The sequence below is a fragment of the Sceloporus occidentalis genome, unplaced genomic scaffold (genome assembly GCF_023333645.1).
Source record: "Sceloporus occidentalis isolate IW3139 unplaced genomic scaffold, rSceOcc1.0.p SCAF_103, whole genome shotgun sequence".
NCBI lineage: Eukaryota > Metazoa > Chordata > Lepidosauria > Squamata > Phrynosomatidae > Sceloporus > Sceloporus occidentalis.
The window spans coordinates 175,373-227,437 of record NW_028317083.1 but is presented as its reverse complement, the minus strand read 5'-3'; the positions used below and the strand labels follow the sequence as shown (position 1 = coordinate 227,437).

At 39.9% G+C, this 52,065-nt stretch overlaps 2 protein-coding genes and 1 non-coding gene across 3 annotated transcripts; 2 read left to right on the top strand and 1 right to left on the bottom strand.

The window, feature by feature from the left end:
• Positions 1 to 3,610: 3,610 nt before the first annotated feature.
• LOC149283467 (von Willebrand factor A domain-containing protein 3A-like) lies at positions 3,611 to 30,315 on the top strand. The gene is made up of 33 exons (XM_089497429.1): positions 3,611 to 3,625; positions 4,800 to 4,888; positions 5,062 to 5,136; positions 6,595 to 6,727; positions 8,914 to 9,029; positions 9,558 to 9,632; positions 10,320 to 10,374; positions 10,932 to 11,030; positions 11,229 to 11,335; positions 11,859 to 11,984; positions 13,199 to 13,298; positions 13,889 to 13,954; positions 14,409 to 14,534; positions 15,602 to 15,740; positions 17,415 to 17,518; positions 18,437 to 18,517; positions 18,980 to 19,074; positions 19,461 to 19,580; positions 20,588 to 20,662; positions 22,240 to 22,384; positions 22,874 to 23,048; positions 23,217 to 23,287; positions 23,973 to 24,128; positions 24,336 to 24,423; positions 24,894 to 25,004; positions 25,532 to 25,629; positions 26,726 to 26,878; positions 27,373 to 27,481; positions 28,000 to 28,144; positions 28,645 to 28,789; positions 29,494 to 29,639; positions 29,756 to 29,882; positions 30,214 to 30,315. Exons 1-33 carry the CDS (start codon positions 3,611 to 3,613, stop codon positions 30,313 to 30,315), a joined length of 3,567 nt encoding a protein of 1,188 aa, XP_089353555.1.
• A 6,396-nt stretch (positions 30,316 to 36,711) lies between these two features.
• Positions 36,712 to 44,782, top strand: LOC149283466 (putative short-chain dehydrogenase/reductase family 42E member 2). Its single transcript, XM_089497427.1, has 11 exons — positions 36,712 to 36,999; positions 37,300 to 37,395; positions 38,458 to 38,515; positions 38,753 to 38,871; positions 39,511 to 39,586; positions 41,241 to 41,323; positions 41,910 to 42,047; positions 42,540 to 42,605; positions 43,163 to 43,226; positions 44,206 to 44,279; positions 44,573 to 44,782. Exons 1-11 carry the CDS (start codon positions 36,712 to 36,714, stop codon positions 44,780 to 44,782), a joined length of 1,272 nt encoding a protein of 423 aa, XP_089353553.1.
• A 1,319-nt stretch (positions 44,783 to 46,101) lies between these two features.
• On the bottom strand, positions 46,102 to 46,183 carry TRNAL-UAG (transfer RNA leucine (anticodon UAG)). Its single transcript has one exon. It is a non-coding gene; the product is annotated as a tRNA-Leu (tRNA).
• Between the last annotated feature and the right edge of the window lie 5,882 nt (positions 46,184 to 52,065).

Here is a 52,065-nt window from a genome sequence, read left to right as displayed (position 1 = left end):
ACTGACAAGCAAATTGACCTTTATTACTGTACCCGGCTCCTGTTTTTAATCCTTCACAACAGGAGTCGATGACACAAAACGTTGAGTATTTATGAACTTTGCCTATGACCCAGCAGCATTTCAAGGCAGAGTGAGGCTGGCCTCGCTGACTAGAGAAATGAAGATGCCAACGACACACGGGAGAGGGATTCTTGGCACCGCAACCATTCAAATGCACAAAGGAGCCAAGAGATCAAAGCCTGTCTAGTTTGGTATTGCCAGACGGCACAGTATTCCGGTTTTGTACCGTTTAGGGCTGCTCCTGAAGAAGTCATCTTAACGCCCCTTGGCTTGATCCATTGAGAGACGGAGAGAAGGAACCCAAAGTGTTCTACCGGTCATGGGGTTCCTATCGGTACCAAAGGGGAACGCTTACTCTGCAATGTTACAAAGGTGCTTTTTTAAATTGAAAGGGAATCTTCCAATCCTTAAAGCAAATGAACAAAAAAATGCCGTAAAATATCTATTCCTTCAATGAGGTTTCTGTAGATGGAATTTAAAAAAAAAAAAAAAACACAACGCTAACATGCTGGGGTGGGGGTGATCTGTTCATTTATATTTATATAAATACATATATATATATTTTTTTTGCTGACGCAGTATACAGTGTATATACAAGCCGTTTCCGGAAGAGAATGCAAATGCTTTGCTAGCGAAATCACTGTGGCGTGCAAACTGGAACTCGGTAGAAGAGAAAAAAAGCCATTTCCCTGAAGGCTGTTTAGTGAAAAGTCTTCATTTTACCTCATTGTTAGTAGCAGCCCTCAAATTAACCTTTTTTTCTTTCAACCAGACATTTCAATGTGCAATTTAATTTAAAATTTTTTTTCAATGACAACATAATTCACTTTTTTTTTTTATTTTTTTTTTTTTCCTTTTTTTTTTTTTTTGTGCCGACCGTTCGACTTCTTAATGAACAAGTGATGCAGCTTTTTTTAACTATTCAAATTTGATTCATTTGTATTCTGTTTCACTGTCACTGAGTATATTTTACAAGTGATAACTCCAAGCACAGCTGTAGACTTTTAAATAAATGGTATGCTACAGGGGATGTCACTACTAGGTCAATATGATGTAAATACCTTTGTTCTGTAATGCGTGATACTTGTTATGACTAATTTATTATCAGTCAGAGATGAACATTCTTAAATTATTCTGTCTCTGCTTCTTTTTTTTTGTTTCTCCATATGATCACAATCCTTGGAATTCAGTGGAATATATGTGGGATAACGAGTTGTTTCAATTATCTTTGCGGGAGACCCATAGAAATCTATTTTATGTTTTTAAGGGGGGGCTGTCCCATTGGGTATCATCATTAAGTCTATAATATGGCAATATACAATGTATAAATGTTAGTTTTCTGTTCATCACACTAGCTTAGAGGCTTATGTAAAAAAGACAAAGGATAGTTTAGCGTATGGCTCGATTATGGTTTTGTCAGATATCACAGTCCCCCTTTAAATTTTAAAAATTTACATAAATGGGAAAATTAAATGAATATAGATAAATCTTGATATCTGTATTTCCTAGATGGTTATTGTGGCAAGTTGCATGTATTTTTCATAAGCGCTGCAAAGAGCAGTGAACAATAGGGTTATAAATGGCACTTTTTAAGGGGAGGCATTAACCCCCGCAAGCAGTGGTCTACTTTGGGTACTGAACTTTAAAATGTAATATGTGGACTTGTCACAGATCTGACGCTGTTTCCCTAAATCCTACATTTAAACCTTTTGCCATTGAACTTCAGGGTGGGCAATTGGTTGAGTTGCTATTTTTGCCAAAGCCCTCATCCTCCTTGAGGTTGTAGTAGTCTTACTTTTTATCTAAATATCTATAATATTTAAGATGATGGGGAAAACAAAGTACTTTATACAGTTTTAATAAATAAATTCAGCTATGCTAAAAGCCACAATGGTATAATTCACCTTTCAGTAAGGTATTATGACAAGTCAACTAGGGAGGTCGACCAGCAGAAGGCATTGAGGGTATCTATAACCCTCTTGCACCCTTTCTTATTCCCACCAATAAACGAATGGCTGTTGTAAGGCGCAGGGGGTTAATATCTGATGTTTCAACCTTTTCACAAAATGTCATCTCTCAAAAAATGTAAAAGATGGTGCTTTGCTGTTTATTTTTGACAATTATGTAAAATATCCCTATACAGACTATTTTATCGATAAAATTATTAAATCTACTAGGGCTTTTATAGCCAATTCAATGCACAAATGTGACCCACAACATTGTGTTCTTTTGTATTACATCATAACTATGACCAGCTCCCTAACTTGGCAGATAAACCTACTGGTATGCAATTAGGACGATCTGAAAAGATGTGGTTGCTGTGGTCTGAAAAGTTGGAGGTCTGACTGATGTGGAAAAATACCATAGAGTTCTGTACCATGTAAACAAGCTCATGGAGCTTTCCAGGGTAGACAAGGGATGAGGTCCCCCTTTTTGGGGGGCTTGTCTTCATCAGGTGTGTTCGTCATCATGTTGGCCATGTGAGGTTTGGGGCTATAGCCAGAGAGCATTAGATGGGTGGGGAGTTGATGGAGCGAAGTGCCATTCGTGGCCACAGAGGACGCTGACCTGAAGAAGCAGATCTTCACCTGGAGACTACGGGTCAAACCTGCAGAGTATGCTGTCATGCTGATAAAAATGAGGATCTCATGAAACTTTAAAAATGAAATTTAGTGTTTGGTGGGTTTTTTTGTCCTCTGTTATCCATAGGCCAATTATTACATACCCTACTAAGTCATTGTAATATACACAAAATTAAATTAACCTTAATTTAAATCTGCCAATTAAAATATGTTAACATTGTCAAACTAAGGTGGGATGACCAATTTTACTTTTCAATTGCATGTAGCCAAGTCAACAAACCTCACTTTCTTCTTTTCACCATTTAAAAAAAACAACCTATAATGGTTTAGAAGTCCACTAAATGGTAAAATGTTCATGTGGTCATCTGTGTTTAGAGGGCAGGCCATTTCTCCCATCTTAATTCCTCCTTCACGTCATTGTTTTGCCACTTTCTATGGCTTTGTAAATCATTTCAGACCGTTTTTTTTCTCATATCCCTCCTTGAGCATCAAACGCCTGCGGGGACATTGTCTTGTGAGCCAAGATCAAGAACGACGAAGCAAATGCCCCATTGTGCCCCATCCTGCACAATACGATGGTTAATAGTTACCTGCATCGTGGTATGTGAAGAAGTGCGGTAGATAAAAAGCCACACGTATATAATTATGTTTCAGATCCTGTCTAATGGACGACCTTTCTGTTACTGATCACACAAATCGTTCATAAATGACTATAATGAAACAGCTCAATGAGCTCATTAGACAAGAGCAGGGTACTTCTGTAAGACACGACATCTAAATTACAAACACCGGCTCATGTCTGGAATATGACGTGCATCCTTTTCAACGTTGCTCGGACATTATTAATAGGTTCGGGAGGAGTTCAAAGAAAAGAACATGGTTTTTATGGCTGCAATAACATCTTCACAACCGTCTGCCTCGTACACACATAACATTAGCCACCAGCTAGCACCTAAACGTGCGCTGACATGACCTTGAATGACGTAAGTTGTTAAGTTCTTGCTAAGAATCACAGCCCCAATTATGTGACAGAAATATGCATTATTACAATAATGTACCCCTTGAGCAAAGACGGAAGCGTGTCTTTTTTAACATGCTGCTTGCGCTGGTGATGCTCCTCAGCAGACACTGGATCACCGAATGCTTCATACTGAGGTTGTGCTTTCTTCTGTCTAGGAACGTACTGGACACCGGGATGTAGAAGATTTATTGGCAAGCACATTTAAACCACGGACAGAACAGAATAAGTCTTAGGAAATCATGGGTTGTTTGGGCGGGCTTTCTTGTTTTTCCTTCTTTTCTCTGTTCTCTCCTCCTCGTCTCCATTATCTATCCTCCTATTCCCCTCCTTTCTTTATCCTATCCTTTCTATATTCTATTTTTATTATTTCCTCTTCTCTCCTCTCTCTCTCTTTCTTTCTCGTCACTCATTTCTCTCCTATCCTTTCTTCTCTCGCTCATGTCTCTCCTCTGCTCACATCTGTAAAACCATGCCCATGGCCCCCACACCCTTGATCTTATCCCAGTTGCAGCCACTCAAAGATTGTCCAGGCAATTACATGGCAAAATGTGGCAGCCATAAGTGTATGTGTTCGTGATCCGCAACTATAACGGGCTTACCATGATTTAAAAAAACTGGTACCAAATCATTGCTTCCTTGGCAGTCCCACCAAGGGCCAACCTGGAGCCCACCAGCACCAACACATTGCAGCACTCCATTTGTAGCCAGAGGCCTGAGCCTGCAAAGCAGGCCTTGTTAACTCAAAGGCTACCAAATACATGCAATACATTCACACAATACTATTTAATGTAATTTACGTTTAATTTATTTATAATTAAATTATTATATAAATCAGATTATGAAATTGAGAGAAATGCATTGGTTGGTCTCATCCAAACTAGATGGCTGCCTCTTCTGTAATAACGCAACAGACTACAGTACTTCATTCATAAAGAGCACCGTCTGCCTAGAAACGGACTGTACCAATACGCAAATATGCCACTACGCCAAAAAAAAGATATAATATCTTTATTTCTCCCCAGTGCATCTAAACTTATTAATATAAATGATTTTAACCATATGGACTAAGAAATTATTTATTTTCTGTCTCTCAGTTACCTTTTTCTCCCGGGTTGTCCCCTCCTTTTTGTTGATAGGCAGCTCTGTTACTATGGAGACGCAGTAACATCAGGAAGTTGGAAGCACATCGGAATTATCGTAGTGAATTAGGGTGGGTGATCCTACGGTAACGGTGTGATCCGGTGAGCGCAGGCATTAACGGGCCAGCTACGGAGGAAAAACGGGTATTTATTTTAGTCAGTTTTATTTTATTACATTTACTTTACCTTAGTGGCATCAATAATTGCAATACACACAGACACACAGATTTCATTGGGATGTTTTGTTTGCGTATTATAGGGATGATCCAATGGATTCACGTATGAAACACATGGCGCAGATCCTGGACAATGAGCTGTTTTTCAAAACATCCTTGTAAGTTCTTCATTGTGCGTTTTTTATTTGGAAACGTAGAAAAATGATTTGAGTAGAAAATAGTAAATATACGGAATACACAAAAAAGTTTTTAAGATTAACCCACCAAGGATGGACAATGGAAAATCTTATATCTCTTCTTCCGTTATATATATATACATCTGGCTACAGTGGCAGAACAGAAAAGCAAAGCAGAACCAAGAACCCCAGATTAATGTTTCAGGCTTCATGGGCCTTGTCACCTGGAGCTGGCACAACAGAGCAAGGAGGTCCACGTCTGGACTTATCTGCTCACTTGGACTGGGCTCCAAGAGATGCTCAAAGAGCAAAGTACCTTACAAAAACTCACAGAGGAGACAGTCGCTTAATTGCCCAGAATGTGAGGCAAATTTTGCCCCTATGGAATCTCTTGAGACTCACCACAAATAGAAAGTCTGGTCGTCGACCTCCTCGCTCTCTTGAAGGCTGCGTTTTATGTTTGGGGATGTTGGTTCTCTAGTGCAGAGGAAATTAGCCTAGCATTTTAGTCCTGGCTGCTGTTGTGGCAGGATCAGACTGGTATGTCAATGGAGATTTTTTTCTGTAATGGCACAAAACTTGAAATCTAAAACCTTTCTTGTATGATTAATATACATATTTTTGTCTCTAAACATATCTATGTGTATTTGTCCTTTGATGCTATAACCAGGGCCGGCCCAAGGCAAAATGCCGCCCCCCCCTTCCTCTCCCTCCGTCCCTGCCGCCCCCCCCCCCTTATCTACCCTTCCTCTCCCTCCGTCCCTGCCGCCCCCCCCATTATCTACCCTTCCTCTCCCTCCGTCCCCCTTGTACTTACCTTTCAGCAGTCCTGCGGCGAGTCTCCCTGTTTGAGGAAATCTTCCGGCACTCAGCATTACAAGCCGGCACCGAGACCGAACAGGGAGACTCGCCGCAGAGGAGAGAGAGAGGGGCGCCGAGCGGGTACTGACAGCTTGGTAAGCGAAAACCACTCGCACCCCTTTCTCTCTTTCGTTTTTTTTTTTTTTTAAAAAAAGGGCTTGGGGCGGCAAAGTGCCGCCCCTTCAAAAGTGCCGCCTGGAGCGGTTGCCCCACTTGGCTCCATTGTCGGGCCGGCCCTGGCTATAACGTAAAATGCAAAACCACATCACGTTATTTTACGTGTATCATGCGCAACCACTCAGTGTCCTACAATAAAGAAATACATATCAGGTTTTGCATTACATTGGTAAACTCAGCTGCGTGGAATCATTTGGATTTCTTCTTTATTTCGCTCCTGAGCTGGAACTCAGTTAGTTAGTAGGGACACTCATGTGATATATGATTTAGTTTATTGGCTCATATTCCAAGATGTACTCAGCACTCTTTGCAACTTTGAATTAGCCGTCTTAGTGACTATGCCGGCAGGGGATAAAATCTTCTCCATATAGTTATGCTTTATATTGTTGTGTTGTTTCAAAGCCATGAAGAAGAAGGATATGTGAAATCGGATCCCTCCGGAGCGCGGCCTTCCTGGAATGATGTTGTAGCGGACAGTGGAGAACATGACGATGCCTTAATGGTGACGCATGTCAATCAGACACAGGATTTACTGGTAATGCTGCTTCCTGACCATTCACATGTGATTTCATCTATTTATACGCTGTGTTCAAGCCTTGACCGTAAAGTCGATAACATATAGTATCATAGAATCATAGAATGTGATTGATGAAAAGAGCCATTTTTGCTGTGTAGTCTGCCCATTTCGCTTTGGCACCAGCTGTAAAATCCTAAAGTGTGCTTGGTCCTTGCTCAGAGTAATTATGCTCATCTAAGGTCCCTCACTGTATTAACCTTTACCACTTTTGCTGGGAAGCTGTTTTTCTAATGCAGGTAAGAACATTGTGTAAGGATCACTCACTCTAACACTCAGTGTCCCGTTCCATATGCAAACTAATCAAACCTTACTTAAAGAGTTTACTTGATTGTATTAGATGCTCTTAGCATATCTTTAGGCTATCTTTCTTACATTATTAATATAATCCCTATTTATACATTATGTATAACGCTGGAATTATCTCCACACCTTTATTTTAATGAGTCGCAATACACATGAATTACATTTTTTCCAATAACAGTTTGGTTACCAGCACAGCTGAAATGGAGAAATTAGATTTTTTTTAAAAGCAACATTGGATCGTACAGTAATTACAATATTCTTAATTAAATAATTTATGGTCTTTTAGCATCAGAAGCATTTAACTTTCTCCAAACCATGCACTGTTGCATTATGGGTAGATGTTTCAGCAGATATTTTGTTATTTCCCCTCCCAGGCCAGTCTACCCCTAGTTAGAGGAGCACTTCTGTCTATGTCACCATAGTGACTGCTGATGTCACTAGTCTGATGTCATATATATATATACAGCCAGGCCAAGGCAAATCCAGTAGGCCTCTGATGCCTCCAGGAGTTAGCTGGCAGATCGTCTACAAGATAGCACGTCCATTTGGGGCACCAGAGACACCAATATACAATATATCCTTGGATTTCCTTTTTCATTTTGTTTGCAGTTAGGCTTGCATGGATATTTAGAAAGAATAACAGACCTGCTTTAAGATCACATACGCCTCATACATGTGTAATTCTCATATTTCTGATACAGTTACTGCTTTGCGACCATCTTTAATCGCATATGTTTAAAAGAGATTTATGTTGTCATACACAGTAACAAGGATGTCCTTAAAACCGGTAAATATTATGACAGCATTATGACAATATTGTGCCATATATTTGGCGCCATCTGGTGGAAAGTCTGTCCAATACGCTCTCATTTGTGTGTATTACGGCAATACAGTCTATACGCTGCCAAACCTCTTAACAGTGCTAGTGGCTACACATGGGGGGGGGGGAGTAATTGTAAATTATCGTTAGTATATTGATGCTTTGTATATAAAGAAAATGCTTTTTGGGATAGTGTTCATTTTTTATACCTGAAAAAACAATAAATATTAAAGTAATTTGTAAGTACTTTGATATGCATTCTCTATGTGTACAAGAGCTGCAGCAGAAAGCCTCCTCCATAGTCCCACGTTTTATGGATTGAAGTATGTATGTATGTATGTATGTACATACAAATGTATGTATGTATGTACATCTGTACATGATCCTTTCTCACTGCAGAGGAAACTTGCTTTGGGTTTTGGTTATGGGCTTCCCATCGTGATGATCCTGTATGAAAGCTCCAGGTGCATGTTTTGGTAAAAAACAAAAGTCATATGTACAGAATAATGCAAAAAGCGAATGTGTGTAAAATGCTTTGAGTGCCGCTCAGTGGATGAGATCTGTATGAACAGCATCCACATTTGCTGGACTTGCTTAATGGCCGTTGTAATTCAACATCATCGAGGATCATTGTAGGCCGTCTCTATTATGAGCAACTGAACGCACGTGGTTATCGTACATGATGATTTTATTGACGCATAAAACATTGCAAAGATGGCACGCAAAATTACTAAAAATATGAGATAAGAAAGGAAGCATTATATACCTGAAAATACTTCAAGTGGATGATGCAACAATTTTGGTTTGTATGAGAAGTGATTCCAGTGCAGAGTTTGAAACATTTGGCCACCAACGCATCCAATGTATTGGGGCAGTTGGCAGGACTTCTTGTTTTGGCACGGTGAAAAGTCTAGTTTTCCAACAATCAATTATTATACATATGTTTCCTTAACAATTTAAGATAATAGAGAGGATTTTGTGGAAAACTAAATTATTTTTGATGTTTTCACATGGTCTGCAGAGACTAAAAAGCCCTGCAGTGGATTTGCAATCTTCTGACGAATGGATTATTAATAATGGTGTGGATGTCTTGCATCTAACAATTCAAGATCTACTGAAAATGGGACACATTGTCATGTAAGTAATCATCATCATTATCATTAGTCAAGACTAAGAGACTTCCTCTTAATGACAACTTCACACAGGTTCCAAATGAAGGAGGTCATTGTCTTTCCCTGTAACCCAAATATCGGCACCCACCCTTATATATTCAGCTAGAGGCCACCCTTATATATTCAGCTAGAGGCCACACTTATATGATGTGGCAACAACTGGCCATAAAGTGCCAGGGCTACCTAGTCAACCCCAGCCTGGCCCTGAGCGGTAGGATTTGCGTTGTCTTTAATGTACCTAATTTTATTTACAATGTACCAAAAAAAGACAAAGGAGACGTCGGTGTCTATACTGAATAAATATTAATTATGATATCATTTCACATGTAAAATTGCCCATATTAGAATTTGTGGTCATATGCTCATGAATATACTTTATTATTTTGCTTCACCTTTTGAATGCCAGCAGCAAGTCATTTTGTGTTTCCTGACTCCCAGATGGTCTACCAGAAACATCTGCCAATATTTAGAAAGCGTCTTTATTTTCCAGGAGAAATACAAGAAATGCCTCGAAACATATTGAAATCTCTGCCCACATAATTAACGAGTTTGAATCAAGAATACACAAGTGAGTAAATGAAAGAGGATATGATTCTAAGAGACTAAAGGAGCTGTAAGGTACAGACTATCCTTCTTTCAGTACAGTTACACCGGGGGGGCCAAGGTCTTATATCTCCTCGGATGAGCTATATGACCAGAGCCCCTCCTGCATGCGTTCACATACAAGGTGTAAGAGAACATTGGTGCGCCATCAGCATGGCATTCCTGACTCCATTTGGTTTTAAGCCCAAATGGTATACTTAATTGGTATTTAAACGTATATCCTCTTGCATTTCATAAGTTCTTCACCAAAAGCTACTCAGGGGTCAAGGTTTATCTGGATAATATGAGACAAAGACAGACTGGTATGACATGGAAAGGAGCAGCCATGCCATTTTTTTTGGGCATGACTACTACATTTACAGAAACTTATAAGCCCTTCTAGAAACACTGTAGAGAGCCCATGTTCTTCCACTTTCAACATGATGTCTGCGATGCTGTTTAGTAGGCAATAGAGGCACCATGTGTGCTAATGGCAAGATTGCTAACGGAGAACGTATTGGAAGCGTGGGCTGGGCACGTGGAAAGGACCAGACCAAGGACATTGAGTGCCTTGCTAGTTCAGTATTTAAAAGCATTCAGATATGGGATAGGTGTCAATACCATGTGTTGGGTGTTTCAAAAAACACTTTTAATACTTTTTTTGTGATTCCAGTGCTATTGAGCTCTATCAGCAAAGAATCCGCTGGATGATGGAAGGCAGCAAAAAGGTAATTCCAAATCTCAAAGGCCAAGGCTTTCAGGGTTTTATTTAATCTATAAGAAATATATTTTCACAGTAAATACACAGATTACCAGGTATACAAAACATTCCTCTTTTCTTATTAAATCATTAAAAAATATGAACCCGTTAACTGCCAGTATTAGAATTTATGACAGTAAGGAATAATATCAGTGTGAAAGTGGAAAGTGGCGCCATCATATTATGCAGCGCTGTACAATGGGTAAACAAGTAATGCATCGCATAACAAAAGGCGAGGAGGGCCCTCATATGAGTTTACAATCTAGAAATCTCTACATAGGTTTGAAACACATACTGAACTTTAAACTATTGGACTTGGGATACTTACTTTGCTTTCAAATTTTAGGGAAAACATTGTTAGTTTTTCTCATTATACATAAGAGTTATCACAATTTTTAGTTTTACAGCATGCGCTACATTATGTTTTTCTACCCAAGGATCCTTCCGTCACGCTTTTATACTCATGACCAGACTGTTAGAAACCACTAACTACGTTACTCCTAAAAGCAACATTTTATTTTGCAGATGTTTGGCCTTATAAAAGGGAACAATGTTGGATTGTTGATTGATTCATCAGATCTAAACAGCGGACCAAGGAGAATGGACTATCTAAGAGGCCTTTTGGTACTAAGTTAACATGCATTTAAAAGAATGGTGTTTAAAATAAAGTAGGGTCCCACATGTTTAGAACCTGGTGGGTCTCACTGACCTTCTACAGGTAGCTCAGTTCCCACGAGCCAAGAAAGATTGAATTTAAGAACATTTCTGCTTTTAGCAGATTCAGTTCTTGATAATTTTGCTCACACATTGCCTCTCTTTTAGTGTCTTGTGGATGAGCAGTTGTGTTACAAGAAGAAGCTTTTCTTAATGTCTTTTGGAACCAATGTCACATGTCTCTGGGGAACTTCACAAGATGTTAACATAAGCATGTAAGTGTTTTGGATCCTCTAGGGTGGGACTACACCTGAAGATCTCTTAGGTCTTGAATGTGGCTACATCATGTTATATGTATATATAGACCACCAGCTGATTTCACTAAGTGCTAAAGATTCTAGAGTAAAAGCTGTAAATCTATTTCTAAAGTTATTTCACCCTTAAATAAATATTTCCCAGCATTTAGTGTGTGTCACGTTAATATGAATCCTGTAAATACTCTTATTAGAGTTATGATACTAATATTCAGGACTCGACAAATTCCAGGAAGCTATTCTTCCTCCTTTTATATTGAACTTTAAATATTTATCCATTCCTGACTCCTATAAATATAAATCTGGCTTCTGAAATTTCCCGGCTTTGAATTATGTCAAAGATTTGTCTCCCCTGCAGGTTGTGATCTAAATTTGCAGTGGAAAATCCATAAAACATCTTTTAGGAAATGTTTGGACGGGGGGATAATGTCGGCTTGTTGTTTCGTTTGCTAGCATTTGTAACGCATTTGATTTAATCCTCTAGTCTACACGAAGCCAGGCAGTGGATACAAGAGCAGCAGCCTCGCGGCGGATGCAATTTACTCCTAGCGCTAAGGAACGCCCTGAACGTACAAGAACTGGATTCTCTAGTCATTGTTGTTGGTGGCTGGTATGATAACGGGTCATTTTCTAACTGATATTACGAGCGGTGAAAAGTACTGCCAACCCAGGCCTTGTGGGCCAGAACCAGGCTAGTTAAATCACTTACTTGCGTTCAAAGAAAGAACTTACGTCGAAGTCTGGAGTTCCACAGACATGTATAAACCTATTGCATAGGATAATTTGTTACACCGTGAATCATGATTACCCACCCAACATTAAAAGCTGAGACCGTGTTATGTTCTAATGAATCATACAATTAAATCATAATAACTTGGTGTGTGGAATTCTGCGTCGTTAGGAAAGTGGCTTTGAGGGGCTGGATTTTGAGTTCCAGAGAGCTTCAGAGAAGGGGCAAACCCTTAGGGTTCTTGGGAATGCCATCCATACAGTTTCCCCAATGTTCTCACAATCGAAGGATGATCTATAATCAGTAGTTTGTGTTAGAATGTTTTGTAGATATAAAGACATGACATAATGGCATACATGTTGTCAAAAAGTCACGATCACAGATGAAGAAGCTTGATTGAGTTTATTCAAGAACTGAATTTATGTTACATACAAGGCGCAACTGTGACAAAGCGCAGACAGCGATGCGTGATACAAACAGTAATCACACCTGGTGATAGATGGGGGAAAGGTGCTGGGTAGAAGGATTAGGAGAGTGAAGTTAGTGAACCACTGGTGAGTAGAGTCCATTTAACTTCCCACACTCCACATGTGAGATTCTCACCCCAGTTAGTACCTTAATATCAAGATGGATTTGCTACTGTTCCAAAGCCAACATTGCAAAGTTCAATACGCCAATTCAAAACCGTTTAACCGTCTTTACAGATTAATGTAACATTATATATATATAAAATATGCACCATATGTGAGCAGTCATTTTAACTTCCTGTGCTCAGGATCCGCACATCAAATAATTCCCCCTTCTGTTTCGTTCTTTAATGGAAGCTTATTGTTTCTCACGGCCTTTCCTAAGGGTAGGATGAGAGAGCAGAAAAACAATTTTTATGTAGCTTTTGTCACCAAGATCAGCTTTCATTAGAAAAAAACTGCCCCTTAAGTATCTCTAAAATGATCACACCAGTTCAAAAACAGAAAGCACAAAGTATTAAGTGTTTAAATTATGTTTTATGTTACGTTAAAATCTTTGAGATTCACAGAAACGCTAGAACCAATAGCTTTTTCACTACGTAAATTGTTGCATTTTTCCTCTACCAGCCCAGACCAGACATCAGAGGTTCTATCTGACTACCTCCATCAATGCAGTCTGGGAAGACAACTCCAGATTCACGTTGTGGCTTTTGACAGCATTGACCAGGTAACTAGTGACCTGTAACCAAGTATATCTTTATTCATCTATTCATTTAAAGGTACCGGGGAACAGACTACACTGCACGTCACTGTTCTCCTGTTGTTGTTGAATGGTGTTTTGAATAGATCATTTATTAAGTTTGCATCTATGGATTTTAAATCCTGTTGGAGTACTTGTAGGCAGCTACAGTTCCTGAGATGTTAATCCGCCTCAACCGGCAACGGTTAAACAATCCACACATGACAAAAAATAATCTAATTTCTTATAAAACTTCATGCTACAAATACAGCGCCATTATGGACATCAAATTAAGTTTTAGAGACAAAAGCCGGAAAAAGCTTGAAATTTGTTTTTCTGGACAAAATGTTCTTACTTGCAGACATGATTAACGTACAAATATATTCTTGAAAACCTATATGTAAACATGATTAGCAGATCTTACATGGAGAGATGGTTAAAGGTTTTTTTCTGTAAACAAATTCTCTTTTTGATCTTAGAAGTGGAGATGTCTCTCATTCTCAGAGGTCTTCTCCGCTCACCTCGGCATGACTAGTAATTACTATGAGAATAATGACCCATCTGTCTGTTCACAATAGGGTCATTTACAATGTCTGGCAGAAGAAGCAGGGGGCCGTTTTCATTGCTACTCATCCTGGAAAGAGGTAAAAAGAAGGTTTCTAACTTACCCATAGGTGTATGTGTGTAGACACCAATGCCCCTGTCCAGAGTTGCCACCTCGGCTCGACAGCTACACACGCCAGATGCTGTCAGATGCTGCCCAACAGTATGTGACCCTCATACACTTCTCATCCCTTGAGTGCACTGTATGATTTCCACATGAGAATGCTTATTTGACTCGTTTTGTATAAATCTTTTCATAAATGAGCACTAATTGCTCAATATTACTTGACTCCAGTCTACTACACAAACATACCAAGTCTTTACTCTCTCGGTAAAGTCAGATCACCTGCGCTAAAAATGAGGAAAGGACTTAGTAAGGACTTCCTAAGTTCTGCTATAACGCAGTCAGCACAGATATCTCTATTAGGGGCTTTGTGTATTTGCTTTATCTGTCAGCTTCTTATTACTGTGTATTCACCATTAACCTAGGATGAGATCTATGCTAGCACGGACGTTCAACTGTTGGTCAACGAGATCCGAAAAGCTACTGACGTCCTCAACCAGATCCAAGAAATGCGGCAAGGAATGCTGGGAGACACACTCATCAGTATAATGCAGGAGGTGAGCGATGGTCAATGAAGACTGCCAAAGTATTTGTCAAAATAAAAATATGTAAATTCACTGTAAAACATAACAAGAACTCGGTCTTCTATGGGAAAGCATTGTGTAGGGCTTCACAAATATATATATGTAAGTCTTTCTAAGAGAGAGAAATTTTAATTTTAATCCAAATATAGCAAGATTTTTACGCAACACATAGTTTTCAGAAGTTAATTGGGTGTGAAAATGGTAATCAGGCACACCACGGATATCCCTGTGAAAAAGCAAGTGAAGAAACAATTAACAATCCTACAACTTTAAATATGATAATGCCAAGAACAAAATCAAATAAATGGGACTCTTAAGTACTGCCCAAACATGGTGCAATGGGTGGACATGAAATGTCGTAGACTCATCTTCTGGCTGCTTGCAATCCAATCTCCCAACGTTTGTCTTGTGTGCCACTATGTCAGACGATAAGTAGCATCTATAGACAAAATTATCAGTTACAACAGAAAAGTGGCAAATGTTCAACACCATTAAAAGAAAAAGTATACTACAAAAACCAATAACTTAATAATTGAAACTTTACCGAGGGGACCAACCACATTATAAACAAAATTTATTGTCAGGTTATTTTATGTTATTTTTAAAGAATATTCATGCCTTCTCCTCCCTGTAACTACCTAGGAATGTGAACACCAAACCTCTCTGTATACAATCCAATTTACAGGCAACGGGCTTGATTGTGTAGGTTTTATATAAAATTGTAACTTTTCTTTCACCTTATTAGGTAGATTCAACAGTAAAATCAAGCCAGGAATCTTACTCATTTTATTGTCACATAATCCATTCTTCCCTAAACCCTTTCAGCCTAGAGGCACTCCGATCCCATCAGACTTGTGACCTTGTGTTTCTGCTCCAAAACTGTAATCTAGGTTTGCCTCATTCTTTCACACTTCCCCTTATATCTAGTGAGAACCAATTAATCCCATATAAAAAATTGAATCTAAAGTGGTTACGGTGTCTTCATAGATTGTCCAATAGATTCAAAGATTGTTTAATTGAAATAATTCATTGTTTTCTAGATTTCTACTGAAGTTGATAAAATGCCACCATCTGTGTTCCTCCCTAAACCTCCTAATCATGATGGCCCTTTGAACATTGAGATTCCTAACTTTTTGCCTAAAACCTCGGCTGAATGGCTCAGGACAAATGGGTTGAAAGGTACTGTATCTTAGTTGTTTTTAGGAATAATATCCATTCTAGATATAAATATATGCATTTTAAACCCAAGCCTGGACTGACCATCGGACTAACATGATGAGCCGGTGCCTGTTCCTGTCCGGGATACAAGCAGCGGCCACATATATTGAGCCAGCGGCTGCTTGCCTTAAAGTGCCAGGAACAATTCTAATTCTTAGACCTGCTTTGTGTAAAGTATTGGGCTCGGGATACCCAGGAACCTGTGGATCAATTCCAGAAGTCTGCGAGGTCGCCTCTTAATATTCACTAGTAATTTCTAACTAAATGAGCCTATGTAACTAAAATAAGCAATGCAATATTACCCCCTGTGTATAAGGAAATGTTATTCCTCATTCTTATGTTATATCTCCCCTGTTATTGAAGGAGAATGGTTTTGAGTCTAAACTAAAAGAAATACATTTTACCAGGGCGGGCGGCTGTTACCGTATTTGCTCGATTATAAGACGAGGTTTTTTTCAGAGAAAAAGCTCTGAAAAATACCCCTCGTCTTATAATCGGGGTCGTCTTATAATCAGACCTCAAATAGATCCTCCTGTCTCCCCCCCACACACACACTTACCGGTACTTCTGAGTCCCCGGTGTGTAGCTGGGGCAGCGTGTAGATGTCTACGCGATTCGCGTAGACAACTTCCGCTGCAGCAGGAAGGAGGTGTGGCTAGCAGCGGGGGTTGTCTGCGTCCATCGCGCAGACCTTCCCCGGCTGTCAGAGATCAGAGTTCCCTGATGGACGCAGACAACCCCCGCTGCTAGCCACGCCTCCTTCCGGCTGCAGCGTAAGTGCGTGGGATCTACACGCTGCCCCGGCTACATGACGGGGAAGTCAGAAGCACCGGTAAGTGGGGGGGGAGTGTTAAATGGGGGGCATAAGGCATTTCTGGAGGCAGAGTGCTCTGTGAAATGCCTTTTAACCCCCTTAATGCCACTCTGCCTCCAGAAATGCCTTTTTAACCCTCTATATGCCACTCTGCCTCCTGAATGCCTTAAACCTCCCTATATGCCACTCTGCCCCATAATATGCCTTTTAACCCTCTAAATGCCAGAGTGGCATATAGGGCTATAAGGCATTTCTGGAGGCAGAGTGGCACATAGGTGGTCAAAAGGCATATCATGGGGCACAGTGGCATATAGGGTTAAAAGGCATATCATGGGGCACAGTGGTATATAGGGGGTATAAGGCATTTCTGGGGCAGATGTGCATAACTGGGGGGCAGGTTGGAAAATAGAAGGAAATAAAACCAAAATATTTTTCTCAATCATAGCTTTTATTAAAAAAAAGTAGTTTAGAAGAATTAACATTTACTGGTAAAACTTTTTTCCTATAGGGTCGTCTTATATTCAGGCTTTTTCTTTTTTTCCTAAATTAATATTCAGATTTGGGGGGTCGTCTTATAATCAGGGTCGTCTTATAATCGAGCAAATACGGTATTTTGTATAACGAGTATAAAGTGAAATGAGCCTGGTAAAAAGTCAGTACAGTATTAACAAATGTTTTTTTTGTTTGTTTGCTTTTCCAACACATTATTGATATAAATAATAATGGAACAAATAAAACAAGCAGAGAGTGAATATTCTATATGTGTCTTTCCTGTGATTCGTCTGCCTAACTGTAATAAAGAGCGATCAATGTGTTTTCAGCCAAAAAACTGAGCCTCTATCAAGTATTAGCTCCAAACGCGTATTCTGCAGTGGAGGACTTTGTACCTATCCTTCAGAAAAACGTCTCATCTACCCTTCATGAGGTAAAGAAGCTTTTTATACATTTTCCCAATGAGTCTTTATCCTGTTCTGGAATCTGTCTGTCTAGCCCAGGGGCTTCCAACCTGCGGCCCTCCAGCTGCTTCAGGACTACATCTCCCATAATGCCCTTTCAGCTAAGTGGCTGGCTGAGGAGGATGGGAGATGTAGTCCTGCAGCAGCTGGAGGGCCGCAGGTTGGACGCCCCTGGTCTAGCCATTCGTTACATGGCCTTGCATGTTACTGAGAGGCTACAAAGAGGAATATCCTCTGACCGTATTAACGGGGAACGTCGTCGGTGAGACAATGTCAACCTCTTATAATTCCCCGCCATGATGGGGTCATACTCAACTCAAACTACACCAGCTGACGAGTACTTGGTTGGGACTTATCATATGGAGACTTCACAAAGCCTAGAGTAAGGATCTGAAGTAGGATCCACCAGGAATCATACAGTCTTTATACACCTTACATAGGCATGTTGCAATATCATGGTGTTTTTCTGCTGCCATGACCTTACATTCTGTCCCATTTGTCCCACTCCTTGTCATCATCATATGAAAAAGGAGGGCTGGGAGCCCAAAGGCTAGGGGGGAATTAATTTAAGAAGGAAAATACTGAAATTTGAATATTGACTTTTAATTAAACCCAGTCTTAGTGGTGGTTTCATTTAATTTGACAGCCTGTGATATAAGTCATATGTAAATGTAACCAAGGGTACAAAGTTCTGAACCCAACTGAGAATATACTCACACTGTCTGAGTATAATTGGGAATAGTAAGAAACAAGGATACAGTAAGAATGGCCAGAATCTATTTATACCCCCTAGTAATCCATCTGACTTTCCTTCTGCCCTCGGAAGGGCAGGAGCCGTACATGTGTAAAGTTAACATAAAAAATGAATAACGTGTTTGTGTTTGCAGCGTGCAATGATGCAGTTTGAATGGCATGATGGTACCGTGAAGAACGTCCATGTAGATGCCCCGGTGCTGTACGATTATCAGGTAAACACCTCTGTTCACTATATTACACGATGAAATCAAGAGGCAAAATAGTATAATACAATAAAAAAACATAGTTAATAAGAATGTTACACAATAACATAATAATCTGCGTATATTGATATCTATGGTCATCGTTGGAGAACCTCATATTTTTACTATACCCATAAACAAAACATTAAAGCTAAAAGGTGCTGGTCCAGTTTTCACATTGAGGGCCGGGGCAGTTTTACACTACAGGACCATTGTGATTTTTGTGCTTTTGCTTTGTTTTGTTAGGTTTTTCTCATTTACTATACCCACAAAAAATATAGTAGTAGTACTTTTTTCCTACACCGTATATATATATGTAAGACGGTGGGATTTTTTTTTAAGGAACACGTGTTCACAGTTTTACATGTATGGCACTGGGTACTGTGTACTTATTGTATACTTATGCAGCTAATTGTCATGTCTCTATTACAGATACAACTCGCAAAAGTGGTAAAAACCTACGAGAGGAGAATAGAGTGGCTTACAAACAGTAGCCGAAGACCCTGGGGGACTGTCTGTGAAAAGAGGTAGCGCCTGATCGATATAGTAAATGGCTTATAAGGAGTATAAGTATATACTGGTAATAAGGTCATACGTAATCTTGTAATGTTCTAAGAATTTGCTGGGCTGCATGGCATAATCATCCCCCCTCCACACCATTGATATATGATTTAATTTTCTTTAACCATTATCAGTGATGTATCTATCAAACATAATATTGTGAGTGAATTTGTGTGGTTTTTGGGATATTTATCTTTTCTGTGGCATCTTCTGTGGGAACCATAGGGCTATAACTAGGTACAACCAAGCTGTTATTAGTCAGTAACCTAGCCATATTTGTTGGTTACATGCTAGTTTGGCCTTGGTACATCAACCTGTGTCGGCCCCTAAAACTGATCTCTTTTTTTGTCAGGGTGGTTTTGCTTGTAGATGTGTCTGAGCCAAACTCCATGCATATCATCCACATCCAGCATTGTCTGCGGCTGGTACTGGAAGAACAGATGGCAAACAAGGATTTGTTTAACATCATTGCGTGAGTTGTAACTACTTTCAGTAATGGAGGCCATGTGCATAAATCGGCGATTGCAACCTTGTTATAAAACACTGTAACGTTTTTAAGAGTTGGGTGAGTTTTACATTTTTTGTATCCATGGTAATTGATATAGGTACTTAAATTAAAAAAAGGAAAAGAAAGGTTTCAACGCACCAATACTGCTACTGGTGCGTTAATAATACATATTGTATTATCAGCAATTCTTAGTTCAAATCATGTCGCATAATACATACGTTTACCACGAGCCAGAACACCATGGATGCACAGATCATTTCCATGGACTGACAATATCTCTCTCACAATATGCTGGGAAATGACCCCAAAACACAACCAAAGGGTTAATACAAGATTCACTTTTACTACTTAACAACTTTTAGAATGGTTACGGCTCTGCTCATACTGTAGATTTACTGTTTTAACAACATAAACAAATAAATGATCCAAAATATACCTTACTATAGTCCAACTTTTTTCTGTTCTCATCACTGATATTTATAGGTTGGCTTTAGTTGTACAGTTTGAGAATGCCAGCCTTAAAAAATATGTCCAGGGGCACTGTGCCACTAGGTTGTCATATCTTGTTACGTTACTGGATCTTAAAAAAAAAAATACAATTAGAGCCAAGTACATTATTCATTATTATGCACTGATCCTCAATTTAGCGTCCTGTAGTTTCATACATTTGGTCTGTACAAATAACATAACAGACCGGAGATATTTATCTCTGAGAATTCTCCTATTTCCCATATTTTTGTTGCTGTATTTTTGTTTGTATTCAAATATATACAATGTGTCTCTATCCCCATGTCTATGTTCTAAATCAGCCAATGGAAGATATGCAAGAAAGAAATTGGTATCTCTTATTTGCTATAAGCTTCCGTAAACGATCCCAGTATGTAAAACATCAAATGGAAATTCTGAACAGGGCTTATTTTGTTCGGTGTTTAAAATGAATCATTATATTATCTTTGTTTTTTTGATGACAGGTATGGTAGTGACATCAAAACTTGGAAGTCTGAAATGGTTCCACCAACTGCGGAACATTTACAGAATGCCTGGAGGTACGTTCACAAGGAACATTGGTATAGCCATTAAGGTGCAACAGAAAATCAAGTCTTTAGTTAAGAAAATGAGGCAGACCCAAATCAGCTTTTGGGAGCTGGGAGGACTCTTCTTCAGATAGAATTAGTGGAAGAGACCTCTGTGTTCCTGAAAGCTTATATCACTCTACAGCTTTGTGTATGTCCGTTTAATAACAAATATTAAATATTAGATATTAGGGTGTCCTGGCTCGTGGGTCCAGCCCATGACCACACGATAGACGACCAGATCTGCCATGTGCCAAAAGTAAGTGACTCGTACCATCTAGCTCTAGACCCCCCCGATGGTAAGTCTGGTCTTCTATATGTGTGCACAGGCGAGAGAAACAAAGACACGGGCACCTGCCAGTGTTTAATGCATCCGGTGCAGTCTAGGTCTTGACTTCAAGTAACCTTTAAAGTGATAATTGATAGTTTCTCATGTAATTGGAAGTGTTTCTCCAACTGATTCAGCGGGGCCACCCATTCACCTGTGAGCGTATGCTGAAAATCCAGGAACGTTTTACGTAACCCCAGCCATAAATACCCTTACAGTGTTCCACTTGTTAATAAGAGCATTGCGCTATGCAGTGTTGCAACAAAGCTACATTGTTTTGCTATTCAGTGATACTCATTAGGTCATCATGGTTGTAATTATCAGAGATGCACTATTATTAAAATTAATTATTCTAATGCTAACTAAAAGGAGAATGAAGGCTCACGGCTGACCTCATTGAGAACGGTGATGATGCATATGATGATATAAATTAACACTTTTAAATAATAAGCATATCCGCTCAACACTTCAGGTTTCCAAATCGGTACAACTTTTTTGGGAGTGTGGATGGAAGTGAGTTGGGGTGGGACAGGAGGCAAGAACGTCCGTTCTGGGGGCTTTTGACCTTTCCAGTTTCAGAGGAGACTTCACCAAAACTCCTACTACTGTCTTTACTACAGATCAGGAGGAAAGATCACATCCTACTAATGATGATGTTGTCTCGTCAGGCGAGTTCTGTGGAAACTCAATGCTTTAGTCTACTTGAAATCAATTCACTAGTTCTAGTAAACAAAAAAAAACCCTCAGTATGCTTCAACTCACATGGAACACCATCAGCTATAAATCGCTTCATCACGTAATATATTGTCTTAGGACATCACCGCCACACTTTTTCACGTATACAGCTGTAAGGACCTGATCTTCTGCCTGAGCATGTGAGCCTTTCGGCCACCAGGCAATTTCCCGGTGTGTGCCAGATGGCCAATGTAATTTCATGCTTTCTGTCTTCGAACAAGTACCAATCACTCTATTCTACTGCTATTCACAAAAATCACAGCACAACAACCCATACAACAGTAAATTATCTTGTAGAGTAAGGACTTTACCTTTCAAATGTTATATTATTATTATTATGGATTTATCATAGCTGAGCAGAATGACCTAAATAAAAAGAAACCATCTCATGAAATATCTCGTATCAGCTGTTCATGTTATGTATAATGTAAAGCATTATAATATAGTTTGGTGTAAGGCTGATAGTCGATGTACCATGTGCTTCCAGGTGGGTTCTCAGCCTTCAGTGTGACGGTGGCAGGAACGTTCTGGCCGCACTTAAAGCCGCCGTAGAAGTTAACTTTATTGACAAAGAAAATCAAGAATCCCAAGGAATTTATTTGTTCACCAGTGGAATTCCTGATCAAGATGTGGTGGGTAAACGCTCATTTAAAATGCACATTTACGAAAATTTTCATTAACGCCGCCCTAAGATTTTCCATAGGCCTCTGCGTAATCGTTTTTTCACCTTTTTAAACAATTGTCTTCTGGATGATTGATAACCCTATCTTTTTATGAAACGTGTGTTTTACCATGAAGCAAAAATAAAGTATTCCATATATATTCTGTGGCTAGTGTTGTTGTACTAGAGGCCACTACATGTGCTTTTTTATATAAATATAAATAAATATTAAGTTTCTTCTTTAAGTTTTTGCCCCAAGCCCAGTGAAGTTTGGGTTGGATATTTTCCCCAAAACACATTTTCTGGCCGGTTACCTTCCATCCTTTTGGATTCTGAAAAGGGGGATAAATGTAATGCACTTGTTGGAGTTCAGAACCCCCTTGTTTGGGGCAAAAGGGTATTTGGGACCCGGGCATCACATTTTATTGGACAATTCAATGTTTTTTTTTCTCCCATACAGCATGCTGTGTCCGCTTACCTGTCAGAAGCTGCCAGCGGCTCCGATTTGCAACTTCATGTTTGCTTTTTCAATATCAACGAAATCGACACGGACAACAACCTAGAAAATACGACTTGTGCTTTGAAGCAATTAGCTCATGCTACTAACGGAAGATTTCACTGGTTTGATGACAAAGGTAGACTTTATAATAATATAAAAAAAACATAAAATGAGTTACTGTGAATACAACCTAGGAGATGTAACATGGGTTTTAAAAAGGTGGATATTTTATTAAAAAAATAATATTTTTATATATATGGTTTTTTTTTTCTGTTGATATATAAATAGTATTTGTTATTTTCAGCCACGATTGAAAGTGATGATATAAGCTCCATCGTCTCAGAAATGAAAAAGGCTGTTAGCTATTCCAGAAAGGTTAGTATGATGACAATAAAAACACAAATTAACAACTGCAGGTTAAAAGCCCTTTAACATCTAAAATTAAATAGTATCATAAATATTTACTTTGTGCATTAAGTCATTGCTTAAATATGAATTTCTTAAAAGCAGGAACACTGGAACTTTGCCATAGTCACTTGATCTTTCCCTGAATTTGCAGGCAGCTGTAAAATATCTTGTAAATATTTAAACGTTTTCTATTAGGAGAAATATTGTAAGAACCCATCGCCCAGTGAAACACACCAAACAACCATGTACTTACATATCTCGTGGACATGGACTTGTGCAAGCAACCATGATCACCCATAAATCTGCTTTAAAAATTGTGAAAAATAAAACAAATAATTTTGAATAATTAATTTTGAATTAATTCAGAATACAATCTTAACACATTTTAGGGTTTGTATTTTTTTGTCTTAGAAATATAAGAAAGTACCGTCTTGGAGAAATGTTGCTTTTTCAGGAGACTTGTGTTTTGTAGAGGTTGCCTGCGGTTTCGGAAGTTCTCTAAAGAGCAGAACTAAAAGAAAATTGTTAAACGGAACAATGTAATTTGTAATTGTTTAAGTAAAACTGTTGTTTAACTATTCACAAACGTTTGATGTATTTTATGAAATAGTTTTCCCTTAGATAACATTGGGCCGATTTGTTTCCTTTGCAGTGCGCTTACCTGGTGGAATCGTTAAAACAACGCGCAAGAAGTAAGGGACGAAGTGAGGCCGTCCCAGAAGCAGCAGTGGTTCCATATCAGAAAGAGAAAACCAAGCCGCGCAAATTACCCCCCCCAAAACCGACTGCCCTGTCACTTGCCAGAACGGTGAGTTCTTTCCCCAAAAGATTCAATCAGTCGGTGCTAATAAACTTAAAACAGCTCATGTGGTCTTCCATAACCGCCAGACTTAATTCACCTCTCAGTTCCTACTCAGGGTTAGTTGCTTTTCCTAAGAATGTTGAAATGTTCATTCTGCATTTGCTTATGATATAAGTATGATATTATGATATTATAATGTACTGTGATTTACAGGGTTTAAAGGAAGACCAGGAAAAGAAGGAGTCCTCCCCAAAACCACTGATGTGGCGTCCTAGTAGTGCCAAGGCTGATATTCCTCCAGGTAATGATCTGAGCTCTACAACGTGTAAGACATGGATTTCTAGCTATTAAAACCCATTTTTGAACCTTGAAGTCCTTGCGTCAATGTGTATGAGTCATTCTAATAAAGGTTTTGATGCGTAAATGATACAGAGAAAGTTTGTTAACACCATGTAACGGGTGCAATCAAAGGAAAATCAAGATGTGCAAAAGTTAGTACTAAATGTTTCAGAAGCAAATGGGAAGCACGCACAAATTTCACCTGCACATTAGACTGAGAAGGCAGGTTTTTAGTAAATATCTGGACAGTATTATTCTCGTACCAGTACCATGTAAGTAGAAAACAATAACCCCATTTTTACCTGTATGGGGATGTATATTCTAATTTTGTTCATCCAATTTTTGTTGTATTTTTTAATAATCCCCAAATTGTGTTTTGTTTTGTTTTTTCTTACATGAAAAAACTTCCTTTGTGCCTCTTTGTAACTTCAGCTCAGCCATTGAAAGACTGGCATCCGTCTTCTACCAACAAGAAGGGAAAACAAAAAAGATCACCAAAGATGTCCTACAATGTGTTTTATACTGAAAATGGAAAAAATGTCGGTGAGTGAAACACCCGTGGCACAGCATTATTTATTATACCCCTAGCAGCTTCCACGACATACATGGAATAAGGACTCCTCCTTCTTGGACGGTGCGCCTTATGATGTCATTTGTTAGCACTTCTCCTTAGAACGACCTTGAGTTAAGAAGTACTGTGAAGGCTTTGTGAGATAAGCCCTGACCTCCATGATCTGAATGGGCCAGTTACAAGGGAGATCTCTGATCTAAACAGCCTGATCCCTCAATAAGATGATCTATTCATTGTAAAATGACACAGGGGTTACCTTCCAAGGACCTGCCACCCTAGGCCTAGGAGAGCACTGGACACCCTCAACTAAACTCTGTTTTAGCATTATTAACTGTGTAACTATGATTATTTATTTGAATATTCCTTCTCCCTGTACCGTATTTATTACTGATAAGATATGTAAATATAGATTTTTTTTTAAATGCAGAGCAGGCATTTTTCCTGTGATATATTATTGTTTTTTTAATATATAAACATATTTTCTCAAATCAATTTGCAGGGATCACGTACAAAGAATATCCCATGGCAAAAACTGTAAGAAAGTCAGTCCCTTTCATTGTATTGCCCAAAGAAGAGGAAATCTGTTCAACAAAAGAGGTAAATTAATGAATCTCCCTACAGTTTACAGACTTATATTTAAACACGTTCCAAAGTTCACAGAAAAGCCCCTTTTTTACATTAAAACCGCAATGCAACAAAAGAATCGCCTAGAGCCCATTACCTCGCTGGGTGCCTGGATGTGGCCGTGTAACTGCATATCTATAGATTTTATTTCTCTTATTATGATTTTGTTGAGATTTTTCAATAATTTTTATAACACTCATCAATAATTTTAATAACACTTTAATAAAGGGCATTATTTTTAATGTAAATCTTTGGAACATTTCTAATTCAATTTCTGGCACACTACATGTCTTAGTGGACAAAATGGTATTCAGGGGGCAATCACCATCCGTGACGTATTAATCATTGGCGCTGGCCTAAGCAAGGGCAGCACCACCAACGGCCTCCTCCGCGCTGCCATCCTTCTCCCTGAAATATGATGTCATATCTTGGCGCTCTGCCTTTTAACGATGTACAGTGCCATGTAGAAGTAAACTACGGAGACTCTGCTGACTCCATACAATCTTCCATAATGTTAACGGGCTTGTTGGGGAGATCTGTGATCCCCCTTTTAATTGGCTCATGGAGCAATGGCGCTACATGCAGCCTGAGGATCCAGTTGGGCAATCGGCTTCCTGTAATGTGGCAGGAGGGCAGGAAGGCTAGAATGCATCACCGCATATCACAACCTGACGGTTATTGATCCAGGGTTTGCTCTAGCAACGTACACTGATTAACAGGGTTATTTGTCTGGGTTAATTGAGGATAGGATGAAGGTATGTTAATGCACGTTTGTCTGTTTTCAACCTCATTATTTACTATAGTAATGGGTGTTATAGTCCATCAGCCTGAACGTTGTATGTAAATCAGCTGTGCGCGCACCACTCCTGAGAAAGCAATAGAATAAAAAGGTTTAGGATGGTATCTTACAGAATATTAGTACATATTGTGTTTGTAAATGTCTCTTTTTTTAGAATAAGCCCAGTTAAACTCGGCATTTTGTATGTTGGTCTATTCTGTTTCATATAAGCCCATGACCCCCCTTTTCAAACTATGTATTAATATCTGATGATTTTTGTCTTATGCCAAGTGGATGAAAAAGTACAGTTTAAAGAGACTGAAGCTGGAATTGCCCAAGTTGATATTTGGACCTGATTGTACCCATCAGAAAAGAATGGTGTCTTCTTTGCACAAACAGATCTCTGCGAAATACTGCACCATCTTCCCAAGCGTTGAAGTCAATGTGAGTCTAGAGTTTTTTCTTTCATATATGATTGAACACATACATTCTGTCCAAGTGCTTGCTTACTTAAACATAGAATAATGGGATGACTATATACTATAATTGGATGTCAAATCATCACATATTTTCTAGATCATCTAGATGTCATTTGAATAGCATTGGAGTAGAGTTGCAGTTATGGTCTCCTCAACCCTTCTTCTCAGGCTTAGCTGAGTGTCCCTTTCCTTTGTAAAAGGAAAATGAAAATGTCACCTAGCTTAGTATAACATATCTAAGTAAAATTATTACAAAATGGAAAATCTTTTTTGAGGATCCATTACCTTTTACTTTTTCTGCCTTTTGTATTTGTGAACTTTTTGGTTTTTGGAAACCGTCTGACTCCTGAGGTCACGAATGCCTCTTTTTTCTATATCGGTCAAATCAATCTTGACTAAACACTCCAGCTTGCGATGAATGAAAAAATATAATTATTTAATGATTCTACTGTATTGCAGGGAGTTGTGAAACATCTTCAGTTTCAGCCTAAGGAGCTGGAGGATTATACTGCGCAAGCAGAGAAAGTGCTCAGACGCTATATCCAGCGAATGCAGTGGCTTTTATCTGGTAACCATGTCATATTTCAATAATAATTATAGAAAGACCGGCTAAACATCTCTTCCTGGGTTCTTGTCACCGTGTATCAGTGCGGTGAATCATTTCATTTGCATCATTTCATTTTTAAGTGTTTTTTTTAACCCGTTGGGTTCTTAAGTTTTTCCTCTGGTTTAAGACATTATTATATCATTATATATCAAAGTGCTGCATCATTTAGATCACGTGGGGTTGTGTTAATAAAGCAGTACTCTGATGCTACAAAAGGACTTTTTTTTTGTTCAGTTATAGTACTTGTCTAAGTTTCTCCTTAATCTACATTTGTCCAGGCTACGGCTTATACGAGTTATCTCCTGCCGTACGATCAAACAAAAATATACAAGAAAAGGGGACAAAACTCATTGATTTACTTCTGACACCCAACTGATTTAAGATGCATCTCCAAAACATGCTTCCTTCTCTATCATTGAAGTCCGAACGCCGCCTCCTGTATATTTTATAACTGCTGGTAAATGCCACTTGTGTTTCAGGAAGCCGCCAGCTGTTTGGGACGATCCTGGAGGGTATGGTGTGCCTGGTAATAGATGCCTCTGCTTACATGGCCCCTTTCTGGATAGAGCTGCAGAAGGGGTTGACATCTTTGTTATGGGAACAGCTGAGAACAAGAAACATCTGGTATGATGTCACAGCATACAATTCTTAGTTCTTCATTATCAGTTATTAATCCTAGCGTTTCTGCTCGTATCATTTTTTATATTATTTTGATATGTATTCTACGCAATACTCTAAAATATGGGTATAATACGCAATATTTGGAACTTAGAATCTAAAGAAATAATATTATACGAGCTCTCCCTTGTAACTGGTCCATTACAGTCTCTGCTGTTTATCTTTTCCCGGTGGTCCTGTAGATTGAACCATTCAATTCATTGCACTAGAATCAGATATTATACATGAGTTCGCTAATATTTAAATAATATCGTGATTTTTATCCATCAGATCTCCGGCACAGGGTAGTCTCCTGCATTAATGTTTATTTATCTCTGTGCTACATTGAAGCTTCTTAGTAGTTAATTATTGACAGCAGATCCATAAACCCGCAGTTCATAATGTTTTAAACGGTGCCAAAGCGTTCTTAGTTCTGGTACATTATGCTGGGATTTATTGTCATGCAGGTTCAATATGATAAGCTTCTCAAAAAGCATCGATTCCTGGCAGGAGTGCTTGGTGGAGGCCACAGACGAAGCTTGTCATGATGCTGTGCGGTGGATTTCCAGGCTTACGCCGCAGGGGAACACCTGCATTTTCCATGCTTTAGAGGTCTGTAATCGACACTTCAAATAAAATATATTCATTAAAATATATATATATATATATATATATATATAAAACCCCAATATATACTGTGTATAACAGTGATGCATTTACCTTGGGTGCTGCCACGAGGTAGACCTGCTGCCCCATCCACACCACAGTCGGTACTTCTAGGCGTCGGAATAGAATGCCACATCCCGGTGCCCCTGGGGCGCAGAAGAAACTATGGTGGACTCTGCCTGAGGCTCACTGCTATGCACTGCTTCATCATATTCCCCCCCCTGGACCTGGTGCCCTAGTCAGCCTAGGCCAGAATACATCACTGCTGCAGAATATGATTGCAGTATAGTCATTGATAATAGTATAATAAAACACAATATTATTTAATAAAGTTCTGAAAAACAGCCCCAGACCATTATCCCTCCTCCACCAAACTTTACAGCAGGCACTATGCGTTCTGGTAGGCAGCGCTATCCTGGCTTCCCCCAAACCCAGATTCACCCATCAGACTTCCAGACAGTGAAGCGTAACTCATCACTCCAGGGGACGTTTCCACTGATCCCGTGTCCAGCGCCACATTAAGAATCACGGAGCTCTTCAATACGACCCATTCTACTGCCAATGTCTGTCTGTGGAGACGGCTGCCTGTATGCTTGATTCTATAGACCTGTTAGCAATACCTTATTCCTAATAAGTGTTCTTCTTTTCAGAAAGGACTAGAGCTTCCAGATGTCCAAGGCCTCTATGTTCTGACCGATGGGAAGCCGGATTCCAGCTATAACCTTTTGCTGGCAGAAAACGTTCTCAAGTCGCAACCTATAAAAATTCACACTATTTCTTTTAACACCTCCAAAGGGTATGTTGAAGAAGCGTATCCACAGCTATACACGCTATTTACCCATAAACTATACAAATAAATATAGTTCAATACAAATAAAGCTCATTAATTGTCCTCTTATCTCCCCCGTACAGAGGTGGAAATGAACTTCTGAAGACGATGGCTGCGCTGTCAGGAGGCCGATACCATTCTCGACATGGAGATATGGACGGACATTTAGCCGCTCACCGTATGCTGACCGAAGGTTTCACCGATGAGGATGTATGTATCTTACATTTACTTACAAAAAAGATACAAGACTATCTCAGCCAAGAGCAAAACCAAAATATATATTCACAACATGGATGCAAAATGGAAAATAAATACTATTTACATTTTATAAATATACATTTAGTTCCCCCTTAATGATTTCTGAGCCTTTCAAAAAACAAGAATTCAAATGAATCCACTCAAACTATCATTTATTTTCTAAGGAAACTATTTATTTGCATATTTTTGAAAATGTTACATAGCAAGTGTTTTCAACCACAGAGGTGTACTGATTTTATTACCTTTAAAAAGCAATAAGAATTAACTTTTTGATTGTTTTAAGGACCCTGTCCTCCCAATATTTGAGGGTGATGATCTAAGAAGGCTTGCTAAAGAAATCACCAAAGGTCGGCAGTTCATAACACAAGCAAGACGCTTCCAGTAAGTATCCTATGAGGCTTTCAAATGGAAGTTTTGCACTTGCTGGTAAGCCCACCTGGCACTTCGGACATTCTCCAAGCACTTTTACTTTGTTCATGTCACTAGCCCCAGCGTGCGGTGCGGTGTTTTTATCACACTAGCCTAAACGGCTGGGGCTTCAGAATAGAACATCTTTATTAAATACTCTATCATGTTTGAGCTCCCAATGTGGAATGGGGAACAAAGGGATTCCCCAAACTTGAGGGGCACCTGAAGACTGGAAATGGTGATACGCTGCGGCTGGCCCCCTGCTTCGGTATAATGGACATCTGATCTTATACCTTGGAAGTCACGATCTCAGACTTTAAAAAGAAAAGGCCATGCATGACCTAGGACAGCACTGCTGTAGCCATTGGTTTTTGGATGATCTATAACCTTAGTTATTGATTTAAAAATAATGTTACTTTCTAAGCAATGGCGTTTATCGAGTTTGGTCACCAACATAAACCCAAGAGCACACAATAATCATAACGGATATTTAACTTGCTGTGTTTGTCATTAAAAACAGGTCGCTTATATTACAAAAACAGAAACTGGACTCAGATTTATTTTTGGAAGGAAGCGAAAACTCAAGCAAGTATCAAAATGGAAATAATTGATTAGATATTGACAGCTTGTGCGATAAAATGCATTATCTTTTATGATTTGAAGTTCAATCTGTACAGCCGAGTTTTTGTCTATAAGTATTTCTTCTATTCGCCCCGGGTATATCGCCAGTATTTGAAGGTATCAGCTTGTTAAGATGGAATTCCACTTGTACTTAACTCAGAAATTCAATACACACCAGTAAAGCGGGACAGGCAGCAGTCACGTGTAATGTGCGGAATGGTTCTAGGAAAACATGATGTACGTTTAACGCAGTTGATACCGTAAAATGTATGTTTCTATCATTTTTTTAACAGGTAATGAAGTGGCTGCCAGAAAAAAACACTTGCCATCTACAGGAGTTTAATAAATCCACTGTATATTCTAACCTCTGAAATACACTATATCAAGAAATGTTGCATAGCTCTTAAATAATTACTTAATATAAAGTTACATGTGTGGTATCAGGAAACCGATTGTTGCCACATTTATTTATTTTATTGCAATTTTCTGTAACAGTCTTCTTTAAAATAATCGCAGTATTGATGACTATTTTTATAATACACTGTAAGGCTTTGTATATTTTTTTATTAATTTGATGTAAATAAATCTTATGTATGGAAATCAATTATTTTAGATGTTATTGCTATATGGATATATAATTATTTTTACTTTGATGTGCAAATAGCATTAATCATTTATTTAAAAAAAATAATAAATATATATATCAATGATATAGCTATTTTTTGTTATTTATTTGTCTTCTTTTTACTCCATTTTGCTTCTCCCTTATCTCCGGACGCCGTGTGTCTGATCACACTTTTGCTTGAATAAATACTTACTTTTTATGTTATTCAAGCAACATAAAAAGGGCAACTCCCGCTAAGCGATGTATTCTGGCCTAGGCCGGCGGGTCCAAGCACATGGCTGTCCCTCTTCGGCGATCAGGCCTGTCAGTGTGCCGCTTCTCAATGAGCCGGTTACATGGGAGACGTCTGATCTCCCGGGAGGTCTGATTACAATATGGAGGACTGTATCAGACAGACAAAGCCTTCTAAACATGCAGTAAAGGGTAGACACAGAGCAACAGGATATGATGTCATATTCTAGCGGACAGTTACGAGGACGGCGGCCGCGTAGTGCCTGGCTCTGGCAGTGTCAAAGATAAATACATCACCTCTCCCGCTATCCTTTCATATTCTTTATATATAAGCATATTGTTGTAAGGAATACACGGGTAACTTTCACAAAGAAAAGTCTTACAAATATTTTTCATTCACTTTCAATAATTAGTTTTGCCACCACCTACCATTTAAATCGGCTCTGTCGTGTCCTCTGCTGAAACTTGTTGGTAAAAAAAGAATTTCCTTAACCACATAACATTTTGTCTTAATTCATAAACCTTTAGGGAACGCTTAACTGCCATCTGACGCAAAAACAGGCGCTGATACATTGTTGCCATAGAAACTGAAAAAGCTTCTTAAAAGTGAAACAACATCTTTATTCCATCTTCATTATATAAAATCAATCACTAATTGTAAACCAACATTATACTGGATATACTGGCTAAACACAAAAAGCACGTGATGATGTTGATGATGATGACGATGATGTTGATGATGTTGCTGATGATGATGATGATGATGATGATGATTGATGATCTATGTTACTACCTCTAGGGGGGTCTGTAGCAATGCCTGCTCAATGCTTTTAACAATTAAAGAGCAGGGATACAGCGATGGCATTTATTTCTAAGTAGATTGTGGAGATCTGAAGGTACCAAGAGAAGAAAAAAGCTGAATTGGAAATTTGCCCTTTTGCACCTATGGCCAAAGAGGATGGGGTAATTTTAAAACAGACGGTGTATCGGGATTGCTGAACTTAATACACAACTACCTAAGTACTGAGGTATCGGGAGATAGTAGCAGTTATTATCTGTGACTACACAATTAATCACCTCTAGACAACAATATGGTCTGTTTCCTTTACGTCTCATACATTAGAGTGAAGAATCAAAGAACATTCCGGTGAAAGAAAAAATAGCTCCACCTGGAAAGGTGACTCAATGAACCTGATAGACAACATATGTAAAAGGCGTGTAAAAAAAACAGCATCCTGCACCATTCCAATGGAATGGTCTAATAAATGACCTGATGACATAGAGCAATTTAAGGATCTGTATCTACACTCCACGGCACATCGACAAGCCTCCGGACGCAGGTAAGATGCATTTATCCCTCTACCTTTCCGCTACTGGAAGGCTGTTATTGATGGATGTGTTTGCAAAGAGATGATGGAGTCTTTATAAATAAATTATATTGGAAGTGACTATTGTTCTAACATCATTAAGTCTATGGTTACAGTTTATTTGTTTTATTGTTATTATTTCAAAGGTAATTGTTTAATGTGTTACGGGGTAGTTTTACATTCTTATTATTGTATTAGGTTACCTAATGTTTATTATATATATATATATACAATATATATATATATATATATATATATATATCCTACTTGTTAGTTACCCTACGTATATTATTGTATATATATATATATATATATATATATTATAAGATCAGGACAGATGTTTGAAATAAAGAGAAGAAAGAAATGTTATAATAATATCTGAATAATATGTACTAATCTAACATTGGAGTATCAGAGGTTTAGATGTAATGTTAGACTTTACTGAGAGGGTGGTAAATAAGCAGAAGTGGTAGATGCTAATAGAGAGAGGGAATTTAAACATCCATGGAATAAGCATAAAGCTATCCTGAATCCAAGGTGACATAAAGAACTTATTAAGATCACAAAATGGCAGACTAGGTGGGCTGGTTCTTCTCTACCAACAAGTTCTATGTTTCTATGTATATAAATGATTACCACAGCTACTTATATTTTTAATCTAATCTAGGGAGTAAATATTTCCTTCTTACAAATATTGAGACTTTTAGCTCCTGTTAAGTGCGGCAGGGACCACCACAGACCTAAATACGACCAAATTTAGTTTCCGTAAGCTTAGGTTTTCTCGGCCTGCAACTCCCATCACTGGCAGCTCCAAGAATGCATTTACTGATCCAGAGCTCAAATTATCAGAAGGGTTTCTATTTCGCTCTGTATCAAGTTTGACTGCTTTTGCAAGGCTCTAGAAGGTAGTTGTCATTCATACTCTCCGGATCTCATTCACTCATCACAATGTGCATGCATGCTTTGTAAATGTACAAAAAATACAAATGTAAGAGAAATAACGGCCTGTGATTGGGTGGTAAATGTTACGTACCAGAATAGATGATAAATTCTGAGGGACGTAGCTGGTGATTTTCAGTCACAATTCCATAATTTAAAAACCAAAAAAGCGAGCAGACTAAGCAACTGGACTCAGGAGGAACTCCCCGTCATCTGTGTACAAAAGGGTTTCCAACACAATTATTGGTCTTTTTTGGTCAGCAGGTAATATTCTGACTTTAGTAGCTATAAGTATTCAAAGAATATATAGTCATCAATCGCATTATAAGCCCAATGGGCTTCATTTGGATCCGTGCTACAGAATCCTTCAAACGTAGGCAATCCTGACGACCAGATAACATCTGTTATAATAATATGGGCCCTCCGCACAGCCCAAAACAACACTGGCACTGTGATAACGCTGGAGATAGCATCTTTAATTTAGCAGGTGCCAGAGTTAGAAGTTCATCGATCACAAGATAAAGTCCAGCGTCTCCAACAAGTAGTGCAGAGGTACCGGGAGCTCACTGGCCACCATATAATACTTTGTTTATTAAATATACCGTATATATCTCTATAATGGTAAGGGTTGTGCTTTTTAGACAGGCCACATCACAGGTTTAGTCCTATTTTGTTCCATACGCACCAGGAATCACCAATAATTTGCCCCATGCATTATAACCCACAGTATGATTTCATTATTTATTTGGTCTTCAACAACACCAGCCACGTAATTGCGGATTTCCTTAAATACACCACATTCAGGAAAATAATTGAAGCAGATTGATATTGAGACCAATGGTCGCGATGATTCATGGAAGATGATCTATTTTTTATTTTGTTGAGTTGGTTATAAAGCCATTTCCAGCATTATAGAAATGGCACTAAATACCAGCTGAATAATAGAGCGAAAAATAAAAAAGGCAGTTTTGTGGCTCCTGGTCATTATAGTAAAAAAATTGTTTTTATTACCGTAGCAACCATTCCTGGTGAGTTGATAATTCCAGCTGTTGCTATGGTGATAAAATCACATTTCAAACTAACTCCAAAAAGGTTTACTGTATGTGTCTTTATATTTTACATTTGAATCAATCACAGTGCTGTGAAAAAGGATTTGCTCCTTCCCGATTTCTTCTATTATTGCATATTTCACACTTAAATGTATCAGATCGTCAAACTAATTTTGATGGCAGACAAAGATAACCCAAAATGCAGTTTTCAAATGATGTTTTCATGTATGTAAGGAAAATAGCTATCCAACCGTACCTGCCCTATGTGGAATGGTAAATGCCAATCAGCCAATTAACCAAAACTAGACGCACCCAGGCATGATTACCGCCAGCCCTGTCATATTTAAACATTAATTAAATAAACCTGTCTTGCAAAGTGAAGTAGGCTAAAGGTCACAAAAGCAGCACATGATGCCGCGATCTAAAGAAAGTCAAGAACAGATGAGGAACAAAGTCATTGGAATCTATCAGTCTGGAAAAGGGTTTCAAAGCTATTTCTAAGGCTCTGGGACTCCGGTGAACCAGGGTGAGAGCCACTATCTACAAACGGAGAACATCTGGAACAATGGTGAACCTTCCTAGGAGTGGCCAGCCTACCAAGATGTGATAATGGAGGTCACAAAAGAACCCAGAATAACATGTAAAGAACTACAGCCCTCACTTGCCTGAGTTAAGGTCAGTGTTCACGATCCCTCAAGTAAGAGACTGAGCAAAAAAATGGCATCCATGGGAAAGTGGCAAGGTGAAAATCACAGCTGACCAACAAGAACACGAAGGCTTGCCTCACATTTACAAAAAAAAACCCTTCATGACCCACAAGACTTGGGATAATATTTTGTGGACTGGTGAGTCAAAAGTGGAACTTTTTGGAAGAAATGGGTCCTGTGAAATCCAGCATAAAGCTAACAGCATTCCTCAATAAGAACATCAGACCAACACTCAAACACGGTGATGGTAGTGAGATCGTTTGGGGCTACTTTGGTGCTTCGGGACCTGGATGACCTGCCACAATTGATGGAAGCATAAATCCTGAAGGAGAATATCCGGCCATCAGTTTGTTATGCAGCAGGACAATGATCCGAAGCACACAAGCAAGTCCACCTCTGAATGACTCAAACAAAATTAAGGATTTGGAGGGACTTAGTCAAAGTCTGACTTAAATCCAATTTTGTATAGAATCATAAAACTGAAAATATCAAAAATATATGAGAGTACTTTTTTTGGTACTAGTCGCAAATGTTCCGAGTAAGGCCTCCAAGTGAATACATGAAGTATCTTGTGATATTAAAAGAGAGAAAAAGATTAAAAGGGAAAAATAACTGCCTTGAATTAAAGGAATACCTTTAGTATTTAGACCAACATTCCTGTACAATTCTCTACATTCATTATTATAAATGAAACTCTGAAGGACAAATGATCTTTTTTGTAGTTTTAATTTAATAATATGTATTATCGACTGCCTTACCACCTGGATTACGTTTTCCAGAATGAAGGAATGAGCGTCCTTCTGTGAGTTGGAAGAGTTGAAGAGCGGGGTTGAGATGGAAGAATTCTGCTCGGAATGCCTGAGGAACGCTTTGCCGTATCGTGCAATCACTAAACACAGGTCTAATGGTGTGGTGCCCCACCAGAGCAGACCTTTCTCCTGTATACCAAGCGCCCATGTGGACAGCAGTCGTGCAGAAATAAAGAAGGCTTTGGTCACTGGAGGAGCAGGCTATGTCGGCCATAACCTTGGATGTGCTTTGGTGAAACTAGGGGTCTCCGTTGTGCTTTTTGACATACACAAGTCCGAATGGGAGACCCCCGCTGGAGCTGTATTTATTAAGGTAAAATTTATTTTAAAATACCTTAAATGATGTATAATCTACTCAGATTAATTCAGTAAACAATTAGTTGGTTAAGAAAGTGTAATTTTTACTTTACTGGACTTCTAACACTACTCTGTCACTTACCAGATAGTTGTTTTTGAATATTAAAATGAAGCAGCATAGCCAGAGAAGGCTCTCTAGTTCTAGGACGGAATATACGCGCCACTTCCCGACACATCTGACCGGGCTGTATTATTTGTCCTATTCTTGCGCCTTTCACACTCTAGTTCCAGATATATTTTCTTTTTGATGTTTCAGAGTGACATTAGAGATTACGATTCTCTATACAAAGCCTGTGAAGGAGTTGACTGTGTTTTTCATGTAGCTTCCTTCGGAATGTCAGGATCACAACAAGTGAGTAAATCTACTTTCTGGGGGGGTTTCTACTTACACGACATGAGACAGCCATGTTTCTGGTCCATATTGTGGCCAGTATACAGTGTTTTATCAATAAGTGTAACTAATTGGAGGAAGGGAACGGCCCTGTGTCAGACTGGTGCAAAAGACCCTCAATCCTTTTTTTTTTTTATAGCCGCTATGCACAAGATGAGATTAATTGACAAGCTTTGTAAATCATCCCTTGTTGTTTTGGTCGGATTTGCCTCATCTCCCAGTCATAACCACGGAATAGTTGGATGATGGTTTTTGCCCATTATTGTAAACTTTCAGCCCTGCTGGTTCTACTATCGCCATATATAAAAATTATTCTTTACAAGTGTCAGGGATAATGATGCCAGGGACTATAGAGAAAGTTTTTCCAGGGCCCTTGATAGCAAGGGCTCCCTCTCCAGCATGCACTCAGCTGTGTTTTGGAAGGTGGGGGACAGAGCTCCTGTGGTCCCTGTAATGAAGCGGCATAACCCAGAGCTACAGGTAGGTAGGTAGGTAGGTAGGTGAGCTGAAAGGCTTATCTTTTCTCTTTTCTCAGTCCTATTGCTCCCTTTTGCAGCCCTACTGTAACCTTACCTCCAACAACATCAATACAACATTACCCCAGCCCATAAATAATATATGTCCAAATCTCAACAATCCCTTTCATCCATCCCAGACCCATCAATGGTCCCCTTCCTCAATCCCAGACCCATCAACAGTCCTTATCCTCCATCCCAGACCCATCAACAGTCCTCCTCATCCATCTTACACCCATCAACGGTCTTTATCTTCCATCCCATCAATGTTTGTCTTTCCCCAGCTTGACTGCCACCTCCCCATTCAGCCCTACAATCCATCCCAAGGTTATATTATATTGTTGCTCAGGGCCCCATATGTTGCCTTGGCCAACACTGACTAGTATTAAAAAGCAATGCATTATCAACAATGAGATTCTGCACAGATGGTAATACACAGGAAACTTCATTAACAGACAGGTATCATGCAGTCCAGATGCCAGGAACTTATGTAATATTTTCATTTTAGTTCCAGAAGCAAATGATTGAGTCAATTAACATAGGAGGGACAAAAGTGGTCATTGATGGTAAGTATTTACTCAAGAAAAGAGGAAAATATAAGTACCTGAGTTATTGTTATCATTCCTTGTTTCCTGCATCAGACTAACCATGTTCCCGGTCTCAGTCGGGGCAGGCCTTGTATAACTAGTGTATTACATGGAATAATCCCCACCCTCGTATTATGCGTATCTCTACTGTTTATTAATAGAAACAAGTGTAGTTATGGAATTATGTATATTTTATTATTTCTGTTTTCTACGCAGTTTGCGTGCAGAGGAATATCCCTAAATTTATTTACACAAGTACAGTCAATGTGGCATTTGGTGGTAACCACATAGAAGATGGAGATGAAGAAACCGTGCCTTATTTTCCACTCGATAAGGTAATATTTAAAGAAATAACCCAAATAAAGCATCTTTAAAGTATCTTTACCCTTAAATAAAACTTGATTAAATATAATAGATCATATTAAACTGTACATAGCTCAGGGAGCCGTTGTGGGCACAAGCCTGATGGTTGAGTCCTACCCTTGATGAGCTTCATCACTTACATTGAATGCTTTTTTGTTTTCCAAACATGGGTTCCACTCACTATAGAGCTGGATCAGTGAATTGGTTGCTCAAATATGTGCTTTTTTGTCCCATAAATCTTCCGCTACCGTCTGGAACATTCCAGCCAGGGGTGGGCAGCAACAGGTTTTGTGGTGGACATTTTACTAAGCGGGATCAATTTACTAAAGAGAGCATTGAAAAAGAATGGTCATGTGGCCTGAATAATGCATGGTTAAATCAGTAAGGTTGGGAATATTCCATATTACCTATGCATCATGCAGGGCTAATTTACAGTTTGATAATTAATAACCTCAAACCATTAGACAAAAACTTGAATTGCACTCTCAACTAGGTTAAGCAAATGATTACTGTTCCTTCTGAGGTTGCAATGACATAAAAACAACATAGAGCTTTTTCGATATCTATGGCAACAACCTATCAGGAATCAGAAATACATTTTGTCTTTCCAGCATCTGGACCATTATTCCAAGAGTAAAGCGATCGCTGATCAGATGGTACTGGCAGCCAACGGGACTCTGCTAAAAGGCAAGATACGTGATAGAATATGTTTTGCTTTCACATTGAGTTAGAATATAATTTTGAGTTAGAATATAATTTTGTTTAGGGCAAAAATGGTGTATTTTAGCTCAAAATACAGATACTTGGTGGTTATTTGGCTGCGGAGAATGAATACCGTAATGCGACGTTATTTTTTTATTTTGTGCATAAATGGGAATCCTCAAAAATAAAAAAGCATTGAATACAAAGTCGCTGATAATATTATTGTTAAAGTTTGAAGATAATTGTGTCTTTTTATGTTTTCTGATTATAAATGCTTTATGGCACCTTCATAAATCCAATTACGTCATATGTCTAGTAAATTGTGCTCCTGGAAATTAGGACCCAGACATTCTATTTTTATTTCTTAATGTCATGCAATAAGGACTTTTTTTTATCAGACAGGCTGGTCAAAATTTTAGAAAAAAAAAATTATCATTATTTCAACAAAAAAAAAGAAATTCTGTGGACTGGTACAAAAAAAATATGTGGCAACTCCTTAAGTTAGAAGCTGCCTGCCGCCACTTTGTCTCAGAAGTAGAATTATTTATTGTTGCGTCCCAGACCATTCCGTGGTCCAGGAGTCATTTCGGCACTTAAGCCTCAGCGAGCAGTGATAAGGTTAGAAATGCCGGTGTAAGACAAATTAACGAAAAAGTGCAACATGAAACCGAGAGCCAAGGTGAGACGGGGATAATTTTAGCCGCAGGCTTGTCACAGTAAGATCTTTCTCCACCTGATACCTGTCAGGACTCTGTAGCAAGTATACCCGCGATCATGTACTGGCAAAGTGCTGGAAAATATATTCTCTCTAAGTGTGCCTTCGGGGATCAGGTGGTCCACGTAGCAGGAGCTCTGCCACAGTTGTAACCAGAAGTGGAGGGGTCTTACTGCTTAATATCATATTGGGCCCCGTATGTATCTAAACTATTCTTATTAAAAAACTTTTTTTTTTTTTAATTAAAAAACTATTAAGAAAGAGGAAGCTGAGTGTGATACAGAATAACTCAAACTCATTAAGCACTAAGCAGACAATATTGTAGAACACGGAGCTCGATGGTGGGTCTCAAGAAGGATTTCCATAAAACCAGTCCCTGTAAATGTATATAATTATCTAGATTGTAAGCTTGCGAGCCGGGCTCTCTCCACCTAATGTATCGGTTTGTCTTAGTCTGTCAATTCTTGTCTTGTCAGACCCCTTGAATTTATGTATTGTATTAAGCGCTGCGTAAATTGTTGGCACTATATAAAAAAAAGTTGATAATAATAATAATTATACAAAGTGAGAAACCCAAACGGACACAGTAGGTTCCACCTGTTCAGGGTGTCAGCGGAGGCCACTGGGGGCCATTTAGACATTTACTTACTGCAGTATTTCTGTAATGTTTCGCCTGCCTCTATCATACCGTTGGCTGGTGTGAACTAGTAGCCCAATAACCCCATTTCTGCACGAGAACATCACAGACGGGTAATTTCCCTGCTAGTCAATAGATTGGGACTTGGCGTGTGTGATGCGGACACACTTCTGAGTTTAGCAAAACCAGCAATGCCGACACTTCCAACAAAATGAAAGCATCTCACTGTAATCACCCGGGATGGCGTCCATCTTTCTGGACTGACATCACTTTGTGTCCGTTCCCAGGAGGAGGAAAACTTCATACCTGCGTGCTACGACCACCTGGAATTTATGGGCCAGATGAGAGGAGACATTTACCAAGGCTAGCGGTAAGCGTCATCGTGCATGCAATTGTCAGAAAAGGAAAGATAGAAAACCTCAGTTTTAAAAAAGCTTTAGATGGGAGCTCAAAATGTTCAAATCAGAGCAGCCAGGGGACACTTGCCCTTTTATTTACCATTTCTGGAGCGCCAGCCACCCGCTTCACATAATATGTCTAACTTGGTAGAATATGCATTGGCTTCAATACATTGGGGTACGCTTTCCTGTGGGGTCTGCTCAGGTTAGAGGCTTGCAGTTACATAGTGCTTATAAAATTCATTCAAGATTATTAATTTTAAGTCATAGAGGGGCTATTTAATATCCCCTGATGGCCACCAGACAGACAACCCTGGCCTAGACAGCTGACAATTCATCTCAAACTAATACGGCGTGCTGATCATTTATGTACCGAATAAGTTAGTAGTACAGCATCACTAACCAGCTGCTGGTGTAAGCGCTCCCCAAACACTGGTTATTTTGGATCTTATTTTATATATATATATATATATATATATATATATATATATATGACCTTATAAGGGAATTATATGCCTCATATTTCAATGTAAATCTCCTTTTTTTGTGTTTCATCAGACAAACGTTGAAAGAAGAGTAATGTGTTTTAAGTTTGGAAGCAGCAGTGCCAAGATGAATTGGATCCACGTGTGCAATCTGGTGGAGGCTCATATCTTAGCTGCCAAAGCACTGACCGCTAGCAAAGAATTCATTGCAGTAAGTATGAGATGGAATTATAGCCAATACAGTGGAAGCGCGATGGAACACGGCTCTCTTGTGTAAAAAGTGGACCCTTAATCTGAGAGAGCAGATCAGAGGGGAAGAGTGGCTGAATTTCATGGCATACCTCCCAACAGTCCTGATTTTCATGGGAAAATCCTGATTTTCAGGCACTGTCCCTCTGTCCTGTGTAGCTACCCACTGTCCTGTTTTTCAGGGCAGTGGAGATCGTGGCCCAGTTCTACCCGACTAGGTCTAGGCAGCTGTGAAATCAACGAAGGCCTGCACAGACTTCCATTGCAGCTCCCATGTGGCCTCCTCCCGTCCCTCTGAAGCAACCAAACCAGGAGCCTCCAGGGCAGATCATTAGAGTTTCAAAACCTAATGATACAGATACCCAAGAGCTGCTCAGTGGATCCCCATGTGTGATACCCACCAATAACGTATGCATTTCTAAGAAAAAACCTGTGTTTTGATTATTTGTTTCAGAGCGGAAAAGTATATTACATTCACGATGGCGACAGTTTCAATTGCTTTGATTGGCTTCATCCTTTGGTAAGTTCGTGTCTTCTTTATTGAGAATAAGACTGGATTTAGTAATAGGATTGTCCCAACCTTTATTCATTGGTTTGTTAAATAACAATATGTGTAACATGTCTTAAAAAAACCCTCCATGACACTTGAAAAGCTAAATTATTTATTGACGAGCTATAAACAGATGTTTAAAGCTCTAAATCAACTGCCATGTCCTCCCTCATTCCTTGCTTTGGGAAAAACTAGATTTACTCTCAAGCCCTAAGTGGTGATAAACATTCCAAGGAACTTCCCAAGTATGGTCACCTACTGGTCTTCTCCTTGGTCCGTAAAAGAATTAGGAGAGGGATTAGCTGGGCCAGGGAGATATCGCAGGCTGATGCGGGGGACAGGGATACCCTTTAGCAGAAGCAAATACCCCCACAGCCTCTGGGGCAAATCGAAAGAGAGATTATTTCCAGGTATGGTGGTGAACAAGTACTGTAGAATTATAACAATTCGTCAGGTTTAAATGTAACTTGAAAACAATAAATACATGGCTTAGCTGGAGACTTTCTTGACCTCTGTTTCATTTCTAGTTTGAGAAGCTGGGCTTATGTGATCCATGGATAACCCTTCCATCGTCACTGGTTTATGGAGTAGGTAAGTAAATATACATGGTAAAGCTCAATATAGGCCTTTTGTGTGCATATATATACATTTATTAGACAAATCAGTTACACACTTGCAGCGTTAGTTATCTTAAGGAACTTGGCTAGACTATCACAAGAGCAATAATATCTATTCACGTTAAGATGAGTTGCTGCCAATTGCACTTTGAGTGTTTCCATTCATGTTGAGTGGAACTTGTTTTGATATCTGGGACCGTCTCAGGGTAGTCCACCCAGAGCTTTCCCTCTTCTAGGTGAGTGGCTTTGTGAAGGGGTGAAGCTATTTGCACATAGAGGTGGGGCTTTTATTGAGTAGGCGGGGACAGGAGGTGGGCGTGACTAAATGTTGCTCCCCTGCTTCTATAAAGAAAAAACAGGGCTTCCCCCAGAGACTCCTGGTCAATCCCGGATAGTGCCCAGGTACGATGCGCGCTCAGTTCTTCATCCTAAAGAAGCAGGTCACGTTTGTGTCAACCTGACACAACTCGGACCTGTCTGAGAAGACTCCATAGTCTCCAACACGATTTCCAAAGAAAAATGTGATTATTTTAAGATCACGTTTATGTTCCTGCATTGCTGTTCACACATACGTATAGACGCAGAGACATGATTATTCAGCGCTCTTGGGTTTCTTACCACAATATCTGCTGTTACTCTATAAATAAATGCATTTATTTATAAACCGTTTTAAATGGTACAGTTTAATATACAGAGTAAAATGACTATTTAATACATTAGAGGATAACCTTAGGTTACATGTAATTATTATTATAAGTCTGCCAATTGAATATAATGCAGAAATATTACAAAAAGTGTAAAGCTGTTTAGAAAAGCATATTAAACTGTTTCAAACTATGTATCTGTGCTAAGATTCCACTTAGAAAATGTCCTCTATATCATTTCATTTAGACTCACTTTTTTAATATTTATCAAGTAACGGATTTAAATTATTGGCATTTAATGTTTTGCAGCTTTTCTTCTGGAATGGCTACATATTATTTTGAAACCAATTTTGAATTTGAATCCATTGCTGACAAGGACTGAGGTAAGTAAATTTATGATTTTTAATGATATTTCTGTGATTTTTGAGAATTCCTGGGCAGGGGAGGGCTAGCAGCTTTTCGCCCGAGGGGCAAACAAAGCCAGGTGGACCCTACTCCCAACACCATCTCGTATACACACACACACACACACATATATATGACACATGGATAACAAATTGATTAATAAGCAGAGAAAGACATTTACAAAAGGCAGTAGTTTTTAACAATTTGTGCGAGTTAATGGATACTGTATATTCCCCGTCTATGCTGATAAACAATGTGCTCTCTGTTACAGGTAACAAACATCACGATAACGCACACGTTCAGGATAGATAAAGCCCGGAAGGAGCTTGGGTATAACCCACAGAAATTCTCCTTCGCCGATGCCGTGGATCATTATGTCAGAAACAAGCAGAAGTCGTTGCAGGACCAAAATGTTTTTTGCAGTCTGTTGCTTGTTATGTTCTGCTTATTTGTTTGTATGTGTTTCCCATTTCTTTTGTAGGGTCTTCAAAACCTAGTCCTCCTCTTTTTCACCTCGACTCCATTTAGCTGCACAGCAATGTTTCATTCACAATGATTTCGTCATTTTTCCATAATAAACTCCCATACAGGACAAGCAATTTCCTTACTACTGTAAATGGACCCCCCCCCCCGAAAAAATCTAATATTGTTAAACCAATGATATGGCGATAGAGAGAAATACTTATAACACCACTGGTTCATCCGAATGCTTTATGGGACTACCTGTCAATTACAAAAGTACTGTGATGTTCAACCTGCCACCACCACTGGCCTTGATACCTACGTGGGTGGGCGGCAGAGGATCCGGAAGGGTAGACTTTGGTAGTCCCATAAAGTGGCCCAGGGCATGACATCTGTATATCTAGTGGCACGTATTTCTCTTTGCATGCAACCCTGCATGTTTCTCCTACTTCTGTGTGTGATAATGATTGGATAAGTACCAGAGACACCGACATTCTAGATCCCTCTTTCTAAATCTTGCTGAGCCTCTGGACTTCTTGGGAGTATAAACACCACCTCCTTGTGGCCATGATCGTAGTCCCACTCTGGCCACTTTGGAGTATTTAAAACATCTTCAAAAATATATTGCACAGAAATTTTTTTTAGGATTTCAAACTATAATTCCATACCAAGATGGAACTTTTTACTATAACGAACATAATATTTATTTGTTAAAAAATACACTGTTCATTGTTATAATGTTATTATTATATTATTGTACCGGATACTGGATGTCTGTTCAGTGGAATTCAGCTAGTGCTGAGTATGAAGTTGCGCAGAGCTATAAGCGTGAAAGTATTTTATGTACATCTTATTTATTCACTGTGTAAAACTACAAATAAACCTGTTTTTACACATTACAAAAGGCATGATTTATCTTCCGTCTAATAATATTTAAAACGGTAAGCACCAAAAACCTAACTGTAAGTCCTTGTCTGTTGTTTATTGTTTAAGGGTATATTATGTACCCTTCCTCCAGTTGGGAAAAACAGAGTAAATTTCTTGCCCGGTCAGTACCATTAGTAGTCAGTGGCCAGTTATCGTGGTATTCTCCCCTGCCCTTAAACTTCTACCTGACATGCCTAGGGACTTCACAGTTAGCCCTCTTGGTGCTTCCTTTCCTGCACCCACAGGAGGCAAGGAATGTGGTGGCATTAAGTTCTATGGTTCTATAAAACTGCCATTATATGGATGATCTTTTGTGATTTCGTTATATAAAATTGTATACATCGATTTTAAAAATGAATATGTCAATCTAAGTATATAATATATATATCTAACAGCATCACGAAAATATCATGGCAGCGGTGGGATTCGAACCCACGCCATCGAAATGACTGGAGCCTAAATCCAGCGCCTTAGACCACTCGGCCACGCTACCATACATCACTGACGCTTTCCGAATTTCATACACGTTTCTAGCAGCTATATGTCCCTTCCTATAGTGGAATTTGTTTGTTGCACAGATTTTCTGACACACTGCGCACACGAATGGTTACATTTTCACTACATTTTCTCCTTTTTTTCTGAGCAAACATCACTTTCTCACCAACATAATTACGGATTAAATGCAAACGTAAACAGATGCTATTCACTATTTTGCCACTAGATGTCAGCATCTACATAATAAGCAGTAACCACAGCATTCTTCCTGGTGGAAGAGTAATAGTGTTAACCTCTTAGGCCCCAGGTTCTCCACCGTGCTCCTAACATTTGCATCTTACATATTAATTAATTAGTGAATTTTTTTTTTCTTCAGTTTTTCAGGATTTTATAGTTCTGCACCTGTGACATACATTTCAGTTTAAACATTAATTCACAGAACGCTTTACAAATGTTGTAAAAGTAAGAGAGATAATTATTTTATTACATAGAACCACAGAATTCGACAAAAAACATTCGGCCCATCTGATCTGCCCATTTTCCTGCTGCAAACACTTAATCTATTCAGACTTAGTCCTTCTAAGCAGCTTGAAGTAGCCAATCAGGGACAGGAAAGCACAGCCATTGAAATCAGAGGGAGGCCTTGCCATGCATGCGCACCGGTGAAGGTCCATGAAAATTGTCCACCGCAGAGCCCAATAAATGCCCACCATGGGCAATATTGGTGCCTACCCTGATCACGTGCACAGAGATATGTTCAGCCAAACACATTCCCTGCACAGCAAAGGGGCAAATGTTGGCATCAACATCAATGGGTAACAGTGTTTTTGATTGGCTGAACTTTTAAAAAAAAGTATCCCTATTACATCGGGGACAAGGGACAAAAGTAACCTAAAGTTCTGTTGTATGCCGCAAACACTTTCAATAATTGCAGTGCATTCGATTCCAATGTTTTGTGAAGGCCTCTGAAAGCATCAACTGAACGATCCTCATAGGGTCCTCGGTTTATGGATATAAAGTGAAATAAGAAGCTGTTGCCTTTTATTTGATGGCTATTAAAATAATACAGACCAGCAGGAGTGAGAACGGTTCCTCTGAGTTCTTCTTTTTAAAGTTGTGTCAATATTTCCTTATTTACAGGATGAGATGTGCGGGACACCTCCTGTTCCAAGAATGTTTCTTTACTTAGACTCCTGCGCGTAAAGGCTCGGCAGTACTGGAAGCAAATATTGTAACCTGGGGAGCGGCTTATTTATGATCAACAAGCTGCAAGCCATTAGGGACAAATCCAGACCATATCCCGAGGACAGCCATATCTTGTCACTATTGGGGAGCATCTTTATACTAAGTGGGAACCCAAGCAAGCTTTTACCATAGTTCCACCCAGTAAAACTAATACATGCTCATTAAAAACCAACCAGCAACTTATGCAGGCTTGGCCCTAGGGCATCCCTGACGAGTCTTGTTTTGACCTGTATTCCTAAATTCTGGGAAAACTGGTAGCTGCACCTACATGGTGCCCGTATCGATGCCCGTACGTGCATGCAAGAGCAACTCTTAAAGGTGGAAACTAAGTATTTTACTTAAGAAAATCTTCAGAAAATGTAATATATGTAATTACTGGGTGAAGCACCCGCTTCTCCGGGTCTTGACACGCCCCAGTCCCCACCCATTTTCCCTTTACAAGGAGGCGTTCCCCGCTGCCGTCAGCGGGAACGCCCCCGACATCAGGGGGAACTCCCACCGACATCACAGGACCGCCCACTGACGTTAGTGTGCCGTCCTGGCCGCGTTCCGCAAAGGAAGGCTCCGCGTAGCCGGAGCCCAGAAGTTCCCAGGTATAACAATCCAAAAGAAAACAACCAGGCCTGGACTGGCCATCAGGCAAATGCCCAGTAGGCCACTGGCCAACAGTGCCCCTTTCCAGCATACCTGGGAACTCTTCGGGGTTTGGCCCAACGTCAGCACTATGGCCCAGACGTCAGTGGGCATCCCGATCAGGTGCTATAATGTACGGCCACTGGCTGGATATACCTGACCACACACTACATGAGCATAAAAACATAACATGCAGCTAAGCATATCCAGCAATCGGCCGCACGTACGTCATCCTTACTGGATTAGAAATTCCTCTTGGAAACCTCTTTCTGACCCTCAATGCCTCTCAAATTCCAAGTGTTTCATTATTGGGAAGTAGGGTGAGGGAGCACTTCCCAGAGGCCACCCATCCATCATACTGCGGCTGACTTTGCCGTGCTCCCCGTATGTTCGAGGAATACGTGCCATGTATCATCTGACCAGGTCCTGTGTTCTATATCTGCATCTCAGTCATGTGTAGCAACCAAAGGTCAAGTGAAAAAGGTCACGTCATGTCGAGAGCCACGTACATCATAAAACGATGGGTAACTTGAGCGATACTTAAAATAGACCTGTCATCTACGACAAGACCTGTTACATACACGCGTAGTATAAACACGGAGAGAGCGTTCATAGGTGTACGGGGTCACATTTTCACAGCACCGGCTGGTTGACGAGGGCACCATTGCACCTCTGACACTTTCACCAGTATTTTTTTTTTTTATTTCACCCCAACACTTCGAGGAGCTCCTTATCTCCCCTCCTCACCAGAAAAGCCGGGACCTGGCTTCAGCATGGTGTTTTTGGTGTTCGTGAACAAAAATCAGAAAATCCATAAAAACACACGCACGGTGCAAAAAAACTGCAATCTTGTATGTAAAAACTACGTACAAAGTGCTCCATTTTGGAAGCTCCAGGCTGGTGTAATAAGCATTTACCACGCGCCGCACACCTAGCCTAAAAAGGCTGCGGCAAGTGCCATGTAAAAAAAAAAAAAAAGTGCCTGAAGGAGTCCAAAAGTGCCGAGCGCGCTTAAATATGAGCACAACCACTGAAATATATCGCCCAGGCTGGACCAAGCATGGGGGGCTCTGAGACACTCGGGGCTCCGAGATACCCAGCGTTAAGGCCAGAAGGGGCTTTCAGGCGGGATTTACATAACGTCTGGATCCTTTCTGTTACTTTTATGAGTTTTGGACAGTACTAGATGGTGTGACCGGTAGTAAGTGAATTAGCGGTTTAACCGTATTTGCCTTTCTGGCCTATGTTCCAAGTGCCGCACTCATAATGCGACATTTTATTAGAAGACGAACTCGGCGAGATGCCTCGTAAATGACGATAATGAGAAAATTGCCCTTAAATTTGCTTACAGCGCAGGGATACAGATGTCGGGGAGTTTAACCGAAACGAGTGTTACCAGAGGATCGTTGTCTTTTAAATGAATTGCTTACGTGATTGTCCAGACGTAGCCTACGGCCAGAGCGGCTGGCGCATGTCACGGCTGCCATCGGGATTCGATTAGACCCGCAGTAATTCGGTGTCTCTCCAGGTCTCCGTCGGGTTGCCATCTTTCATAATGTCTTTATCTGGTACAAATTCCACGTATTTGTGCCCCGGGGCTCCTAGACACCCCCCCTATTGTGCATTATGGATAATCTTCCACCGGATGGCCTATTCCCATGTATGTAAGAAGCGGCAGGGCAGGCCATCTGGACAATGCCCAGTGGGCTTTTGACATCCCATACCCTGACGCCGGGACACACATCACGTGAGCATACAAACGTAGCGTGTAGCCACGCATATCTAGACATTGGGCGGCACGTGTTACAATTCAATCACACGCGTGCCTTTCGCCCTGCTTTCTATGCGCTCCGCCTGTAAGCGAGAAACCTAATCCTGCGCGATACAAACCAACGGTCCAAAACCACATGATCTGCAGAGGAACATAATTCACATACATGCATGCATGGATATGTTACGAGTTAGTATGTTACCCGGGAAGGCTCTCATGATCTATTCTTTATACTAAACATTTGTGCAAACATTTAAAGCAGCAATGGCATGATTTAAAGAGATTATACAATAAACCAGCGATTGGGTGACTGCCCAAAATCTCATAATAATAACCCAAAACTAATCCTTCCGCCGGCCAGCCACGTGCGAGGGGCCAGGGGAGATGTTTGGCATAGAACGCTGGGCTTGCAGAGTGGGCGGTGGCATAGAACGCTGGGCTTGCAGAGTGGGAGGTGGCATAGAACGCTGGGCTCGTAGAGTGGGCGGTGGCATAGAACGCTGGGCTCGTAGAGTGGGCGGTGACATAGAACGCTGGGCTTGCAGAGTGGGCGGTGGCATAGAACGCTGGGCTCGTAGAGTGGGCGGTGGCTTAGAACGCTGGGCTTGCAGAGTGGGCGGTGGCTTAGAACGCTGGGCTTGCAGAGTGGGCGGTGGCTTAGAACGCTGGGCTTGCAGAGTGGGCGGTGGCATGGAACGTTGCCCTGGATGGGTGGGCGTGTGGGTGGGGCTGTCAGGCAGGAGGAGTTGGGTGTCAAGCAGTGACTCTTCCTTGCACATTAGACAGTGTGCGATCAGTGAGTTCCTGTGACAGCCGTTTGCTGGCCTTGTGCTCGTCCATTGTGTCTGCAGGGAATCAAGATCTCCAGACCAAGATCCCCGCATTCCAAGATCTGCAAGACTGCCGGGTGTGCCATCTGTGCAGGGTAAGCAAGCCATGCCCCTTGGTATATTGCAAGATCCAGAGTTGTTACTGGCCGTCTAGATCCACCATGATGAAGTCAGATGTCTAAAGACTCACAGATCGAACAGTTTAACCCTATAGCTGCCAGAGGGTTCATCATCATCTTATTGATGTTGCAGCCTTTCTGTAGTTTACCGCCTTATCATCAAGCACCTATTAACCACTTACAGTGGGGATGATTTTTAAAACCTCCCTAATGCAGCAGCAGTGCTAAACAAATGCACCGATCCATGCAGAAATGTGTGAGTGAAGGGAGGTTCTCATATAATGCGGTGCAGTGTTGTTCTCGGTGGCGTTGAATGGGTTAAACATATCATGGCACATGTTATGATTGGCCAGAGCATGTTGTGTGCATCAGATTCCGTGCATCGAGAATAAGAATGTTTTTGTTTTGAAGGCCTGGCTCAGGGCAGGGATCGCAGCTGGTGTGTGCAGCCCTGTACGTGCAGCCCCGTATGTGCATTAATGCCTTTTAGGGAAATGACTCAATGTCATGTGTTTAACCCTATGTGTGTGTTATGGATCGAAAATACGATTAAGGGGCTCGATCGTTGGTATTGTAGGCGAGTCAATGGTGGGACGAGGAAAAATGTATGGATTGAGCATCGCCTGGCACCAGATGTTCTGTCTGCGCTGCCTGATTCACCAAATAATACCAAAGCAAATAGTTTCATTTCACATCAGGATTGGGCAAAAACATTACATTACAGTATTAATTGCAGGGGTCAGAACACATGGTGATCAAAAGGCTGTTAAATATAAAAAAAATTCTCGCCATATGGATTATGTAGGTATTTAGAATGCAGCCTGTGTATTTCCTCCCCGAGGATGCCGTAATTCTATGTAACGTAGCGGTTGGCCAGGATTATAACCTCTAATATCTTTGGCGTACCTGAAATTCCAGTCTGTTCATCTTTCCTGTGCAGTCTGTCACTGAAAGGGTTCGATTGTTCTTGGTATTAATTGATTTATATAGCGCTGTCGTACTCTTCAGCGATGTATAGTGGGTGAACAGGACATAACAAGCAGTGCATCACACTTTTTACTTTTTTGACTTTACTGAGAAGGTAGATAAATGGAACAGCCTCACAGCAGAGGTGGTAGGGTTAATACAGTGAGGGAATGTAATCATGCACGGCATAGTAATGACTGATTGAGGTCTGAGTCTTTACAGCAGGGAAAACAGGCAGACTAGACGGGCCGAATGGGTCTTATCTGTTGTAGCGCGTTTGACAGTCTGCTGGACAAAGAGATGCTGCAGAGACTTT

What these genes read in the sequence shown, in the direction of transcription:
- LOC149283467 (XM_089497429.1), top strand. An exon ending in GTCATTGTTGTTGGTGGCTG is followed by an intron (nt 11,985 to 13,198) that starts GTATGATAACGG and finishes TTCCTCTACCAG; the next exon opens with CCCAGACCAGACATCAGAGG. An exon ending in GAATTCCTGATCAAGATGTG is followed by an intron (nt 22,385 to 22,873) that starts GTGGGTAAACGC and finishes TCTCCCATACAG; the next exon opens with CATGCTGTGTCCGCTTACCT.
- LOC149283466 (XM_089497427.1), top strand. Translation starts at nt 36,712, where the DNA reads ATGGAAGAATTCTGCTCGGAATGCCTGAGGAACGCTTTGCCGTATCGT. An exon ending in CTGGAGCTGTATTTATTAAG is followed by an intron (nt 37,000 to 37,299) that starts GTAAAATTTATT and finishes TTGATGTTTCAG; the next exon opens with AGTGACATTAGAGATTACGA. An exon ending in CATTGCTGACAAGGACTGAG is followed by an intron (nt 44,280 to 44,572) that starts GTAAGTAAATTT and finishes TCTCTGTTACAG; the next exon opens with GTAACAAACATCACGATAAC.